Raw genomic sequence first — 65,319 nt, 5'->3', positions numbered from 1 at the left:
ATGCCTGGAGCAGGTGGGAGAGCTGGCCCTGTGGTCATAAGAGTGGAGAGCTGTCCCTAACCTCTACCAGCTGCAACACCCAGGAGAGAAGGCCCTGCACCTTGCCAGAGCAGCACAATAGAGCCAACCCTGTTAGCACAGATGTGGGTGAGTGAGCCCCGAAGCTGTGAGCACTGGAGAATTGTCCCCATCATTCATCTGTCTTGTGATGGCATGGGCAGGAGAGAGACGCCCTCCTACTCCCACCCACCCATCAACACCTGAGGCAGATGGGAGAGCTGACCCTGTGGTCATAAGAACAGGAGATCTGTCTCTGACCTCCACCAGCTACAACACTCAGGAGAGCAAGCCCTGTACCTTTCCTGGACAACACAATGGAGCCAACTCTGTTTGCACAGGTATGGGTAAGCCAGCCCTGAAGTAGTAAGCAGGGGAGAGCTGTCCACATCACCCATCTGTCCTAGCAAATGGGCAAGGGAAAGTTCACACACACACACACACACACACACACACACACACACACACACACACGCATGCACGCAAGCGCGCGCGCTTATCAATGCCTGAGGCAGGTGTGAGAACTGGCCCTGAGGTCACAAGAGTGGGAGAGCTGTCCCTGCCCCCCACCAGCTGCAACACTCAAGAAGAGCAGTCTGAACCTCATCTGGATAACACAATAGAGCCAGCCTTGTTGGCATAGGTGTGGGTGAGTCAACCCCAAAGTTGTAAGCATGGAAGAGCTGTCCCCACTACTCATCTGTCATGTGGTGGTGTGGGAGGGTGAAAGATGCCCCCCTTACCTCTTGCCCCTTAATGCTTGCAACAAATGAGAGAGCTGACTCTCCCTTTCCCAGCTGCAGCACTCAGGAAATGGGCCCTGGCCCTCACCTAGGAAGCAGGAGAGCTACCCAGAGGTCAGAGGTGAGTGTGACCCAGCCCCAATGTTATGAGCAAAGGAGAGCTGTCCCCATTACTCATCTGACAGGTGGTAGTGTGGATGGAGGAGAGATGCATGCCCTCCCCGACCTCCTGCCCATCAACACCTGAGACACGTGGAGAAGCTGGCCCTGGGGTCATAAGAGTAAGAGGGCTGTCCCTACCTCTCACCAGCTGCAGCACTCAGGAGAGTGGCCCCTGTACCTCACCTGGGCAACACAATAGAGCTGGCATGGGTGTGGGGGAGCCGACTCTGAGAACATGAAAGTGGGAGAACTGGTCCCACCCGTCAATCATTGCTGCAAGAGGTGAATTAGCTGGGGCAATGCTGGAGAACTCACCCTGGTGGTGAGGACAGGGAAGAACTGTCTGGCAGACCAACCCTACAGTTGCCCAGGCCCAGAACCAGGCTTATGACTCGGCCCACCCCAGTATCCACCTCATCTATGATCTGCTGGGCCATGTGAAAGGACCTGGCCCACAGACCCAAAGCTGCAGGATCTCCACAACACAGGGCAACAACAGGAGATCCAAGAAGAGTCCTATCAAGGGCCCAGCACCAACAGTGTAGTAGAAACCAGAGGCCTCAAACCAGATCAATGACTCTTTGCAATGAACACTTGCAAGTAAAGATATATGGACAAAGGGGTTTACTGCGTGACTCACTGTGTCATACTGCAGCTTCCATGATGAGATTTTTAAAATTTTTCCCTTTTTTCTCTTAAATTTTGTTTTATTGGGGGGTGGTGCATGGGTACAGGACAGATGCGAAAGGATGGGGAAATGAATGGGATCAAGATACATCATGTAAAAGAAACATAGAATAAATCAAAAGAAAGTTAAAAAAAGATTTTAGATAGTGATGTGGTAGATAACAGAATGGATTCATATAAAGAATGTATTTTTTACTTAACTCTGATTTCTCAAGTAAGCATCATTGTGAGGGAAAAATATGCAAGTACTTAACATACTGAATTGTAGAACTTGTACACTCAGATTTTTTTTTTCCTGATTTGACTCATGTACTTGAACAACTGGCTCATTCTTTGCCTTCACATTATACTTACTGTGGTGTTGGTTCTATTCATGTCTCAACTACTTTTCAAATTCCAGCTTAAGACTTGTAAAATTCTTCTAATCTCTATTCTAAATTTTATTTCATTCTGTAATACATTTCTTCTTGTTGTTGTTTTTTTCAAGACAAGGTTTCACTGTGTAACAGCCCTGATGGTCCTGGAACTCGCTTTGTAGACATTTTTATTAGTTAGTGTTCAGCACTTTCTCAGAAATGATGCAGACATCACATATAAACTGTTAACATGATACACAAGTTTTTATCTTCCTCCTTAAGTCATTTCCTTCACATCCTCGTGACTGCCCAGCCAGCTCATTCTGTCCCTTCAGCTACAAGGCATGGAAAGCATTAAATGATTCTTAATATATTCATACTCACTGAATAATTCATAAAGCAAAAAAAATTATCTTTTACCTTGTAATAATTTCAACACTTAAAAAGAATAACACTCAGTATTGTGACAATGTTGAGATGAGTCAAAAGTGCTACAGTGTTTATGGTGGAATAGTTTGACGTGAAAGAGCTCTTGAGGCAACTCCTCTTAACCTCAGAGGGCAGGAAATATTTTAAATTGTCCTTTGGTCTGGCTTCTCCTGGTTCTCAGCCTGCGGCTTGCAATACTAGTAACTCTTGCCTGTAGTCTCCCTCCCGTGGCTCTTTCCAGACACTAATCAAGGACTTGTCTTCCTCACTATACTTGGCTGTTATCAAATGGAACTATCTATATACTTTCAGTGTCCCCTAGAAAGTCCCACTGAAGGAATATCTCACCTGCTACACTCAGTGACCCCACTCAGCTCTAAGAAGCCAAAAAAATGATTGACACCCCAACTCCATAGAAAGCAGTTAGGGTTACCTCTTGGTGTGTAGCTGGGTATGAGAATGGGAGGTACATAATGTTTAACCTTACATGGGAAAAGAGATGCCCCTAAATCAGTAGTTCCAGAAATGTTCTCATTTCTCTGGCCACGAACAGCAGAGCTCCAGTTTCTCATCTCTTCCTAAATGAGCAGCCCTGCCTACAGGCTAAATTCAGGAGTGAGGACAAGAACTGCCATCCAAACATAAATCCCTTCTGGTGAACAGTTTTGGAATGGAATCTCTACATTTTTTGGTGAGGATGGGTTGTATCCAGTCCCCAGTTCTAGCATACTGTGGGAGTTTATAGTTACTGCTTCTGAGGGGAAATGTGGCAGTAGAGAATGGGGTCTCTCTCCAGGCGGGGAGTTGCAGTTGTCCCTCCCTTGAGAGTTAATCCAGCTGGGCAGGCCAATAGCCTGGCTAAGGGATCACCCCCCAGGAAGGTGGATCCACTTGAATGTGTGCTTAAGAGGTAGAAGGAATAACTATCTCTCTAACAGGACAGTCGACTTTTCCTTCCAGGGTCCCCATCCTCTGTAGTTGCTGCACAGCCACCATAAGTTTCCCTTGGGTCTGTCTGCCTTTCTAAGTGAAGAAAGGCATCATGGCCCTTTTCTTCTCTTCTTTTTCTGTTGGATGCTAGCCAGAGCCTAAGCATGCTTTCTCTGGTATTTTGGGCTTCTTCCCTCTCTCTCTCTAAAGCTCCTCTCCCCATCTACAAAGCTACTTGTTCACCATGTGGCTGACTTCCACAGCAGCTTAACTGAAACAGCATGGCTTTTCTTTCTCTTCTCTGCCTTCCTCACCCAGCCAAGATTATAACTAGTCTGCACTAGGGTTTTTCTTTTAAACTAACGAAGTTGTTCCTGAGCTTCAAGATAAATAATAAAATTATACAGATATTGTTTACAATCGGACTTGTATCTCTTTGCCCTCATCCTAGGTGAATCGCCATAAATCTAATTACTTTTAGCTGTGAAAGAATTTATATATGACTATGGTTAAAACAGCAATAATTCAAGTCACTCAGCATTTGGGGGGCATGTAAAATGTGCAGGTACTGTTTTGTGCGTGCTGAGTATTCAGTAATAAGTAAAACAGAAAAAACCCCATCCTTGTGTTTCAAATCCCACCCTCATGTTTCCACTGCTCATCACACACCTGCTCTCGTAATTAAGCTTTAGCAAGTGTTACCAAATGTAACATATGATACATCTTTTAAATAGTTGTATAGCAATCTGTAGTATAGATACATGAGAGTATATTCAACCATTTGTTATGTTGTTGGGTCTTTTTTCAACCATTCTTTGTGGATTGACAATTCATTTAGATTTTGTTTTGATTTTTGCAATCATAGTTACAATAAACACCAATTCAACAGAATCACGTGTGTATAATTTATATGCACAAATAGAGATTATTATTTCTAAGGAAAAAGTCTAACCTGGGTGAGTACAAAGTTACAAACAAGTCTGTGTTTCCCGGTTGGATGCAACTAATTGGATCCTGCCTTTCCCAGGTATGCGGTATGCGGAGGCTCTGGTACTATCCACCTGTGTGGTGCTGAAGAAGGAACTCATTTTCTCCATCGGAACACAGTTCCATACACCTGGTCTCCCTTTGCCGCTCAGAATCTTCAGCCGTCAAAGTCTATGAGAAAGCCTTTCAAAATCACATTTAACTTGCAAATGCAAACCCCGCAGTGTCGTCTGAAGTGCTCTGCGGTAGTCCTTTGGCTCATCCTTCCCTCTTGGACGTTGTCACAACCTACATCTTAAGTGCCACACCAGTTTACCTTTGACAGAGTTGGTTAGTTCTCCCTTACAGATTCGCGTAAATATATGTGATTGATTACGGTGGTTTTTTTTTGTTTTGTTTTGTTTTTTTGTTTTTGAGACAAGAAATGTACAATGGAAATGGACATACAGAACTCTCTCGGCCTCTCCCCGACCCCTTTCTCCCTAACCCACATCTGTCTTTCCGCCCGCACCTGACCTAGTGTAGCTTCTGCTCCACATGAGAAGGAACTCTGCCTTCCCGGCCATTTGCCCTAAGCCCTAGAAAAGATACACTCATTTCCTGAAATTTAAATCACTAGCTAGCAGTTTCTACCCCGTTTCCCGTCACTTGCCTCGCCTCCATTTCCCATCTCAGCCTCTCCACACCAAATCTCAGCTCAGACACTCTAGAAAAGAAATCCACATCTCCTGGTGCCTAGACACTGGGGTCTCCGCTCCTTGGTGTAGCAATTAATCTTCGCCCAGTGCCTGCCCGCCCCATCCCCTCCTTGCATCCGGTGCTGTTCTAGGAGGAGCCTACACGTCAGTCCTGCTGAAGGGGATTGTGGTGCGTAAACAGGATTAACTCTCTAGCCCCCAGCTGTGCTGATTTGCGGGGCAGCCTGCCAGTCCAGTCCCCGCGAGCCCTCGCCGTGCGTGCAGAGCCCAGCGTGTGGAGCGGGGGATGGGGCAGCCAGCTGCCTCTGTGCTGTGTCTGGGGCTGGCTCCCTGGCTGAGTGCGGTGGAGGGCCACAGCCTCAACAGCAGCTGCTCAAAATCTGGGGTGGACGGAGGCGACCGCTCCTAGCTGTGGCCTGCATCCATCTGCTCCCTCTTCCTCCCTGCCTGTCCCCTCTGCCCGTCGCGCTACAGCAGCTCCCTCCAACCCACACTGCCCATCATCACCACGGCCAGGGTCGCCAGCCCCTCTGCCAGCTATGGGGGACCTACCGGGGCTCGTGCGCCTTTCCATCGCGCTGCGCATCCAGCCCAATGACGGCCCTGTTTTCTTCAAGGTGGACGGGCAGCGCTTCGGCCAGAACCGCACAATCAAGCTGCTCACCGGCTCCTCCTACAAGGTGGAAGTGAAGATCAAACCCACAACACTGCAGGTCGAGTGAGTGTGGGGCGCGCCGGGCGGCAGGGCGTTAATACCCCGGGTATGGGAGGAGCGCGGAGGCCCCAGGACATTCCTAGCCTCCACTTGACTCCCCTAGCCTCTCCGGTGCTCAGCGGGATCTGGGGTGAAGGCAAGAGGTGAACGCCCTGTCCCCAAGCTACTCTCCTGCCCTGAGCTTGTAGCCCTGCAGTCCATCTTCCTTCCACCCATCTCAGCAAGAGCCTTTAAATCTACGACAGGAAGCCAGGGCTTGGGGCTCTCGTTGTTGTTGTGTTTGGACGTTTGCTTTTGGTTTCTTGTGAATTTCTCTTCTGTCCAGCTACAACGGGGAACCACAGGTAGATAGGGTGGGGCAGTTGGTAGAAAGGTAGGGAGGGGTTCAGCAACCGCAATCCCATCCCTCCTCTCCTGGATCCTAGGAGCTCTCCTGCTTTTGCTGGGGAGACTGAAGCAGGTGGGGGAGGGCTGAGGAATGAGTAGCCTCAGAGGACAGATGGTCACTGGATTCCCTGAGGAGTGCTCCCCACTACTCCTTTCCAGAGTTAACGGCACAAATTGGAGGACACCGCCTGTGCTTTGGCCTACCTTTATGGTTTTCCATGAACTGTGCTTTTTCTTTCTTTGCTGGCTGAATTTTTCGGTCAGCCTGGTGATGTAACCTGTGATGGTTAGCAAGACAGGTGTAAAGCAGCGTAGTGGCGTATGGAAAATAATTCAAACGTGGGTCTTGGTTTCATTTCCTGTTGCTGTGATAAAAATGCTCACAATTCGAGGTTACAGTCCATCTTGTAGAAGAGTCAGGGCAGCTGGAACCTGAAGAAGCTAGTCATAATTACATCCACGGTCAAGAACAGAGAGCAGAGAATGGATACCTGCACTCCAGTGCTCAGCTGCTCCCCCGTTTTCCTTAGGTCCACATCCCCGCCCATGAGATGGTACCCTCCACTTTTAGGATGGCTCTTCTAAGGCCAAGCCATCGAGATAGTCCCTCCTTGAGAATCCCTTCCCAGGTGGTTCTAGATTGTGTCACATTGACAATTGGAACCAGCCATCCAGGGTCCTTTACGTTTACCTTTCACTTAAACATTGTGTGAAGTCTGGATTGTAAGAAAAAACAACCCAAAACTTAGCATACCTAACATATGCTGAGGGAGGAAGGGGCTTTGAATCCATCAGATACTTTTAGTTTGAACTCAGTAAAGTTATTTTATTTAGTCTTCTTGACCCAAAGATCTGTAGCCACGCTTGGATGGTTTCTGGCTTTCCCAGTCCATTGAATTCATCAGCACCTCCCCACACACACACACACACACACACAAACCTCCACCTCACAGGTCCCTGAACCCAGTGTCCTCACACTGCCTAATTGTCTCTACACTTGTATCCAGGCTTTTCCTTTCTCGTCCACCCTGACAACATTTGCCCTCACTTATAAGTGTTATTTCCCCTTCTTTTGGGGGTAGTTCTATAGATTTTGAGTTAATCTAAAAGCAAGTTGGATGGTGATAAAGTTTTCTCTATTAACATTTAAGTTTTATTAAGGAGTTCTAATCCAGGAACTCCCAAATTGAGTTTGTATCAAATTTCTGAAGGACTGGTCAATTTGGGGCTCACCAGAGTTTTTAGTTTGATATTTCCATGGTGAAGCGTAAATGTTTACATTCTGATAGTTGATATTCAGACTTTGCATTTGAGAACAGGTATCCTGAGATAAAGGAGATCAGGAGTGATACCACTGAGAATTTCTAGAATGTGATAAACCTGAAAGAAAATCTTTGATGGTTGGAACAAAAAATAATAAAACCCATTAGAGAGGTCAGGAGTCTTTGAAACTATATATATATCATCTAGATTTACCAGTATCAAATTACATCCCAGACCAATAGAATCCTGATCTCTGGAGTTTGGGAGTCAGGCTGAGCATAAGCGGCATTTTAATTCCATAGATGATTTCAATGAGAAAAGAGTTCTTCTACATGAGAATACTGAAGTCAGTCCAGAGAGTGGAAGTAGTTGGTCTATGATCATAATACTGAATAGCTGGACAACTGTAACCTCCTCAACTTTCAGAAGTTTCTATCATATCTTCCTTAGCCAAACCCTGTGGGTTTCCTCTCTAGGATTTTGGTTTAGACTAGAACAGGATACCTAAGCTAATTCCTACCATCTGTGCTCAACTCAAGTCCATTGCAGGAACATTTCCATTGGTGGTGTGCTTGTCCCACTGGAGCTGAAGTGTAAAGAGCCTGATGGGGAGAGAGTTGTCTACACGGGCATATATGATACAGAAGGTGTAGCTCCTACCAAAAGTGGTGAGCGACAACCCATCCAGATCACCATGCCGGTAAGTCCAAGTTGGGGAAGTAGGGGTGTGGTTTCAGAACAAATAGAAACTACAGAGGGAAAAAAAAAAAAATCACTACCTCTTTAAGAATAAAAAAAGATGCTTTGGAGCCAGTTACTATGGAAATTGGGTTCAGTTTCCCTCATGGACCTGTGGAGAGAGAGAGAGTAATGTAACTGATGCTCTTTTATACGATGGACTGAACTTTCAGACATCAAAGAAGCCAGGTAAATGGTTCTGGGAGAGATAGTCGCCATGTTGCCATTTTCTCTGTTGTGTTCTATACAAGGACTTGTTTAAACAATTCACTCTGAAAAGGCTGTGATTCTACATGGCTCATAGTCCTTTAAATGTGAAAAAAAATCTCTAAACAGATGACATTTGCTATTTAAATGCACTCCACCTGAAGGAACCTAAAAAGTGACTGCTATGGTGGACAATAAGATGTTAGTCCTACCACATCCAGTCTGTCATTCCTCTGTATCCATGGGGGATTTGTTCCAAGATCACTCACAGATGCTGGAATCCACAGGTGCTCTTCCCTTATATATATATAATGGCTCAGTATTTGCATATAAACCATTCATGCCATTGCATAGACTTTAAATCAGCTTTGGATTGGATATCTCTTGTGTTGTATTCTTTAGGGAATGATGACAAAAAAAAAGTCCTTGCATGTTCAATACACACACAATTTTCTTTTGAGTGTTTTCAGTTCAAAATTGATTAATCCATGGACATAGAGTCTATTCACATAGAATACATGTGTATATTATAAGAAAGCATTTATCACCAAGGAATATTAACATTGAGTAGATAAAAGGATAGAGTTGACAAATAGTTAGTAATTGTACGTTCACATATAGTAGATGATGCAGTAAGCTTGCTAAAATGTAAGAAAAGGGAAGATCACCTAGCAGACTACTGTAAAAACTGGTCAGTCTTTTCCCTCAGAAAGAGCAGCTTGGCACTGTGTGCCCTCCGCCTCCACAGAGGAGATCACAGAATTCCCCAAATATCCATACAGGGAAAAAATTCCTCTGAAGGTTACTTAAAATTTCAGTCCTGGTTCCCATAACCAGTGTTTTGGGCTTTGTTGTTGTTGTTGTTGTTGTTGTTGTTTTAATTTAATGATGGTTAAGCTAGGACCAAAGAAACTGACATGCCTACAGAGCATCAACCCTGATAAAGATGGTCTGTGGAGCCCCCTTTAAAGACAAAGATCTAAGATCTTATCCATCCCATCTGATAAAACCGTAAGGTCTCACAGTGTCCAATATCCTTAAAACAGCTACAGCGGTAACATAAGGAAAGAATCTAGGAGCCCGTTCTTTTGAGAGATACATTTGAACTTCTCTAGTCAGGAATTCTGTTTACCACTAGAGAGTCAACAGAGGAAAATACAAAAGTGTGGGAAATACTAATTTCTCTTAGAGACAACTGTTGTCAATATTTTAGTTCGTATTCTTAGCTACTTCTGCTATGTCTTTGCATGCATGCATAGGTTTTTTTTCTTATATACATATACGTCCAAAAATGTAAATATGGAACATAATTTTGAAGTCCATTATGTGAGTGTATCAATATCTCCTATATTGGTTATTTTCATTTCTCACTACTGTAAGGAAAACTACTTTAAGTTTTACTCATGTAAGGAAAACTACTTTAAGTTTTACTCATGTCTTCAAAGTTATTGTTTACTTGGGATAGATTTCCAAAAGAAATGTGAATGCTAGGGGATTTTTACAAACACACTGACCTCTAGAAATGTAAGGAGAGTCTGGATAGATGACTCAGTAGCTTGCCAGCCAGCCTGACAACCTGAGTTCAATCCCGAGAGCCAACCTAGTGGAAAGAAAGAAATCTGACTTAGGCTGCACCTAAGACATACACCCTCACAATAAATGATAGGATACTTAGTAATAATAAATAAACATAATTAAAAAACCACTTCTAAATGTTTTAACCACAATAGAATATTTTAAAATTTATGTTTCTAATTACTGCTGGCTTGAAATATTTGCTGTTTGTGCTTCCTTTATAAATTACATATCATCTTTTATCCATCTCAACCTGTGTGTCTTACTGACTTCAATAAATCTTAAAGTGATCTCTTACTGTATTTTAAATGTGCTCATCAATTATCATGTGTATTAACTTTGGTCACAATGTAAATTTAATTTTTTAAAATGTAGCCTGACTTATTAGTCTTTCCTTCTATGGCTTTTGCAGTTAGCACCAATCCAGAATGGAAAATCTTTCCTAATTCTGAGATTAATTGTGCATACATATAAACACAACTACCTTTGTACATTTTTGTTTGAATTCTCATGGTTTCATTTGTGAAATTTTGCATGAATTAGACTTAAATATCATTTCAGTTCCTATCATTCTATTGGAAGATAATGTAGGAATTAATTCCTAAAATAAGCCTAACTTAAATATTTTATTAAATATATTGTAAATTCAATGGTATAAGATTACATTTAGAAATTTCTTATTATTAATTTTTATTTATTTCATTTATCAGAAAGTATTTGAGAATTTCCTAAATTTGGGGCACTAGGGGAAGAGCAGCAAAAATAAATAAATAAATAAATAAATAAATAAATAAATAAATAAATAAATAAATAAGCATTCCTGACTTCAAAGAGCTTCTAATCTTAGGAAGCAGAAGCATATTTTATATATGTCTACCAATAATGGTGTCAACAGTAGCTAATATAAACCAAGCTTGGTGATGCATGCCTACATGGACTCATGAGGTCAAGTCAGCCTTGTGAATTCAAAGCCAAGCTGTGCTGTATAGTCAAACCAGTCTCAAAAACAAGAACAGCTGCTATTATAAAAACTATAATGAAAATGTATAATCCCTTTGGAGGATATACCAGGAGTGTTATTTAGGTTCAAGATTAGGAAAGAAATACAGAATGAGAGGCTGGATGTGCAGCTTGACAGGAAAGAGCAAATTCTGTTCTCGAAAAGGTTTGGTTCCTAGCACCCACTTCGACAAGCTCTCAACCACTTGCAGCTCAAATTCCAAGGATCTGAGGCTTTTTTTCCAGCCCACAGGTTCCTTCACATAAACTCAGGCAGGCAGGCAGGCAGACATACACATAAATAAAAGTAAATAAATCTTGAAAGGAGGGAAGAAGTCTTCCATATTTTTGATATTCAACTATGCTGCATGTGTGAACTCTGCTATTGTGTGTGCTATTTTACACATTTTACACATTACACAGTAGATCACACATTTTATTTCAAGCTTCCTTTTTCTCTTTACATACAAGTGCACAGCTTGATTGTTTTCTGCTTTTGGCATTGTGTATAAGGCTGTGATGAGCATCTGAGTATAATTCTCAACATTATGTACACTCCAAAAAAGAAATGAAATACATTTTCATTTCTTTTGAATAAATGACCAAGAGGATTTCTAAGTCACAAGATAGTATACATTTAACTACATAAGAAATGTCCCAGACCACAACCCATAGAACCATAGAGGCTATATATATAGCATGGAGGTCCCTAGGACAACTGTGGCTTATAATAAATTTCGGTTTTACTCAATTATTGAAAAAAAATAGCCAAATGAATGGAAACACATGAACTATGAACCAAAGGCTGAGGGGCCCCCAGCTGGATCAGGCCCTCTGAATAGGTGAGACAGCTGATTGGCTTGATCAGTTTGGGAGGCAACTAGGCAGTGGGACCAAGTCCTGTGCTCATTGCATGAGTTGGCTGTTTAAAACCTGGAGCTTATGTAGGGACACTTGGCTCAGCCTGGGAGGAAGGGACTGGACCTCCCTGGACTGAGTCTACCAGGTTGATCGCAGTCCTCAGGGGAGGATTTTCCCTGGAGGAGGTGGGAATGGGCGTGGGCTGGGGGTAAGGGGAGGGGGTGGGAGGGGGAGAATAGGGGGAACCCGTGGCTGTTATGTAGAACTGAATGGTATTGTAAAATAAAATTTAAAAAATTAAAAAAAAAAGAAAGAAAGAAAATGCCTCCATAAGATTGAGCTGTAGGCAAGCCTTTAGGGCAATAAAAAAAAAAAAATGTCCATGCTGGAGAGATGGCTTGCTGAATGATGCTCTTCCAGAGGACCTGAGTTCAGTTCCCAACACCGATATCAGGGACTCACAGCTGCCTGTAACTCCAGCTCTAGCAGATCTGATACTTCCATGATACTTCCATCCCGCTGAAGGTACCTGAACTCATATCACAACCCCCCACAGACACACATAATTTAAAATAATAAAAATGGAGGGTGCCACAGAGATAGCTCAGCAGTCAAGTGTGGGCAATGCTCTTCTAGAGGACCAAGTTAGGTTCCCAGCCCCCACCACATGGCTCACAACTGTCTGTAACTCCAGATCCAGGGGCTCTGACATCCTCTTCTGACCTCCAGAAGCATGTACACGTAGTCACACACACACACACACACACACACACACACACACACACACACACACACACACACCATTTACAAATAAAATAAATCCTATTTTAAATGCCCAAACTGTTGTAACTTTTTCTTTCCACCAGAAATATTGTGTGAATCTTAGTTGCTTTAGACTCTCTGTAGATGCCCATCTTTAAGTCTGGAAATGAAAGAGACCTAGAATATCCAACAAAATTTTGTTTTGCAATCTATAATGATTTCTTACTTTAGAACTACAAGTATATATTTAAAACTTTGGATTGTTATTCTAGCCCTTTATATTTTTATAGAGATTTTAAAATTAGCTTGTATATATATTCAATAATTGGGCTGCTATATTTGCATCAAATCTATAGGCCAGCCAGGTGTGATAGCATACACCTGCTAATGACAGCTACTCAAGAGACTAGGATAGCTTGTGCCCAAGAGTTCAAGGTGAGGCTATGAAACATGAGACACCGTATGGAGGAGAAGGAGAAGAGGAGGAAGAGAAGAGTAGTCTATATGTGTAATCACAGCAATTGGAAAGCCAAGGGAGAAGTAACAGTACTAGACAACATACCAAGGCTGTGTCAGGAAACAAAAATCAGAGATGAAAATCTATAAATCAGTTTGGAGAAATTTGATGCCATTATATTGAGTCTTCTAATCCATTAATATATCTATTTAAAATCCTCATCTTCTGTGTAATAGGTTACAATATCCCCTATGCAGGTTTCATGATTTTTTTAATTTACTATTATTTGATAATTCTCTATGCTACTATAAATATAATTCTTTTCATTGCTGATATGGATATAAAATTGGTTTCTGCATTAATCTTCAATCCTGAAATCTGGCAAATCTGGTTGATTCATCCTGTAGCTTTTCTTGTGAAATCACTGTTAATTTCTACATGTGCTGTCATGGAAAATTTCGTTTTTCTTTCTTTCTTTCCTTCCCATCTCTATTCCTTTTATTTATGGCTTGATTATAATAGCTAAGAACTTCAGTGTGATGCTGAATGGAAATGGTGAGAGTCATTATCCATGTCTCTCCATCTTCAGGAGAAAGAGTTCAACTTTTTAACAGTATGATGTTAGCTATATACTTTTTAATATAAACTCAATATTAAAGAGATTCCCTTCTGCTTTCCTGAGCACTTTCATTATATTGTTATAGAATGTTTTCAAGATCTTTGTGTATTAACAGAGTTTATAAGTATCTTCTTCTTTGTTTTGTTTATATTACTCTTTTCCAAAGTTGAAATAACCTTGAATTCCAAGATAAGTAGTAATTGATTATGGTGTGTTTTCTATATGAGAAGAATATCTTCTCATATTAATATCTTATTGATGAATTTTCTATCTATGTTTCTGCAAGTGATTGGTCTGAACTTCTCTTGTTATGTGTTTATCTGGTCTCAGTATCAAGATAGTGCTAGCTGCATGAAATGATTTGGAAAGCATTCACACCTTACAGATCTCATAATATATTGAATAGAATTCACCAAAGCTTTCCATTAAAATTCAGTTTTATCAGATTAGTCATATATCCAGACTTTGCCTTTGAAGTAATTAATTTTTTTGTTGTTCTATCTACTTCAATAAAACTGTTCATGGTAATTCTTCTTTTAATATTTTATTTCAATTTGTTTTAACTCGTGTGTGTGTGTGTGTGTGTGTGTGTGTGTGTGTGTGTGTGTGTGTGTGTTCAGGTGCCCGAGGAGGCCAGAGGAAGCTGGCTGATGTGGGTGCTAAGAACCAACCTCAGGTCCTCTGGAAGAGCAGTGCTTACTCTTAACCGCTCAGCCATCTTTCCTGCTCCCATGATAATTCTTACCCATCCTTAGGATTTCTAGCAAGATCCACTCTGTTACTCTTGATATTCAAAATGTCTGTTTTTTTCTGATCAGTGTAGCTAGACATTTACTGCCTTTAACAACCTTTTCAAAATCTTGCCTTTGCTTTTACATTGATTCTGGACCTGTATTTTCTTCCTCTATTTGCCTTGAAATATTATAATTGAGGTGTAATGCAAAGTAAAATGATGCCTTTATATATTGTAAAGTCTGGTTTTAAGTAGTTTCGCTGTGGTGCATCTAATTATGTTTTTCTTTGTATTGGTTTTTATTGGGAATCATTGAATTTATTGAATCTATAAGCTTTTTACCAAAATTTAGAGTACTATGAACCTTTATTTTGGTAAATACTTTTTCTCCTACAGCCACAAATTTTATTTTTATTGAAGGTGTTCAATTACAAATTAAAATGTCTTAGTATTGGACTATTCACATTTATTTCTCAGGGTTATTTTGTTTTTGTATTTTGCATTTGATGTCATTCGTTTCAACTAAGTTGTCAACTTCATTGACAGCATCATTGGCAAAAAAAAATTCATAGTAATCCTTTGTCTCTCTTTTTTTTCTTTTTTATTTAATTTATTTATTTTACATCTAGATTGCTAATTTTGACATATTGACCATTTATGATCTGAAAAGACAAAGATATTATCCCTAAATCCAGAGCAAGGTACAAGAAAGACAATTTTTAAATAGAGAAAAGAACTATAAAAGTTGTAACATATTATACAGTCTGAACAGGTAACACTTAAGAATATATATATGTATATATGTGTGTGTGTGTGTGTGTGTGTGTGTGTGTGTGTGTATGCAGGGGATAATAATGAAAAAAGAGGTGATGAATCTTTTTTTAAATTTAATTTTATTTTACAATATAATTTAGTTCTACATATCAGCCACGGATTCCCTTGTTCTCCCCCCTTCAGCCTCCTCCCCTTCCCCCCAGTCCACTCCCCATTCCCACCTCTTCCAGGGCAAAGCCTCCCCTGAGGATTGAGATCAACCTGGTAGACTCAGTCCAGGCAGGTCCAGTCCCCTCCTCCCAGGCTGAGCCAAGCGTCCCTGCATAAGCCCCAGGTTTCAAACAGCTAACTCATGCAATGAGCACAAGACCTGGTCCCACTGCCTGGATGTGTCTCTCTTTTCTTATAGGATTCCAAATACACATATGTAAGGAAGCTTGGTGTTATCTCCTAAGCCTTTGAGACTGTATTCAACCTTCTTTAATTAAAAAAAAAAAAATGTTTTTATTGAAATAGAATTGCATCACTTTCTCCTCTCTTTTCCCTCCTTGCATCCCCCCAAACTACCTTCTCTCAAACCCCTTCTGTGTCCCCCACTCTCAAGTTGGCAGCCTCTTCTTCTTTTGCTATTATTGTTATATACATATAGGTGTATGTATATATGTATGTGTGTTGTATGTGAAATATATATAAATACAACTTCTTCAGGCTGTTTTTGTTCGTGGTATGTATATAATTCAGAGCTGAGGACCCTGCATTAGACAACCAGTTAGTGGGTTCTTCCCTGGTGGGGGTTACTTCTCCTTCTCCCAGCTGTAATTAGTCGCCTGTCGTTCTGTGGGTCCCCAGAGAGTTCTGAATGCAGTGTGTTTACGTTCACTGGTTCTCCTGAAATTTTCAGATGCACCAGCCCTATTTTTAATTTTTATTTTAAGACAGGGTCTCATTAAGTTGCCTAGACTGGCCTGAAACATTTTCATATTCTTTATCTCCAAAGAGGCCTTGAACCTGTGATCTTCCTACCCCAGCTTCCTAGGTAGCTGGGGTTGCAGCAAAGCCACCCCTGGCTGTAATTGTGGTTTGAGATCTTTGATAAGTCCAACATCTGCCTCCATTCATAAGCAGCTATGGGCGGATTTCCCCTAGGTGTACACTTCTCTGTGTCATTACAAGTTTGGTAACTTTGGCTAGTAACACTGAGTGTTCTACTTTCTCTTTTACTCTCCTGTGTATAAATTGTGTCCCTTAGCCAAAAGTCAGCACGTTCCCCGTTTCAGAGGCTTTGAGAATTGGAGATTATTTTCATAAACTTAACTTGATGAACAAACTTAATCCAAAATGCTTTCAGACCAAAAATAATCGTTTTGCTTTTTGAGATCGGGTGGTCTTGAAGTCACAGTTCTCTCGTTTCAGCTCATTGAGTGTCAAGGTTACAGGCAAGTACCACCACATTTAGCTCAAACCCCAAACTTCCTCAGGGTCAGGCTGGTACAGAGTTTCAGATTTTTTATCTTCAGGTTAGAGATGTTCAACCTGTATTACGGTGTTTTCACATCCTGGCCAGCACTGAACCGCTTGACTCAAACTTCAAGCTCCATCTTCCAGGCGGCGTGGAGCAGCTGACGACGGCTCTATCAGCCTTCCTACCTTCTATTTGCTGACTTTCTAACTTGACATCCCTCTGTGCCCATGGGATGCAACAGTCAGACAACACTAGAGGTCTTTATCTCTACATTTTATTTATTTATTTTGTGTGTGAGCACACAGGACGCAGGCGGAGGTCAGAGGGCAATCGTGGGATTTGGTTCTCAGCTTCCACCATGTAAGGCCCCAGGAACCAAACTCAGGTTACCAGACTTGGAAGTGTACTCTCTGAGCCATCCTCTAAGTCCCAAATTGAGATTTTGATACTGAGATTTTAGACCTGTCTACCCTGAGTTACCCCTAAATATCCAGCTTCACTATCATTTCTAAATTCTTAGCTTTGCACTGAAAATCAGTAAAACTTCAATTTCTCAAGTTTGGGCTGTAGTTTATTTATTTTCATATGTGCTTATACTTTTAAATTTGGGTCATACCTCTGAGAAAGAAAACAATGTTTTTCTGAGTTTGACTTAATTCACTTAACATGATGATATGCCATTGTATCCATCTTCCTGAAAATGTCATTATTCAATTTTTCTTTATGGCTGCATAAAATTCCATTCTGTTTATGTTCTGTATTTTATTAATCCATCCATCTGTTAATGAACATCAAAGTGTGTTCCATTGCCTGCCTCTGTAGCAATAAACATGGATACACAAGTATACAAGTATTTCTACAGTATGTTGGCCTAGAGTCCTTCAGGCATATGCCCAAAAATGCTATAGCTGGGTCATATAATAGCTCTATTTTCGGTGTTTTGAGAAACCTTCTTACTATTTCCTCAGTGGCTGCAAAGTTTACACTTCCATCAGCAGTGGCTTAGGAAGGGTTCCTCTTTTCTCACATCCTAGCCAGCACATGTTGTCTTGTGTTTTCTTGGTGACAGCCATTCTGCTGGGGTGAGGCAGAATCTCAATGCAGTTTTAACTGTTTTTTTTCTAGTAGCTAAGGATATTGAACAACTGATCAAGTAATTATTTGTCATCTCAATGTCTTCTTTTGAAGACTGTCTTGTCTATTCAGTTCATTGGCTCATTTTTTGATGGGAGAGTTTGGGTTTGGAGTGTTTCATTTTTGCAGTCCTTTGTGTATTCTGAATATCCATACCCAGAATTTGCTATGCAGAAGCATCATAATCTTATAGACCACCGTCTGTCAACTCTTGGGCTCACTCTATGTGCTGCTGGAATCCTGTTTAGAGACTCTCTGCCCGTATCTACACCTTGAAGTATTTTACCTGTGTTTTCCTCTATCCATTTCAAAGTTTCTGTTCCTACATAGTGTGGTGGTTTAAATGAAAATGGACCCAGAGAGAGTGTCACTATTAGGAGGCCTTTTTAGAATAGGTGTGAAGTTATTCCACTGATGCTCAAGCCAGGCCCAGCATCACTCTGTCTTCCTGCTGGCTGCTGATCCAGATGTAGAACTCTTGGCTGCCTCTCCAGCACCATGTCTACTTGCCTGCTTCCATGCTTCCCACCCTGAAGATAATGGACTGAACCTCTAAACTGTAAGCCAGCCCCAATTAGATGTTTTCCATTATAAGAGTTGTCGTGGTCATAATGTCTCTTCACAGAAATAGAAACCTAAGACAAAAAGTTTCTGGGGGGTTTTGTTGTTTTGTTTTATCCATTTTGAGTTTATTTTTATGTACAGTGAGAAGAGATCTGTTTCCAGTCTAACCCTTGCCCTGTGAAACATCATTTGTTTTTCCCCCGGCATCATTTTTATCCTGGTTAAGTTTCAGCTGCTATGATAAACCCCTTTACCAAGAAAAAAGTTTATTTCATCTTACAATTGTAGTCCCTCATGAAAGGAAGTCACAGAAGGAAATCAAGGCAGGAATCCGGAGTCAGGAACTGAAATGAAGGAGCGTGCTTACTAGCTTGTTCTCCATGACTTGCTTATCCTGCTTTCTTACACAATCCAGGACCACCTGGTCCAAGAGTGGAACCACATACAATGGGCTGGTACCTTGCACATAAATAATTAAGAAATTACCTCACAGACTTACCTTCAGGGCAATCGGATGGAGGCAATTCCTCAATTGAGATATTGGGGGGTGGGTGTCTCCAAGCACCACAATCAGCAGAATGTCAATCCATGAGAGGCAAGAAGGGAACACAACTCGGTATCCAATGTTGGTTCAAAGTTCAAGAGTCTGACACCAGGTGGTTTATTTTAGGCATATTTAGCAAAATTTTGGGGAGGGGAGATTCCTGGTGATAATTAACTCAATCCTGTGTGCACAACAAATCTTAAGACATGATTACACTGAAACTCCTGTAACGTACAAGTGACATCTTCCATAAAGATGGGTTCTATAGATAAACTGAGAAAACAGGATCAAGGTAAATAAGCTCATGATAAGGGTCTTGGGAAGCCAGATGTGGCCTGGCCCTACAGATGGCACAGACGTCACCAGGCTATGAACCACATCCATCCCCAGCCTTGTGGATGGAAAACAGTTCATACATCGCTTCCTTTGAAGAGACAGTCCTGTGTGTTTAATACTCCTGGTTCCCCTAGTGCTTGTCCATGAGCACAAGGACATTCTTCCTACCAGTTCTCTCTCCCTATATACATCTAAGTTTGTGTCAGGTTGACAAAAACCAACCAGCATAATTTGTTATAGAGGCTGTCTGTCAGTATAAATTCAGTCTTCCCAATATCATTTTAAAGAGGCTCTGCTTTCCCCAGAGAATGTTTTTGGACCTGGATTAGTTACTTTTCTTGTTGCTATGACAAAAGCCTGATTAAAGCAAATCAAGGAAGAAAGGGTTTATTGTGGCTTAGAGATAGAGGACACAGCTCATCCTGGCTGGGAAGGCGTATCAGGAGCTTCAGGCAGCTGGTCGCAAAGCCTCCCAAGTTAAGAGGCAGAAAAAGATGAACGTGGTGCTCCACTCATTTTCTCCTTTTGACTTGGACCCCAACTCATGTAATGGTGTCACCCACATTTATGGCGAAGCTTACAATCTCACAGACAGGCCCAGAGATTTGTTTCCATGGTTACTTTAAATCCCACAAGTTGAAAAAGTTAATCATCCCAAGCACCTTTTATCAAAGTTTAGGAGACTGTAACATGTGAGTATATTTTTGGATCTTCTAATCTGTTTTATTTTTCTGTGTGTCTGTCTTTCTGCCAGTATACACTATCTTTGTCACTGTGGCTCTGTGGCACAGTTCTCAACCTTCCCAATCCTGAGACCCTTTGATATAGTTCCTCATGTTGTGGTGACCCCAAACTATAAAATTATTTCTTTGCTACTTCATAGTTGAAATTTTGCTACTGTTATGAATCGTGGTGTAAATATCTGACATACACAATATCTGATGTGCAACCCCAAAGGGGTCATAACACAGAGGCTGAGAAGCACTGCTCTATAGTATATTACATGGCAGGTATTGCTATGCATGCATGCAGCATTGTTCTTTCTGCTCAGGATTGCTTTGAATATTCGTGATCTTATGTCTTTCTTTGTGAATTTTAGGATTGTTTTCTCTTGATCTGGAAAGAATGCCACTGGAATTTTTTTAGAGGGATTGTATTAAATCTATACATGGTTTCTGACAGTATTGCCATTGGCTAGGTTTATTTATTGTGTATGTGTGTAGTATATGTACATACACGTTTGTGTGTGTGTGTGTGTGTGTGTGTGTGGTATATGTACATACAGGTTTGTGTGTGTGAATTTGCATGTAGGCATGTGTGTGTATTTATGTGGAGGACAGAAGTTAAGGTCAGGTGCCTTCTGCTATCATTCTCCATCTTAATTTTGGCAAAAGAGTCTCTCACTGAATTCTACACAGTATTACTGAGTGACCAGACAGGCTGCCTGTAAGGTACAAGGATCTACCTGTCCCCCCCACCCTGACCCCCAAGCACTAGTGTCACAGATACGTGTGACATGTTCAGCCTTTGCATAGGTGCTTGCAAACTCATGTCCTCATGCTGTGCAGTGGGCATTTTACTGACGAGACTATCTATCCAGCCCATGGACAATTTTTATAAAATTTGATTGATTGATGATTGATTGATTGATTGATTTGTAGGCTAAAGCATGCCACAGCATACATGTGGAGGTCAAAGGACAGCTTTGTGGAAGTTGCTTTTCTCCTTCACACATACAGGTACCAGGAATTGAACTCAGGGTGACATGGCTGAGGTCAAGTGCCTTGAACCGCTGAGCCACCTCAGCAGCCTGATTTAAGGAATTTGTGAATTTCATCCTTGATTCATCAACTCATTAATACTCCAAGTATATAGATTGATCAATCTCAATGTATTTATGTATTTCCTATAGTTTTTTCTGTTAATTTCTAGTTTATTATACTACAGTTTAGTAAAATACAGAGGATTATTTCAATTCTTTTTTACTTAGCAAATCTTGATTTGTGGCCTACAGTGTGATCCATTTTAAGAAAGGTTTCATGGGCTGCTGAGATCCTTGTATAAGGATCAAGCAGATCTTTTAAATCTGTTGGTATTTATTTTGTGAAATTATCTTCTGCACTAAGTGAAGGAACCCACATCTCCCTGCTTAGGTCCATTTACAATACCTAAAAACCTTCTACACCAAATGAGAGACCTCCAGCTTCCCCTGTCTAGGTCTGCCTAAGCCCAGTTGGATCCTCACTCTGTGTGCCCAGACTCCTGTATCAGCCCCATCTATGCCACCCAAGAATTTTTTCTCCAGGAGCCCAACCCACACAGCTTCCTGTAGCAGTTGAGGGAACATGGCTTTCTCTACTTAGGACCACCCATGCACCAAGACTTCACTCTAAACCAGTGGTTCTCAACTTTACTAATCCTGCCTCCTCATGTTGTGGTGACCCCAACCATAAAATTATTTTTGTTGCTACTTCATAACTGCAATTTTGCTACTGTTATGAACTATAATGTAAATATCTGTGTTTTCCAGTGGTCTTAGGCAATCCCTATGAAAGGGTCATTAGACCAGCAAAGGGGTCACAACCCAAGGGTTGAGAACCACTGCTGTAGACAATCTTTAACTCTCAGAAGAAAAAGAGAGAGAGAGCCTGCAGCTCTCAATACCAGCCACACATTGGAAAATTATTTCAAACATACCAAGACTTAAGCAACTTCTAAATATTGTACACACTTCCAGTGAAAGAAGAAACATGGCTTGAACAAAAGGGGGTCTGGAGAGATGGCTCAGTGGTTAAGAGTTCTTGCTACCCTTCCAGAGGACCCAAGTTCAATTTCTAGCACACACCTCAAGTATCTGGCAACTACCTGTATCTCCAGCTCAAGGGGATTAAATGTTTTCTTCCAGCTTTCACACATTCATGTTCATAAACACATACACATTAATAAAAATAACAATAAATCTATTTCAAAAGAAAGAATGACCCAGCCAAATAACTTCAGGTGTATATATCCCCACACAGAAACAAAATTAAAGACCAAGAAAACGTATCTCCTCCAAAACTTATTAATTCCATAATAATGAACCCTAATGAGAACAACATGGAAGGACTTCCAGGAATAGAATTTTAAACAGTGGTTGTAATTATATTCAAACAACTCAAAGGAAGCATGGATATAGTACAAAAGAACAGAAACAAGCTGAATCAAATAAAGGAACCAATACAAGACATGAAAATACAGTTTATAAAAGAGAATTACTAAAGAAAAGCGAGCTGGAATGATGCTGTACATGAAAATCTTCAATAAACCAAATTTTTCAAAATCCCCACCAACATAATGGATCATTTAGAAAACAAAGTATCAGGGTTATAAGACAAGGTAGAGGGACTGGGTCAGTGACAAATTGTTAAAAAATATATTTATAGAATATAGATGAGATTTGGGATACCACTAAAAGATCTAGCCTTAGGATGGTGTGCATAGAAAAATAAGAATATCATACCAAAGACATAAAGAATATTTTCAATAAAAGCATAAAAGAAAATTTTTCCAAACCTAGAGAAAGAAATTCCCATCCAGGTACAAAAGGCCAACAGAACACCAATTAGATAGGACCAGAAATGAAATACCCATAGCATTATAGTTAAGACATTAAAAACACAGAATAAAGAAAGAGTATTGAAAGCTGAAAGAGAGACTGGTCGAGTTACTTATAAAGGCAAGCTCATCAGAATAACAGATGATAGGTTATTCAAAGAAACTTAAAGAGAGATATGTGCAAAGATCTCTGCCAGGTTCTGAAGGACAGCAACTGTCAACTCAGACTATTATACATAGAAAGTGTTATCTATTAACGTTGAAGGAGAAGTGAAAAGAAAACTTTGTATGATAAGAACTGATTAAAGAATGCATGATCACTACAATAGCTCTATAATGGACACTGAAGAGTGAGGAGTTTGGGATTAACTCCACTGGCAGAGGAAGTCTCAAAACAGCCGAGTATAGACTCTGTTGTGTGCTTGGTAGTGGTGACTCTAATGAAGATTTATAATGAAAAGGAGCAAGCTGAGCAAGGTAAATTACAAAATATAAAATATAAGGAGAAAAGGAGCACCAAATAGTGGAATGCAACTAAGTTCTGTGTTCAGGGAGATAACCAGATTAAGAAATGGAATAAAGGGAGTGGTGACCTCAGGGCAAGATCTCATCCAGCTAAATTTCCAACTTGTGAAAAGGAACTAAAGAAAAACTTAGAGCTGGGTGTGGTAGTGCACGCCTTTAATCCCAGCACTAGGAAGGCAGAGGCTGGCAGATCTCTGAGTTTGAGGCCAGCCTGGTCTACAGATCCAGGTTCAGGACAACCAAGCTTAGGTAGCAAAGGTGAAAAAGAAAAAGCTAGTCAAGATGTAATTGAAGGAGAAGGTCATGTTTCAGTCCCAGCAAGCAGCAGAATTTGGTAGCTTCAGCCACATGGTTATGCCTGTTAAGGACAGAAGAAACAGGTTATGGAATTTGCCTCTGTGCCTAAGGAAAGTCACTGAGGCCAGGCATGTGTCAGGGTTGTCCCTGAATGGAGGCCTAGAGAGGCCATTGTGTGAAGCTGTGAAGTTGAAACCTGGATTGCTTTGGAGACCCCAAGATGTGAGAGATGCCAGAGCTATGGGATACTTACTAAGGAGAGCAGCTAACAGGGGCTGGAACCAGCCCAAGAAAAAGAAGTATGTTGTATTCAACAGAACTGAACAGAGTTGGAGATCTGAGTAGCATTTTGACATCAGACCTGGAGACGCAGGGTTTGGAATTTATCCATATGGTTTTTGGTCTTTCTTTGGTCCAGTATTTCCTCACTATGCTCCCTTCCCTATGTTTTGAAACGGTAATATATATCCTGTGCCAATATATGTTGGAAGTATGTGATATGTTTTGTTTTTTTTAAATAGGGAATTACAGTTAAGAGATCACATGAATCTCAGAAGAGACTTTGAACTTTGGACTTTTAAACATTGTTGAGATTGTGATAGACTATGGGAACTTTTGAAGTTTGACTAAATGCATTTTGCATTACGATATTGTCAAAAGCTTATGGTGGCCAGGGAGTGGAACGTGGTGGTTTGAATGTAATTGGCCCCCATAATCTCATAGGGAGTGGCACTATTAGGAGGTATGGCTTTGTTGAAGTGCAGTAGCCTTGTTGGAGAAGTGTGTCACTGTCGGGGTGGGCTTTGAGGTCCCTTTTGCTCAAGCTTCCCTCAGTGTGACTTTCAGACCATTTCTTGTTGCCTGGAAGATGTAAGAATCTCAGCTACTTCTCCAGCACCATGTCTGCCTGCATGCCGCTATGTCCCACCATGATGATAATGGACTGAGCCTCTGAAACTATAAGCAATTCACCCCAATTAGATGTTTTCCCTTATAAGAGTTGCTATGATTATGGTGTCTCTTCACAGCAACAGAAACCCTAAGACAGGCACCAAAAGAAACACTTCAGTCTGAGGAGAAGGGTAAACTCACTACAGAGGACACAGGGAATAAATAAATAATACCAGGACACTTAATCAAAGAAATCTTTGAAAGCACCACAATAAAATGACAGGAATTAATACATATCCTATATCAATGATGGAATATTAGCAGATTCAATTTTCCAATAAAAAGATACAGATCAGCAAATTAAATTGGAGAACAAGAGCCATCATTTTGCTGCCTTCAAAAACAATTCACCTGGTGGTCTTGGGTTCTATAAGAAAGCAAGCTGAGCAAGCCATGGGGAGCAAGCCAGTAAGCAGCATCCCTCCCCTCCATGGCCTCTGCATCAGCTCCTGCCTCCAGGATCCTGCCCTGTTTGAGTTCTTGTCCTGACTTCCTTCCTTCAGTGATAAACAGCAATGCTGAAGTCTAAGCCAAATAAACCCTTTCCTCCTCAACTTGCTTTTTTGTCATGGTGTTTCATAAGACAGGTGATGTCAGATTCATAAAATAGAAATTTTCCCATCTCTATCTGAAGAAATTTATGAAGAATTGGTATATTTTCTTAAGTTTCTGAAATTATTAATGAATGATTTATCAAAGATTTAAACCTAGATTCAATCTCATTCTCTCTCTCTCTCTCTCTCTCTCTCTCTCTCTCTCTCTCTCTGTGTGTGTGTGTGTGTGTGTGTGTGTGTGTTGTGTGTGTGTGCGTGTGCGTGTGCGTGTGCGGGTGCGTGTGCGTGTGCGTGTGCGTGTGCGTGTGCGTGTGTGTGTGTGTGTGTGTGTGTGTGTGTGGTTTCTATTCATGTGAATCTGTGTGTATATCTCTGGAGACCAGAAGTTAACTCCAGATAGCTCCCTTGATCATTCCCCACCTTATTTTTTGAGATGGGGGTCTCTCACTAAACCTGGAGTTCATCACTTTGACTAGGCTAGCTGCCCAGTAAGCCCAGGGATCTGCCTGCCTCCACCCTCATAGCACTGGACTTAGAGATCTGTGCCCAGTGTTTTACATGAGTACTGTGGACCCAAGCTTAGGTCCCTGTGTTTGTACAATAGGCACCTACTAATGGAGCCATCCCCTCAACTCAATGCCTTTAGGAGCTATGACTCCACTGGAAGTTTGTGTCTTTCAAGGGGAAATTTTTACTTCTAGTGTGTGGGAGGGTGTGCAGAGGTGTGCACACCACAGTGTGCATGTGGAGATCAGGTGGCAACTTTGAGTAGTCATCTCTTTCCACCCATCTTTATGTGGGCTCCAGGAATAAAAATCAAGTTGCTAGGCTTGCATGCCGTTGCTTACTTTCTTCTACTCACTGAGTGATTCTGCCAGGCCAAGTTATCCATCTTGATTGAAATTATTGCTATAAATATTTTACAGCTAAAGGTCTATGTAATGTGTAATTCTGCTCTGTTTTACTTTTTATCCATGACATTGGTAATTTTTATTCTTTTATTTAGTTGTTAAGAGTGTATTAATTTCTCATAGCAGTTGTGACAATGTGCACAAGATCTATGCAAACTCAAACCAGACAAAATCCCAGCATGGAGAGGAGAGGGAGGTACAAAGTCCCATTCCTAGCCTGAAGAGCTACTGGCAATTGATAGCTGCTGGGAAAGGGAGAGTCAATCATTTTAAAGGTGTGGCCCCAATGTGTCAACCACATCCAGTGCACACACATCCAGGCATATGTAGGCAACACAAACTGTACTGGGTGGGTTAAAAAACTAAAGAAGAGGATGCAAGTTGGGTGGGTGAAGGAGGGTGTATCTGAGAGATATTGAGAGAGGAGCAAATATGATCAAAATACATTGTTCAGAATTCTCAAAATACTAATAAGATGAGAAAAAAAGTTTATCAATTTAAATATTTTCAAAACACTAAATTTTAATGTCATTATTTTTTCTCATAGGATAAATAAGGAGGGAGGAGCAAGCCTGTGTGGTTGCTTCTGTTCTCAGACAGATGAGAAAGTCTGAGCTAGACAGTGTAAGGACCAGGAAGTGGAACTCCAGAAAATCAGTGGGAAGAATAAAAATCTAAGGCCTGGGAGGGAGGAAGATGTGCGGACGTAACAGTGGTGTACTTCAGCGCGACTTTGGACTTAGCAGTAATCAAGAGAAGCCAAACCAAACGAAGACTATAAACTAACATCTCGTGTATTTGCTACGACCGTTGCCATCAGCATATTTCTATTTTGTCTCTTGTGTTACTGAATATTACTGAATCTTCTTAGTTTAAGACTTCCAGGGGCTGGAGAGATGGCTCAGTGGTTAGGAACACTCGCTGGTCCTCCAGAGTACCCGGGGTTCTATCCCTGACACCTACATGGAATTTCACAACCACCTCTAACTCCAATTCCAGGGGATCCATCGCCCCCTTCTGGTCACTGAGGGCACTGAACACGCTACATGCAGGCAAAAACACCCCTACACATAAACTAAAAATAAATTTCTAGAAATGACTTCCCTGATTTAAATTTTTTTCAGGCAAGTTAATAATACTGAAGTTTTCTCTTATGTGTGGCTATATTATTCGTTTTTTATGTTTTTGTTTTGTTATTTTATATCCAGCTCTTTCTTATTTCAAGAAACTTAGTGTTTCAGTGTTTCCCCCGCACTTACCTGGCACATGGCTTTGGGCTGCCGCTTCTCTCTGATGACTAGCTTTATTTGAAAACTATTTTCATACTAAAATGTTTTGCTACTGAATTATGTACTTTATAAAATACCTTTATTGGCCAGAGATGCAGGTCAGCCCTCAGAAGGCAGAGGCAGGAACATCTTTGTGATTTCAAGGTCAGCGGGATTTACATAGCAAGCCTCAGATAGATGGACCCACACGGTGAGACCTTATCTCAAAACAAGTTAGCCATTGTAATTTAGAATTCGGATTCCAGTTAAATTTTGTAATTCAGTTGTGCCTACCACTGGAAATACCTTCTGTCAGTTAAAACTAATAATACTTCATTTTTAAAAGTGAGTTATTAAGCCAGGCGGTGGTGGCTCACGCCTTTAATCCCAGTAATCGGGAGGCAGAGGCAGAGGCAGACGGATCTTTGTGAGTTCGAGGCCAGCCTGGGCTACAGAGTGAGTTCCAGGAAAGGTGCAAAGCTACACAGAGAAACCCTGTCTCAAAAACAAAAAACAAAAAAAAGTGAATTATTAAATAAGATTGCAATTTGAACATAGCACTACTGTCTTATTTTGAACAGAGCTGTGATACTTTCATTAGAATGTACATATTCTTCATATAATTTATAATGTGTCAGTCTTAACTTTAGAGGTAGGATAAGTCATTTCATTTTGAAAATAGCTCTTTTTCACAGAAAAATTTGGATAAAAAAATAGAAAAATTCGATTACTTAAATGTTAAAACTCTGCTTTAGTATACTTTAGATTTTACATATTTGAGCTCATGTGTATAAACTGTTCTAATCTTTTTCTGGTTAAGATTGTTCTATGCATGTTCTCACATCATATTAATAACCTGAGTTACTCCATAATGGCTATGCAAATCCCCCATCCCAATACACCGCCATTTTCATAATATTTTCTTAATAACAGATGCCTAGAACAGTGCTTCTAGGACTTAGAAATTTAAAGTAATTGAATAGATAACTGGTACCTCTGTAAAAGTTTGTATTTGCTTAACTGTAAATAGTGTGTTTGAATATTTTTCAAACATTAATTATAGTTTTCTGTTTTAATTTTTTTTAATATTTTATTTTATGTGTATGTATGTGTGCCTTAATGTCGGAGCCCAAAGAGGTCAGAGGAGGCCTCAGATCCCCTGGAACTGGGATTTACAGATGGTTATGAGCCAACATATGGGTGCTGGGAACTGGACCGGGTCCTCTGCAAGAGCAACAAGCGTCTTTAACCACTGAGCCATCTTTCCTGCCCCTATGGTTTTCTTTTAATGAACTATAATTCAGTCTTTTATCCTAACAGTAACTCATACAATTCATGTAATTTTTTTTTGCTTATTACACATTTTACATTATTACTTGACCAAAACTGCCAATACTTAGTTTGGGTTTCAGGGTTTTTTTTTTTCTTTTTTTCTCATTAAATTTTAAAAATACAAATAAGCACATAGGAAAGTAAATGTATTCAATCAATTTTCAACATTAAGTTGCAATTAGGAAAGTGGTATTAAATTGGACATTAAAATAATACTATCCTAGATTTTATCTTTTACTGAGGATCAACCTAGAGTCTTTCAAGTTTTCTGAGCAGATACTCTACCACTGAACTCTATCCCTGTCCCAATACTATGCATTCATTATTGTAATGTACTTGATTTATGTAAGAATAACTATATATTTTTACATTAAAATTTCTATATAATAGCCTGTTCTATAAATAAATATTTTCATGTTCAGTTTTCACTGCTCTGAACTTTATGACATTTTTATAGGAAGTACAATTTCTGGACCCACATTCACTCACACCTTTAACCTGACTGTCAAAGAACTCCTTAATGACGTACTCAGCAGCCTACCTTCCCATGGCTTACTGCAAATGGATACTGATTTAAAAAGCAATCAACTATGTGACATGATTACAAATAATAAATAAATCAGTATACCGTTCAATGTGTTTTGGTTGACATTAACCAAGATATAGAATATTTTTATCATTGTCCTCCAAAAATTCTGTCTTACACATTTTCACCAATCTCCCCGTCTCAGTCCCTAGATAAGCACAGATATTTTGTTAGTATAGATTTTATTTTATCATATAGTTTTAAAGTAATGGGAACCATATGGTATGTGTTCTCTGGAATCTAGATTGTTTTGTTTATAGTGTCTTAAGATCCATCCCTGTTCTTAACCTTATCTGCATGCCCTATTGATAGGTCAGTCACATGTCACACATATTGAAACTTGCCTCCCATCAATTGAATATTGAGGTGTTTTGAGTTTATTCCAGCCTTGGATTATTATAAACAAGCTGCTGTAGGCTCATAGATCTTTAGGCCAGGACTCTCCAAAAAGAGATACTTCCTCTTCATACCTAGGAAGTGTGCAGACTCTAATGGTATCATCCTGTGTTTCACATCAGGCACATTTCCTGAAGGAAAGCCCAGATCTTGATTTGGGACCAAGTTAATGGGTGAGACAATGGTGCAGGGAATAAGTCCTGAGCACCTTGGAAAGCTCTCTGCAAAGCACCTGATCACCCTCCTCTGTATCAACTGCAAAGCATACACCCTTGCCTTGCTCACTGCCCTTCTCTCTATGTCTCCTGGCTCTAAGAGAGTCTAAGATTCCTGCCAAGTCAGTCCCTGCCCCTTCCCATTATGGGAGGATCAGCGGAGAAAATAACTACAGGCATAATGCTGTTTAATGCCAGTTCCTCTAAATAGCCACAGAAGGCAAACCCCAGGCCACCTGAGCATCTGCCCAGTGGCCTCTAGAGCATTCAATGCCCTCTTTGTGGCTACAAGACAGACTCATCTTTATGGCTCAGAATTCTGTACAGTGATTTTTACTGAACCTACCTTCCAATCTTCTAATAAAATGATAACTTTTATTTGCAGTTCAAGCTGGCCTCGAACTCATGGTAGTCTTCTTCTCTCAACATGCCATATGCTGAGATTTCAATGTAAGCCAACATACCTAGCTGGAACGCAAACATCTTAAGAGCAATTATCACACCTTGCACAACTTTTATATGCACAAGGTACATAACAGGCACTCATAGTTTGAGTGGTACAGTACCTAAACTTGAAACTTGGGCATATATGTTTGACCTATACACCCTTGATATGTGACAAATAAGTCTTTATGAATCCAATACTTTAAATCAAATCTTTTGTGGTTTTTCACCTTTAGTCAAATGTCCTCCCCTGAATCAAAACTAGTAATAAAAGAACAATTATTTATACCTTACACTTAGATACATAATATAGACATTTTCTTGTACTACTGTCTTTTGAAACAGAACCCAGAAGATGGCCAGTCGACACTATTCCCTTTATTCTCTTTCCAACTCCCTTCTGTGGCAAGGGGAATTTTTTTAAAAGCACTGTAATTGTGAGAGTCTGAGGTTGGCTCTTCGGAGAACCAAATTTGGAAAACAAGATAAATTTATGAAATAGTCCGATGCCAAAGGGATTTGGGGAAAACATCTTCAATATCTTAGGAATGTGGTACCTAAAAGGAAATGTGTGAGCTTTGCTGACTAAGAGAGATGTGGCTACTGAGACCTGATTATGGGGGGCTGAGTAGCTGACTTTAGCAGGCATCCATTACTTGTGTGTGTCACTGACTTTAGCAGGCATGCACTGCTTGTGTGTGTCACTGACTTTAGTGGAAATACACTGCTTGTGTGTATCACTGGTGTTAGCAGGCACCCATGGCTTGTGACAGGATAAGATTTTGATGGGTGTCTCTCTTCCTTCAGTTCACAGACATTGGGACCTTCGAGACAGTGTGGCAAGTCAAGTTCTACAATTACCACAAGCGAGACCACTGCCAGTGGGGAAGCCCGTTCTCTGTCATTGAGTATGAATGCAAGCCCAACGAGACACGCAGCCTCATGTGGGTGAACAAGGAGTCCTTCCTCTGAATACAGCTCCTTCTGATGTTGCTAGACAATCTCCAGAAATCTACGTTTAGACAGACCAGCACAAGCCTTAACCAAGGCACACCACACCATGGCTGTTTCCCAATGACCTTCTAACCCCAATTATTTTGAACGTGTGATTCCTCTCTGATACAGTAGCTGTGACATGAAAGATGATGTCACATCCCTGAAAGTCCTCCGTCCACTACTCTATGCTGGTGTTCCTGCATCTATCCACACTCCATCACATTGTCTACCAGTGTGACTGGAGCTCGGTGGGACTAGCAGGTTTGTCCTAGACCAGAAAGGTCCACAGGACCATGGTATTTTGTTTCCAAGACAAGCAATGCCTCCCTTTTGTGTTCATTGTCAAATTAAAATAACAATGTGCTTGAGTTCCCCGTGTGTGATATTGTAACATGTAGCATGCAATGTTTGTGAGCATCCAAAGCAGACTTTGTGGAAATGTAACACAATCAGCAGTAAATGGGATTCCAATGCTGTACTTCCTATCAACAGCCCAGCTTTCTCAGAGAAAGAAAGAAAATGACAGAATAAAAAGATGAATCTATAAAGAAACATTTATAATGTATTAATAGTCTTTCAAGTAGCAAGGTATTATGCTGTGGCCTAGTAGAAAGAGGGAAAAGACATTGTTGTGGAACTGGAACTTTGGGTCACCCTTTTGGCAAGCTACCATAGACCAAACACGCATAGAGATGGCATCCCTACATACCATTTCACTTGAACTTTGTACAATCGTGTCTGGAATGGTAATCAACTTTTGATATTTCTTAATAAAGACATTGAAAATCGTGCCCCAACTTGTACAACAGTTGTCTAGCAGGTCAATCTCTTTTCTAGGACAGTGTACTCAAATCTCTGTGCTGAAGGGTAAGGGTAGTGTACTGAGAGTAAAACTACCATACCTGTCTACCAGGCAGCCTCCAGCAAGGTCTAACATGGCAACAGGAGTCTAAGCACCTAGTAAGCAATCAGAATAGGTTTGGCATTATCTTTATTCCTTCCCCTGTATATCGACTACTGCACTAGTTAGCTACTTAATGCAATGGCCAGAGGACCTGATGCTGCAGTGGAGCATGTATACCAGCATTGAGACATCAATGCCTGCTCACAGGACTTTTCAAGGTACACAGCACAAAGCCTACACTCCCCCACAATTCCATGAGGAATTTCCTCTTAAAAAATAATGTCCTACCTTCCATAGTATCACTCGCTTGTCCAGTAAAAATCCTACTATGTTGGGGGAAAGTCAGCTGACGATTCCATTTATTTTCTCTATACTTGTAAACTTTTCATATGAGATTATGATGGCCCACACCTGCGATCCCAGCACATGGGAGGATGAGGCAAAAGGATTGTAAGTTCAAGGCAGCCTGTACTGTATAACCAGTCTGTACTGTATAACCCTGTCTCAAAACACCAATAGCATTCAAGGTTAATGGGAGTATTTTAAAGAGTTGATTTATTTATTATAGAACTAAATTTGGAAGCCTTTCCTCCATCAATAAGTAGCTGGCCTGCAATGAGTCTGCACTGCCACCAGGGAACAGCAATTCCCTGGCTTTGGGCTAATAAATTTTTAAAGAGCTCAATGTGTTTCTCCGTGAGCTTGTTCAAACATAATAGCATCTACTACATTTGCCGAGTAAAAGCACAAGCCTGTTTCTAATTAACATATTTTGAAAGTCTAACTTCACTTATTGGCTAGACGTTGAACTATTTTTAAAGGTGGGTTTATTACAGGGGCTTCAGTCTCCCTCCAGAATGTGGGGCAATGTGAACGCAACAGAAGGCGAGGGGACAACTGCACAATTCAGTCTTTACAGAAACTTGATTCATAAATCCTGTGTTTGTGAAATGTAAGTTTCAAACCAGTGCGTGATCTCAGAGCTTGAGCATTTGTTTGGAGATTGTAAACGGTGTCATAATGTTTACAAATAGTCTGTACTTTCTGAGGCAAGAGGCTTCATTGCAAATTGGAGACTAGTCAAAAGGAGACTGAAGGAAATGTGGCTGGTCTAACTGCATAAGCCTCACCCCGAGGTGTTGAAAGCTGAGCCTGGATGAAGAGTCAGTCGGGCTGTGAGTCCCACTGTGGCTCTTTCTAAGCTTATGGTCACCTCAGCTTATATTCTAGAGTTTTTCTAAAATCTTTTAAAAGCTATGGCTTGAGCCTCTTTTCAGTACTTTTAAAAAAAAAAAAAAAAAGTGTGTGTGTGTGTGTGTGTGTGTGTGTGTGTGTGTGTGTGTGTGATTTGTGCTGGTCCAGAGACAAGGTAGACGCGAAGAGGTGGGCCAGTGATGGGAATGAAGCAATAGGAAATCCTAACAGCTAATCTGCATGTTAAATGATGGCTCTTGGCATCTTCTGTTCTATTTAGGAGTGGACTCAAGCCCAGACTCTCTGGCTGCTTTTCTCTGGTTCTCCTACTCCAAAAAAGTAAGTGCTCAGCTGTATCAAGACGCTGAGTTGTAACTTTGTCCCTCAACCACCTGGGAGAGCTATTTTTATACATGGTAGCCTCTCTCTTTACTTCCAGCATCAGATGGCTCCCTAGAAGCCTGAGGAATGAGGCCATCCTTTTAATTGGGGTGATGATGAAAATTCTTTGGGGCAAGCAGAAGGGTAGAACTGCCTCGGATTTATGCTGTGTGGCACCTCGTTCTTTGAGAAGTCATCTATCTAGCCATGTAATGTATACAGCTAAGAACATAAAATGTAACAAAAATGAAGATGCTGCCACAAATGTGCCACATCTGTCCACTACAGACTGAGTTTCTGTAATGGCCTGTGACTCCCAGCTCAGACACACTGTTACCATGTGCAGTGATCCAGTGACTGGCTCTTAGGAAATTAAAAACAGAACAATTAGAGGAAAGAGGACAATTTATAGAGATTAGTTAGATGGAAAATAATTTTTCACGTATCATTTCAACATACCAAAAAGGCACATATCATAGTAAGTCAAAATGTAGTAACCTCCATCTATAGTAGAGATATAACCCTATCCTAAATCAAGGAATGGTTGCTAGCACCAAATAAAAATTGATGTACATAATCATGGCTCAGGTTTATAACTGGAGAGTTTCTCTCCTGGTCCCACCAAGTCCCCACAGTCCTGCAGCCCACTTATAAAATAATCACTCAGAAGCTTATATTACTTATAAACTGTATGGCTGTGGCAAGCTTCTTGATATCTAGTTCTTATACCTTAAACTAACCCATTTCTATTAATCTACAAGTTACCACGTGGCGCCTGGCTGACTAATATCTTAACATCTGCATCTCATGGCAGAGGCTGGCAGTGTCTCCTGACTCAGCCTTCCACTTCCCAGAATTCTCCTCTCTCTTTGTCCCACCTATACTTCCTGCCTGGCTACTGGCCAATCAGCACTTTATTTATTAACCAATCAGACCAACACATTCAGAGCATACAGAATATCCCACAGCATGGATTCATTTAAGGAAACTGGTCCACTGCTTTTATCAGTGCATCATGCACGGTTCAGTGCTTGGGAGCTCAGATTCTAGAACCAGATACCTCAATTCAAATCCTCATCCAGGGCTGGAGATAGGGAATGTAGATCCTCCTGCCTCTGTCTCCTAGTGCTGGGAATGAAGGTGTGCGCCATCACACCTAATAAGACTTGGTTTTTAATAAAGTGCAAAATCAGGACAGAATCAGAGCAGTTCAATTCAGTAAAGGTCAAGAGTTATATCAAATTTCTATTTACTATTCCTTTTAATCATCTTGTCCCTGTGAGGTAGGCAGTGTCTATCCTGTTTCCATTTTGCACAGAAAAAATAGTCTCAGAGGTTGAAAAAATAAGACTCAAGTTTGTTTTGCCACAAGAAACCCCTTTATTTGACTTTCCGTTTTGCCCTTTATGAGTTAGTAAAATAATATCTACCTCACAAACTGGATCGGAGCAAGCCTGCTGTGGGATGTTCTGTATGCTGTGAATGCATTGCTATGATTGGTTGATAAATAAAATGCTGATTGGCCTCAAGCCTTTCTTCTCCCCGTCACTCTCCCCTTGACAAACACATTTTGTTTTTAAAATATGTTCTTGTAAACCCATACCCCTGCACTGTTTCTTAAAAACCTGTTGAGTTTGCTTTGGTTTGGCTCAGCCTAGTAGATCATCTGCTGTCCCCAGAGAAACCTCTGTGTGTGTGAGTATGCGCACACGTGTGCATGCGTGTGTGCGCGTGTGCGTGTGTGTGTGTGTGTGTGTGTGTGACATATTGAGCGGGCGTGTGTGTGTTACAACACCTATAACCTGATAAATTTTGTCCAGACAGAGTATTTTTTCCTGGAGTATTTCATATAATATAGTGTTCTTATTATATGGATATTTTTTAAGACCCCTAGTGATACAAAAACTTGGATAGCACCAAAACGTGTGTGTGTTACAACACTATAACCTGATAAATTTTGTCCAGAACAGAAGTATTCTTTTCCTGGGAGGTCATTTCATATAATATAGCTGTCCCCTCTTATCTATATGGGATATTTTTTAAGACCAACCCCCTAGTGGATACCCAAAAACTTGGATAGCACAAACGTGTGTGTTACAAACCTATAACTGATAATTTTGTCCAGAACAGAAGTATTCTTTCTGGAGTCATTTCATATAATATAGCTGTCCTCTTATCTATATGGGATATTTTTTAAGACCACCCTAGTGGATACCCAAAAACTTGGATAGCACCAAAACCTACATATTCTATTTGCTTGCTATACCTATTCATATGGTAAATTTTAATTAGGCACAACAAGAGATTAACAAGATCAATAATAAAATAGCATAGTAGTAAAAACACAACCTAATGTCAAGGAGAGATCACATCATGCTCAGAAGTGTGGGCAGTTTAAAATGTGTGAGCTGTTTATTCCTGGAAACGCCTATTTGATCTTCTTGGACCACCACTAGCCATGGGTAACTGACAATGTAGAGAGTAAAAGTTAGAATAAACAAATCATTACATGTCCTACAGCAAATCACATGAAAATAATCTCTATTAGTGATGGCTATGACGAATTAAACATTTTTACTTAGCAAATAAGGAGCCTCATCCTCTGTCTCCCAACAAATGAAAATATTGGGTTCTACACTAGAATGTTTGGTCCTACACCAGAATTTCAGTGTATTGCAGATGGGCACAGTAACCCCAGCTCTTTTGGACACTGTAAGCCCAGCAGTTTTCTGGTCATCATATGATCGGCCTACCCCTGCTAGGAATGCCCCACCTAGCATATGCCTTCATCTGACAGCTTAAATATCACTGCGGCTTGAAGTCTTCACTAACTGCTGTAATTGGTTGAGTCAGGAAATGTTTAAATTTTAGTTTATTCAGATGTTCAGTTTTATTATTTCATTTCTTGAAAGTTTCACCAGCCTCCCTCCACCTCACTTCTGCTTTTCTCTCTCTCTCTCTCATGACAGCGTCCATATCTCCTTACTGTCTCGCTAGAAACTAGCTGACTCAATAAAAAGGTGTCACGGTTCTAGAAAGAGCTGCCTGGCTAGACAGCTTGCTGGCTCAATGACTAAAGCACCTGCCAGCGAGAAGTTTGGAATAGATTAGCCCTCAGCTGGCTAGAACTGGTCCATTTGAAAGAGACTTTTGAAAGAAAAATAAAGTGGATGGGGATGGATCGCTTACTGAAATCACTTCCGTGAGCCTATTGTTTTATGATAATTAGGTCCTTAAAGAAATTTTGTGTTTACTCTTGTCAGGATAATGTCACTGAACAAATGCTTCTAGCTCTCCCTGATTAAGCACAGGACAGGATTTGTGGTGGAACATGGGCCAGTAGCTCAGGCCAAAGAGTTAGCAGCAGATACAGGATGAGTCATCGGGGTGGCTCTTCAATGCCCAGGGGAGATCCAGCTGGCCTCTTCCTGACAACCATCGATGACTGTCATCCTGGTCCTGGAATGGAAGAAGTGGGCCCCCAAACAACCTTTCTTGGACATACAGCACAAATGAAATTCTCTCCCCATGGCCCTTACCATGGGTGTGGGAGAACTGGCTCCGTCCGGCCCTCACCTGAGGGGAGGGGTGAGTCCCAGCCTCGAGGACCAGCCCGCTCAGCTAATACCCAGGCCCACATCCTAGGCCTTGGTTTATCCCACCCTAATATCTACCCCATCTGTGACCTGCTGGAGTGTGTGAAGGGACTGGTCCTGCAGAACCATAGCCACAGGGTCTCCAGGACTCAGCAATGGCAGGATATCCAAGAGGAGTTTCAGTGAGGGTCCAGTGATGACGGTCTAACAGAGGCCAGAGGCCTTGAACCAAACCAATGACTCTGGCCCCTGTGGGTGACTGCCCTCATGTACACATACACACACACACAGACACATACACATAATTAAAAATAATAGAAATAAATCTCTAAAACAATGGAACTATTAAGCTTCGAGTGGTGAAGGGGCCTGCCCACACAGCTAATGTACACAGAGGAGGCAGAGGGAGGACTCAAATCAGGGTGAGTCCAAGACACTTACCTTTCTTTCTCTAGAACTTGCTAAACCCTGGGTCTCTGGTACACCTAGCAGCTGACCATTCTTCACCCCAGGGTGGCCATTCCCATGAAGCCACAGCCTGAGAGGTACCAGTGGTACTGGAGGCAACCTTGCTCCTACTTGAAGCCAAATTTAAAATGTCAAAATTACAAGATTTTCTGCCTGCTCAGGAAAGTGCAACAACAGACTAAATATAGAAGCATGTAGCTAGAGTTTTCCTGCCTTGCCCACAGTCAGGACAAATCTTTGTCACCCGCCAGTCCCACAGCCACTCAGACCCAACCAAGTTAACACATACTTATATTGCTTACAAACTGTATGGCTGTGGCAGGCTTTTTGCTAACTGTTCTTATATCTTAAATTAACCCATTTCTACAAATCTATACCTTGCCACGTGGCTCATGACTTACTGACATCTTTACATGCTGCTTGTCCTGGCGGTGGCTGGCAGTGACTCCTTCTGCCTTCCTATTCTTTCTTTTCTCCTCTCTGTTAGTCCCGCCTATACTTCCTGCCTCGCCACTAGCCAATCAGTGTTTTATTTATTGACCAATCAGAGCAACACATTTGCCATACAGAACATCCCACAGCAGAAGCATGTGAATTTTCCAAAGCTCACACATCTGCCTTCACCTTCATTATAGTTGCTGTCTCTAACAGAAGGATACATTTTAAAACACTAATTTGTGGTGTGCATGTCTTCACATCTATATGACCATGCACATGTACATGTGTGGAGGCCAGAGACAATACTCTGGTGTCTTTCTCTATCACTCTCAACCTTTTGCTGTTGTTGTTGTTGTTATTGTTGCTGTTGTTATTGTTGTTGTTTTGAGAGAGGGTCAAACTACGTAGTTTGTCCTGGTTGTCTTGGAATGCACTATGCAGACCATGCTGGCCTCAAACTCACATAGATCCTCTGCCTCTACCTCCTTAGTATTGATATTAAAGGTGTGCACCTCCATCCCAGGCTCTCCACCTTATTCTTTTGAGACAAGGTCTCCCACTGAATCTTGAGGTTACCAAGCCCCAAGCATGTACCTTTCTCTACCTTTCCCACGCACACCGCTGCACTTGGCTTTTTCATGTGTGTGTTGGGGATCAAACTCCAGTCCTCATGGCTGTGAGGCAAGTGCTTTATCTGCAGATCCTTCTCCTAGCATTCATGCTCTTTTCATTGACACAAGATATCCCTGTATGGTTCATGCTGGCTTGAAAATTCACCATGTAGCCTAGGCTAGCCTCAAATCCATGGTCCTTCTGCCTCCACTTCCAGGCGCTACCAGTAAACTGCCACATCTGACTGAAGGTACTAATTTAATCATTTACATTTTTAGGTGTTTTTAAATTTAATGGAAGGACCCCCACATATAAACATTTAATTATATTGCCTATGATTTCTAATTAACCATGCAAGAAAATAAAGCCAACAATTTAGAGATACTAAATGTTCCCCCCAGTGAGGGGAACGGTAAAGCCAAGTTATTTTTAGTTAGACTTTTCCCCATTATTTCCTCAAATACTTAGAAGACAATTTAACAGATTTATCAAACATAAAACCAGCTGGAGTAACAAATATTGTTTTCTCTCTCTTTTTGAATTAAATATTGTAGAAGTGGCCAGAGCAAGAGACTAAATGTTAGCAAATTAACAATCTGAATGTTCAAAAACCAAAATGCTTTCAGGCATCTGAACGTAATCAAAACAAAGAACCTTGAATTGCTAGAAACCAAAATACTTTCAAACCAGATAAATAAACCAAATGCTCTGAAAGGAAAGTATATTTTAAAAAAAAAAAAGATAGCTCATAAACAGTATCACAAACAACCAACTCAAAATAAACCAATGAACCATCAATCAAAGGGGATCAAAGGGGGTCCCAGACCAACATGTACTCTGGAAGTCCATGCCAGGTGGTCGGGCACAAGGGGCCCAGGCTGTTACCTGGCTCTGGTCCTGCTGACTCCTCCAGTAAAAAGTGGATTGTCTCCAGGGCACCACATTAAAAGTGCACACCTGACAGTATGAAAAAGACAGCTCACACCCCAAAGCGCTCTCTCTCTCTCTCTCTCTCTCTCTCTCTCTCTCTCTCTCTCTCTCTCTCACACACACACACACACACACACACACACACACACACACACCTATATTAAAGCAGAAGCTTAAATAATAAGCCATTAAAGACAAAGATTCTAGCTGAGCTCACTTCGCATAAGCTAAAAAGAAAGCACATGTTAAAAATAAAGAAGAAGGGCTGCAGAGATGGCTCAGAGGTTAAGTTAAGAGCCCTGGCTGCTCTTCCAGAGATCCTGAGTTCAATTCCCAGCACCCACATGGTGGCTCAAAACCATCTATAATGAGATCTGGTGCCCTCTTCTGGCCTTCAGGGATACATGCAGGCAGAACACTGTATACGTAATAAATAAATAAATCTTTAAAAAAATAAAATAGCCAGGCGGTGGTGATGCACGCCTTTAATCCCAGCACTCAGGAGGCAGAGCCAGGCAGATCTCTGTGAGTTCGAGGCCAGCCTGATCTACAGAGCGAGATCCTGGAAAGGTGCAAAGTTACATAGAGAAACCCTGTCTCGGGAAAAAAATGTAAAAAAAAAATAAAATAGAAAAGGATTTATATAAGATCTAAAGAAAAATTCTGAGACTCTAGCAGTTCTCACCTCCCCATTCTCATCTGTCCTCTCATGACCTTGCCTCTCCCTTCTTGATCACCCAGCAGAGTGGATTCTGTATCAAAGCGGAAGATAACAATGGCAGGTGCACTGCCTCGGTCCTCTGTCCTCTTCAATCCGGACTTAAGGAACTGAAGAATGAGGGTGCTGTGGAGATCACAGCTCAGTGGGAACCCAGAACATTTGGAGTCAGAGAAACACTGTCTCCAAACTAGGTTAACCCAACCCAGCTAAGCTCATTGGAGCTGAGGACAGATATGTTTGTTATACAGTAGGCCATGGTGGAAACCCACAATTGGTCAAAGTGGGAAGAGAAGAGAGTGGTCAGCCACAACTCACCCCCCCTCCCGCAAGGACCATCATGGAAGGGGGGTGGGAAGACTGTGAGAGCCAGAGGTGAAGGACAAGAGTAAAGCAGTATCCTCTGGACCTGACAGATCCACTGCACTCACAGACTCACAGCAACTGTGGTCACCTGCACAAAATCAACACAGTCAACATTCTAGAAGGGAGGTGAGGAAGGGGCTCATGAAGCCCCCTCCCTAACTGGGGTGCTCTGGACAGTAGATGGTTTCTGGGAAGGAAGAGTTAATTTTCTTTCAGCATGTGACCCCTTGGAAGTTGACCATCCTCCAGTGCATAGCCTCCCACCCGACAGCACAAAATAAACTCAATGGGCTATTTGAACACACACACACACACACACACACACACACACACACACACACAATGAAGGATATAAAGTTGTGGGTAGGGAAGTAGGGGTGGATCCAGGAGGATTGAAGGAGGAGGGAAAGGTGAATATGATTAAACTACCCTATATGAAACGGTCAGAGAATTTTTTTTAAAGTGTACTGTATTTTGTAAGGCCACAAAAAGGAGTCTGGAAAATGTAACATTCAGAATTGAGGTGGGTGAGAAAGGGGTAAATCATAGGAGTGAGGACCCAAGGTAAGCCCAAGTGTATCCAAGTAGCTACAGTTAGAGCTCCTGGGTCTTTGGGGGCACTGAGTCTCAGTACCTAGCAGAAATGTTGTGGTGGTTTGAATCAAAATGGCCCCATAGGCCCATAGAGAGTGGAACTATTAGGAAGCATGAGCTTGTTGGAGTGGGTGTGGCCTTGTCAGAGGAAGTGTGTCACTGTGGGGGTGGGCTTCGGAGTTTCAGAAGCTCAAGCCAGGCCCAGTGTCATTCTCTCTTCCTGCTGCCTGCCGATTCAGATGTAGAGCTCTGGGCTCCTTCTCCAGCACCATGCTCCCTGCCATGATGATAATGGACTAAACCTCTGAAATTGTAAACTAGCCCCAATTAAATGTTTTCCTTATTAAGAGTTGCTGTGGTCGTGGTGTCTCTTCACAGCAGTCGAAACCATAACTAAGACAGCTGTGCTACCTGAAATTTCTACCTTTGGAACTAGAGCATAATCTCTATTTACCACTTTCTGAAACCATTTTAGACTCATCTAAGACTCTCCCTTGTCTAGTGCGGTTCCTTTGCTCTGAGTAGAACCCAGGAATCCTTTGGGATTTATCGCTCTTGAAAGGGAAATTATCTAAACAGCTGGGGAAGCACTTGCTGAAGATAACATGAGCATTTGGCAAGGTGGGTGGTGAAAATGAGACAGAGCAGCGGGGAGGGGGCTGGAAATGATCCCACATCCTCACTCCTTGTATCTGGTGCCCCGGGAACTGCTCTTGAGCAATGCCTCTCCAAGTGAGTTGGCGGGAACCGATACTTGTTCCTCTTTCAGGGAACAAGGGAAGACAGGCTTACATCTGCTAAAAATACTTGGAGAACATCCAAAGTGAAGTCTGACACATGCATCGTTTGCACGGGGGCAGGGGTAGCGGGCTTGGCCAACCAGTAACTGTTCTGGTAAACCAAGGACTCAATTGGCCTGAAGAAGAAACAATGAAGCCCTTGTACATAGAGCACGGAGCTTCGTTTCACTGAGGTTTCCTTCAAATAGTCTGGTATCTATTTATTCTCCAGGCTGCAGAGAACAACCGCTTCCAGGGATCCCTTGAGGGAACAAGCACTTTCTTCAGTGTGTGCCACCTCCAGGAACAAATGTTCTTTGCTTTTTTTTTCCCCTTTCAAATGACTGACTTTGTATTCTAAAGGAAGCGCTCTCCAAATCATCAGAATTATCTGAGATGCTTCTTAAAATGTAGATCCACGAGCTTCGCTTTGTTGACTTTCAGAGACTAAGTTCAAAGCATCTGCATTTTAATAAGCTCATTGGGTGATCCTCACCACATTATAGGTTAGGAAGCATTACCCTAGGATTTATTCACTACAGTCCTTTTATAGGTGCATGTATTCATTCAAACAGCATTGCTGTGTCTAGTATTCTGAGGTAAAATATGGCCATTGGAATGTAATGGTAATTAACCAAATTGCCCACAGAAAATTGATAATGATACAATGTGCTTAAAGTGTTTATAGTTGAAAATTCCCAGAGAGCGGACACACCTACCTTTCAACAGGCTGACGAGAAGTCGATAACGGAGGAGAGACTTAAATGCTATAAGTTAGGAGCCTAAATATAAATTACCTTGGGCCATCTTAGCCCCTTGAATGTCCATTGTTCTCCTCTGTGTAGCTTCTTGATGTCCTCGTAAGCATCACATGAAACTCTTTGGGATGCATTCATAGATGATTGTCTATCACCCACCTGAAAGCCAAGGGTGTCCTCGGAGAGCATCGAGGACAACAACATAGATTTCCCTGCCTTTGTATAATGTGCCATTCTGCTGTTTCCACCAATGTATTCCAAAGACGTCATGATTTACGATTGTCTTTGTTCATTTACTATGAAACTGTTAACATGCTGGAACATGGAATTGGGGGCAATCTGAAGCTGTGTTCCTGGACCATGATCACTCATATTTGGCTCCAGAATAAGCTGTCTCTTGTCCCTTGGATTTGAGAGATGTTTCTTGCATAATCAGCTATGGCGTCCCAAACTGGAACCTCAAGAATGATTTATTTATCACCTAGGATGGAGCCAGGTACTAGCATGAGCCCAGTGTGTCCAAACCATTTATCTCGTCAGGTAGACTTTTGTGAGTTCTTGCTTAATGCTAGCCCTCCCTTGGTTTGATTGATGGTGCATTTATTTATTCTCAGCTGGTTGATTAAGATCCTATTGGTTGTGGGGCTGATGGGATTGCTCAGTGGTTAAAAGTACTTCCTGCTCTTCCAGAGGGCCCAGCCCCACACGGCAATTCACGACCACCTCTAATTCTGGTTCCAGAGGATCGAGAACCCTCTTCTGGCTTCTGTGGACACTGCACGAATGTGTGCACAGACATACAGGCAGGCAAAATACCCATAATCTAAAAAAAAAAAAAAATGTTTAAGGACTCTATTTGTTGGGTACCTTTATTTGGTTCACTTTAAAGTGTTTGGTTTAAGACAGCCTTTTGTCTGTTAGCTTGCTTGCTGTGAAGGTATTTTGTTTCGTGGGCATTTGGTTCATTAATTTGCTAACACTCTGTTTTTCCTCTGGTGACTCCTCCCACACCTGCTTCACAGAAAGTGTTTTCCCTTTCAGAGAAAAACAAATTGTTTGTTACTTTGGGTGGCTTTTGTGCTTAATGAGCTTGTCCTTCCACTTATGTGTGTTTAAAAGTGGGAAAAATCTAACTCCAAACAAAGACAACTTAGCTTTACATTTCTGTGAATGCAGAACATTTGCTAACTATAAATTAGTTTATCCAGAAGTTCTTTTTATTTTTTCCAGACAAGGTTTCTCTGTGTAACAGTCCTGGGTGTTCTGGAACTCACTTTGCAGACCAGGCTAGCTTCAAACTCACAGAGATCCACCTGCCTCTACCTCTCAAGTGCTGGGATTAAAGGCATGCACCACCACTGCCTGGCTTCAACAAAAGTTCTTAGCAATAAGATAAAATAAGAGTAAAGTCATAAGTGACCACTCTACTTTCACTGGAATTCAAAAATATCTAAAACGATACAAATTATAATTTGCAAAGTATAATGCTAAAAATAATTCAAATATTGATAACTCCTAGGGAAGTTCCATACCTTGCAGGGGCTTCAGTAAAAGCCATAGACTTACACTCCAGGGTGTAGACTGATTTGGCTCTGTATTGGATCCACTGGCACTGGAGCAGTTCTGTCTCTCCCAGTGACTTCAGAGGAAGCTGTGGACCCTGGATATGGTTCAGCTCTGAAATACCATAAGATCTATTGGTGTTTGGGGAGTCCCATATCCTGCAGCAGCAGCAGCAGAAAAAAAAAAAATAAAATTCCTAAGAAAACACAAATGATCCAGGATAAACAAAACAAATCTGGACAGTAAAAACACTGTGGGAGGTAGCACCATCTTTGATTTCAAGTTATCCTACAGAGCCATAGTGGTAAAAACAGCATGGTACTAGCATAAGAACAGACACACTGATCGTTGAAATTGATCTGAGGACCCATATATAAGCCCATGCTTTTAGAGCCACCTGCTTTTTGACAAAGAGACTCAAAATACACAATGGAGAAAAGATAATATCTTCAGCAAATGGTGTTAGTCTAACTATATGTAAGTTCATTACATTGTATAGACTTCGGATTCATTTACTTTTGGTGTTGATGGTTTTTTTTGCAAGGGTTTTTTTTTTTTAAATAAGTTAATTGTAAAAAAAATCTTAAAGGAGACAAAGATGGATGGGTGGGGAGATAGGGGTGAATGTGGGAAGAGATGGGAGAAGGGCTCAAAGAATTAATAAAAAGATTATTTTAAGACCCCACTATTGAAAGCAGCCGAGGGTGGGTGCAGGCTTTGGACAGTTCCTCTTCCACCTGCACCCTCCTCCTCGTTCAAGCTCTGTTTCACCCATTGCTGTACTCCAGCCATTGCTACAGCGGCCTGGCAGACTTCTTCAGCACTCCAACAACCACAAGCCATTGTTCCCTCTGTATAGATTGCATCTTCCTGGGGCTCTAAGGCAATTAAGAAGGAACAGGAAGATAGGCTTGGTTTCTGAAAAGTCAATAAATAGGGTGTGAAGAAAAATATATTGCAGTTAACAAAGAGAAAACCAGACTTGAATGAGAGAAAATGACCCGGAAACAGTCTGCAACCCACAGAGTCCTCCCTGCCGCATTAGAATTTCAATGAAAGCTAGTACATGATGCTTTCTTTGAAGCTGATAAAATGATGCACTGTTTGCATTTTTTTTAAACTTGAGGCACCACCTGGTACAAAGAAAGCAAAAGCCTAGGCAAGGCTGCAAGCATGGGCGTCATGTATCCCTCCTTCAACATCTTGAAAAATGAGTCTCCATTGTTCTTATAAACTAGAAAAAAATTACCTTGACTTCAAAACGGGTAGGCTTCGTGTTCAACTAAGAAATCAGTTGGTCTTTCAAATGGAAACAATCAAAGTCAATGCATAATTGAAAATATGAATGTGATGGTGAGGAAGATGGGAAATGAAGTTCAAACTTCAGGTATATTTTAGAATAGCTTTGTTACATGCCAAGACATTTTATGTAATTGAAGGATTTTAACCAAAAAACATACTTTTATTTCTTGATAACACATGTTGCTTAAGGATATGTGAAATTCAGCATTGAGAAATGAAAAGAGGCGGGGGAGGGGGGAGTGAGAGAGGCTTTTATTCACTGTTATTGAAATGTATTTGCAGGTCATGTTTACGATGTGTTAGACATCATTTCCTATAGTGATTTTTGACAATGCCACTCTTTTGTAGAAGAAACTTATATGTCTTGGGCCAGGAGTTTTCCAGGCTTCTAAATAGAATCTCTCATTATACATCCAGTGATCAAAATAGTTGACTTCCCACCAGAAACACATTAAATGCATTCCACTGACAGATTCCTCTTCTAACTATGCAATTATGACATAGTTATGTTTATAAGTCGCTTGCCACAGTGAAATATGGATATGTAAGTCATGGAAATAAGATGGCAACTGAGTTTAAACTGGTCCCTTCTTGCAAGGAGCACAGACTTTTAATTAGCCATTTAGAGGATCCCACAGTGTTTGAGATGTGTTTTTCCTGGGTAGTTGCTAAAAAAAATCTTAGTGGGTCCTCCTACATCCCTTTAATTCTGCCAGTGAGCATTGTTTAGTCCAAAGCATTACCCCCCCCTCCCCCCAAATGCCAGTGCTGGTAACAATCGCCTAAACAGTAGAACTCTGACTGGGTAAGCAGAAGGGTTATTATGGATGAATGGAAGACTAGAGCCGCATTCCTCAGGCAGGTTTCTGTTTACCAGGAAAGCCACTACCTCCATTATCCACCCCGACTGTCAGCTACTTCAGGCAAGGACATCTAGTTCCTGACTCATCTGAACATCCTTCATCAGATCCAAGACTCCCATCCTGCTGACTGTCATATAAAATCTACTTGCTGTCTATCACCAAGTGCTGTCCTCTATTGTTGGAGGCAGACCTGCAATTTGTTCCCCCAATACATGTTCCTTTCTTACCTGTGGAGTGGTCCCAGCTTTTAATTCGGTGGCTTCCCTGTGCCCTCACTTACAATCATTAAGGCTACTCTCTCTTGATAATCTGGCCTTTTTGTTTCCAGTCAGGCAGATTGTGTGAACACAATGTGAGATGAGTCACCATCATGCTGTGATTTTAACAGAATGCACAGTTATCAACCAAAAGCAACAACTTCTGAAATATTTTGAATATGAGAAACATGGCCGACATCATTCAATTAGAAGAAATTCATATTGTATTCTCTTCCCATACTACTTTATCCCTTAAAACAAACACCTTTTACTCTAAACTTTACCATATCTGCTGTTGACACGTCTATATTCTGAAAAATTCATCATACAATAAAGCCATGGCTTTGTTAATTGAGATTCAAACTTGATGTGATGATTTAAAATATGTTCTTTTAGAAACATTTAAGAGTCTCCTCCAAATTCTTTATCACTTTGAAAGATCATATTATGCCCATGAGTCCTAAAATTGTTTTCAACACCAAAGCCAAAAATCCAGTTTAGCCTAAGTTGAAGTCCCCAGAAGTCAGGGGGGATTCCTCAGGCTACTAAAGATTAAAGTATGGAGCTATGTTTCCATCCCCTCACTACTAACAGTGTGGGGCAGTGGGTCATGTTAAAACCACCTTAAAGAATTAGTTGCGAGCTTGCCTGTCACTGGCTGGTCTGTCCCGCTAAGCATCCTTTGCCTGTTGCCTTGGATTGCTTTGCTTCTGTTCTCTCCAGAGATCCATTTAGTGTTTGGCATGTACCACTAACACTGAAGATGAAGATAATCTTCTAGATCCTGCCACAAAGGTGTCCTAGGTTGGATGGAACTTTATTGTCCACTGGGAAAATGGTTGAAGCTTGGTCACCCAGTGTTTTAAGCCCCCTTAAGTTTCTCATAGAATGTGTGAGACAAACCCTGAGACACTGTGGGAGAAACTCCCAGGAACAGTGCATGGGGGATCCAAAACACCTTAGCAATGGCGGCTTTTACCCTAAAATCTTGAAGGTGCTCTGTGCTCCTCCCCATCCCTTCCTGTCGCCTCTCCTTTCTCTAGAGCTAATAGATTAGACAGGAAACTCTCACGGCCTTTCACCCTCAAAGTTCATAGGCTTGAATAAAGGGACGTCTAGTGACCTTCTCATCAGCACTATATTACCAGCTAGCCTTTTACTTGTGAAACGCCAATCTCTTGTCTTTAATTCTAAATTCTCACTATGCATACGAGTGTTTGGACTACGTGCCTGGTGCCTGTGGAGACCAGAAGAAGGTGTCAGATCTCCCAGAACTGAAGGTACAGATGGTTGTGAGCCATCATATGGATGCTGGGGTCCCAAGTCCTCTGCAAGGCCAGAAAGCATTCTAAACCACTGAGCAATCTTTCTAGCCCCACAGAGAATATGTTTAAAGACACCACAGTATGTAGTATATATCCATCTATGTTTTTAAAAACTAAGTGGAGAGAGAAGTTGAGGATTGGGAGACTGAAGAAGAAACGCACAGTAGCTGTTAATAAGGAAGAGCAGCAGGGTTGAGAGAGAAAGAACTGGAGGACATTTTACAGTAGACTCTAATTTCTTATTCATTTCTAGTTGTTTAGTAAATTTTCATGTAATATGTAATTTTTTTAAAGTACTTTTTATAGCAATGTTTTAAAAAGATGCTTACACATCTTGGCTACCACTAGGTGGTACTAGTGGTAGAACAGAGTGGATGAATTTTAAGCTTCGCTTGTTCATCCATGACACCTGGGTATGGGTCTAGCTGTGGGTCCAAGTTTCCAATACTACAGAGTGAAACAAATGCCTTTGCTGGTTACTACTGGTGTGTGTCTTCAGAGCTTCCAGCGGAGAGCCCCAGACTTCCCCTTCTCCTGCAGATATGAGATGCAGGATTCTAATGTACTTTCTGTATTAATCTAATTGACACAGCTCAGGTGCATATGTTGTGATGAGGTTTCCCGCCTATATGATATTCCCATGACAGTCTAAATACATGCACACGGAGAACTGATAGCACCCTTCACTTGATTTTCCAGCTACAGGACTAGACCTCTCCTGACCCCTTCCCTTCACTATTCCAGACCTATTCCATCACCTCAACTGACATGGGCGTGGTAAAAGTGTTGCATCTTCTTGCTGTCTGCATGTACCTAGTATGAGGCTGCATGTATGATTTCATTTTAGAGCATTTTCTCTCTAAGAAGGGCCTATTTCTTCATGTTGTTGAATGGACTGAACTAGCTAGCATGTTGTCCCTTGCTCCAAAACAATACTTCATAGTAAAACCAAGAGCCTTAGCATCCCAGTCTTAGAGTTAGTTTAGCATAGGAATGATGCAGCGAAAGCTTTTATGTGGTCTCTTTGGAATACCACTGAAACCTGCCTGGCACACATAGAGCTGCTCTGCCACAGGGAACACAAAGCCAAGTGTGATGCCTGCACTGGCATGCTGGCATTGTAATGCCCTCTGATGGACCACTCTTCACCCCTCCTCCCTGCACACACACACACACACCACCACCACCACCACCACCACCTCAATCAGGGTAATTTGTTGAGTCAATTTTTTAGATTACCCCAAAAGAAGAGATTGACTAGTTTCTTAAAGAGTAGTAATTGACCATCTGCATGCCCAGTTAAGCCATCAATAATCTCAGAGAAAAGTCAGGAGCATTCCATTCAAAGGATATTAAATTTTAAATGAACAACCACTATCCATAATTGATAGCAATGAAGCTACTGTTTATTCAAATTCTTGTTCATTGATATGCCCGGTGCCAGGTGCTTTGTTTCTTTGATGCTCTTGATCACACTGTAAAGTAGAACTATTGTTCTAGTTTTCCAGATATAAAAGCACAGAGTTAAAGGGGCCCAGCTCAGACTTTATCTGCTTCAAAATTTGTCTTCCTAATCGAAAGATAGTTAAAGGTTCTGAGTATTCAAAGGCCTTTTGATATGTCACTTAATGGACTATTGACGGCCTTGACCTTTTCTCTCCATTATTCCTCACTCGTCGTTTTCAAAGGGAGAAAACAAGGTCAAGGCAACAAAAAGGGGCGGGGGGAGTTAACCTATGCACATATTTTACTTTTAAAAGTTATCTTTTAACTTTTAAAAAACATTTTATGTGTGTGGGTGTTTTGTCTTAATATATGCCTGTGCTGCATGCAAGTCTGGTTGGTGCCTACAGAAGTCAGAAGAAGGCTTCAGACCCCTTGGAAACGGAGTTACAGAACTGTGAACAGTCATGGAGTTATTGGGAATTGAACTAGGGGCCTATGGAAGAGCAGCTGTGCTCTCTAACCAGTGGGCCATCTCTCCAGCCCCATTCATGTTTTCTATGGAAAGTAATGTAAGCCAAAGTTTTTTTCCTCGTTTTTAAAATATTTTCCTCAAAATTAATGTTTTCCTCATTAATTCCCCTAGAAATTAAATATATTTTATTTCCCTCTCCCTGTCCCTCTTCCTCTAGAAATTAAATTATTCCCTAGATATTAAATATAAACAAAAATGGAAATTTAATGTATTAGTTGAGGCTAATTTTATTAGATGTGTTAAATTTTATTATTTCAAGAAAAGCTAATTGGGGCTGGAGAGATGACTCAGCAGTTAAGAGCACCTGGCTGCTCTTCCAGAGGACCCACAAAGCTGATCTTGGCTCACAACTGCTTGTTAACTCCAATCCAGCATATCCAACACCCTCTTCTGGGCTTTGGCATGCATGTGGTACACAGACAGACACTCAAGCACACATACACACACACACACACACACACACACACACACACATAAAAATAAAACAAATACTTTTTTAAAAAAAGATAAGGAAAAGCTGTTCAATAGTGGCTAGCTGAAAATAGTAAACAAAGATAAATACATCATAAAAATTCTTTCCTAGAACTTTGAACTAAGACTCATTTGGTCATATAATTAGGCACAGAGTTCAGTGGTAATTTAAAGGACTGACTTAAAACATACACACACACACACATACTTTTTTTTTTTCAAAACATTTTTTCTCTCTACTACCTCCAGATGAACTTGGCTCTGCTACTCCAAATTCAATGATGTCAGGTCAGCAGGGATGAAACTCAAGATTATAATTTTCATCATATATTATCAAGGGACATATTTCCATCCCCAGGGTCCAAGTTCAGTACTAAAGGGCATGTTTTCTTTTCTGCATATGTGGTTATCTTTTATTAACAGTAATAGGCATTACCCATGAACATTCAGAAAACGCTATACCCCTGAGAATAGCCCAGGCATAAATTTCGTGAGGCCAAATGAAACACATTTTTGCCTCATGGTACCATCCTCTTCCATGTTAGGACAAATGCTGAATGAGAATTTTAGCCAATGAAATGCTAACATGTGCTTGTGTACATGTTATCTAAAACATCTTTAAAAGGCATTTCTTCTGTGTTCAGTGCTGGACCTGGGATCAGTTACAGCCTTGGGAAGGAGGTGAAGAAATATTTCTAAATGTTTTTTTTCTCCTGTGCACATTTCATACAACTTGTGTTAGTAAGTGTACAGTACCCAATCCTCCTGTCCTTTTTTAAAAACTATGCATGTAAACCCAACACAACTGTCTGAGTCTGAAAGTTTATTTTCTAATCTGCCTTCATTTGATTTCATGAGTATCAGATCCTCTGGTCATAAAGTAGAATTACAAACAGGTGTGGAAAAAAAAAAATCCTTCAACTCTGAATGATACACTGTCCAAGACAAACCAGCCAGTTCTAGTTCTGAAGTTGCCTGAGAGGTGTGGACCAAAGCCAAATCAGCCAGGGTAAGAGACAGTCTTGTTTATACAGGACTTAATAAGCCCCAGAGGGGTAAAGGACAGCTTAATGAAACAATATCTTGCCCAATTTTTAAAATTAGGTTCTTAATTGCCTGTATCTCCTGGTTTAGAATGGCCTGCAAAACATAATGATTAAAAGAATGCTAACTTGGCAATACTCTTAAGGTGTATTTTAATGGCCTTTAACCCCGTTACAGAGATAGCTATCGGCAGCAGCAGCAGCATCTAGCATGTTTTCAAATACCAGTTTTTGTGTGTGTGAAGGGCATTACGGGGGTCGAAGCTGTAGCACTTTGTAAGTGTATGCTAAGTCGGCCTAAGACCCTTGGGTTCAATCTCCAGCACCAATAAGTAAATAATAATAAGGAGGAGGAAGAGGAGGAGGAAGGCCTTATTGGAACGCACAAGTTACTCCCTACAAAGAAGTAGAAGTTGGAAATACTACTTTAAGTGCCGTGGCAACAACGAGGATGCCCTAACGGACACCTGCACTTCTCCTGTTGGTTGTGGAGCATTAAAACAATAAACCCCAAGAAACTGGAGTCTCCCCAGGAGTCTCCTGGTGAGAAAAGGAAGAAGGATGGGCCTGGGACCATCCAGAGGGGACCTAACTCCAGCAAAGAGATTGCATGTCACTTTGACAATGTTCAGACCACCTAGCAGGAGAGACTGGGCCTGAGACAACAACGAACAGGACCACACCTTCATCGGGACTGTTCAGCTACGCACACCTCTTGCCACCTCTATTTAAGCCTAATCTGGTGTAAGCAACCTGAAAGTGCACTTGAAGGTGCCGCTAAACTCCTTCTTCTTCCTCCCATGGCCTCCTTGAGTAGCTCTACCTTTTCATTACACTCTGTCTCTTTAATTGGCCTATTGAGGATGGATGGCTGAATCTAGCTTGTTATGGTTGCCAGGGCCCAGGCTCTGACCCAAACAACTCCAGTAACAGTATGATTAATAGTTAGATGAGTCTCTTTTCATTTGGTCTGAAATCTCTTTAAGAATATAAGCAAGAACTCACAGCTTCAGAATAAACTGGCTACATCTTGATCATTCTAAAACAATAAAAAAAAGAAAACAGAACATAAACTACATACCCCTTCTTCACCAGTATTACCCTACAAAACAAAAGAGTCAACTTGGGGTTGATTGTCTTTTCGATACTTTTGACCTCAATTCTTGGCTCTAGAAATAACAGTTCAACAGTTTTCTTCTGCTTTGGGAAATTAAAATCTCGGGAGTTATTTCACTTTCACCTAGAAAACAATATAGTCTGTTGGAAAGAGCCACAAATACAGTTTCTACCATGTGGCTCCCTTACAGTAGGGCTGGGAAGGAGAGAAGTGGTGTGCGCGTGCGTGCGTGCGTGCGTGCGTGCGTGCGTGCGTGCGTGTGTGTGTGTGTGTGTGTGTGTGTGTGTGTGTGTGTGTGTGTTTCTCTACTGGAAGCTACAAACTTTCATTTTTACCCTCCTCTTTCAGCTACTGGCATGGCATACTCTGCTCTGGGGAATGACACTTAAGTTATCCATAAGTATTCTGCTGGAAATGCAAAATAGCAAAGCTTATTTTCAGTGGTGCACTGATGTGAAACCTCAAATGTGAAATCTATGACATAAAACCAAACACAAATGTGTTTTTCTGTCTTACACTCAACAATTTCAGGATGTTGTTGTATTTATCATAACCCCAAAAGAATGATAGGAAAAGCTTGTATGGGTGTAACTAAATCAATATAGCATTTTTATGGGGGAAAAAATCCTACCCAATGGTGTTGTTTCATCCTACCTAATACTAGTAGTCAAGTAGCTTCTAGCATTTACTCTTGCTTTAAAAAAGTAGTATATTTTTTGACCATCTTACCAAAAGAAATCTACAGATTCAATGCAATACCCATCAAAATCCCAACACAATTCTCTAGAGACCGTGAAAGAATAATACTCAACTTCATTTGGAAAAACAAAAAACCCAGGATAGCTAAAACAATTCAATACAAAAAAAAAAAAAAAAGAAAGAACGAAAGAAAAAGGAACTTCCAGAAGTATCTGTTAGTTATTTAGCTGCGTTGTGTTCTTACCCTGCAAGGAAGTGTCACGAAACACGACAGAATCCGCTTATAAGAGTTTTATTAGAGATAAAGGGATAGAGAGTGTGCAGGCCTGTGAGAGAGACACGTGCGTGGAGAAGAGAGACTGGGAACATGGCGCTCTGCTTTAAAACCAGCTGTGGGCGTGGCCAGGTCACGTCACTACTCCACGCGTGTGTGTAGATCACATGGTCACGTTTCGCGCTTACGTGGCCATGAAACATCACGGATCCTGGTTATGCGAGACGCCTTGACCCGGAAATGGCTATCTTGATCTGGAACTGGCTAGGCGGAGGTGTCCAGGTCCGCCGGGTATCCTGGTTATGAGAGACACCCTGACCCGGAAATGCCTATCCTGATTGGAAGTGTCTTCAGTATCACCATCCCTGATTTCAAGACGTACTACAGAGCAACAGTAATAAAAAAAAAAAAAAAAAAAAAAAAAAAAAAAAAAAAAAAAAACACGGTATTGGCATAAAAATAGACAGGTTGATCAATAGAATAGAATTGAAGACCCAGAAGTAAATACATGTACCTACAGACACTTGATTTTTGACAAAGAAGCCAAAACTATACAATGGAAAAAAGAAAACATCTTAAACAAATGGTGCTGGTCTAACTGGATGTCTGCATGTAGAAGACTGAAAATAGATCCATATCTATCACACTGCAGAAAACTCAAGTCCAAGTGGATCAAAGACCTCAACATAAAACTAGATACACTGAACCTGATACAAGAGAAAATGGGGAATAATAACTTTGAACACATTGGCACAGGAGACGACTTCCTGAAGAGAACACCAATTGTGCAGGCACTAAGATCGACAATTAACAAATGGGGCCTTGTAAAACTAAAGGCTTCTTTAATGCAAAGGACACTGTCAAAATGACAAAACGACAGCCTACAGAATGGGAAAAGATCTTCACCAACCCCACATCTGACAGAGGGCTGATATCCAAAATATATAAAGAACTCAAGAAACTAGACATTAAAACACCAAATAATCCAATTAAAAATGGGGTACAGAACTAAACAAAGAATTCTCAACAGAGAACATGCAAATCAAAACATTTGAGTCCATCTTGGACCTGTTAGATGGCTAAGATAAAAAACACAAGAGATAGCTCATGCTGTCGAGAATGTGATGCAAGGGCAACACTCCTCCATTGTTGGGGACAATGCAAACTTGTACAGCCACTTTGGAAATCAATATGATGGTTTTTCAGAAAACTAGGACTCAACGAACCTCAAGACCCAATTATAGTACCCTTGGCCATATACCCAAAGGATGCTCAATCATACCTTGAAAACACTTGCTCAACTTTGTTCATAACAGCTTTATTTGTAATAGCAAGAAACTGGAAACAACCTAGATGCCCGTCAAGTGAAGAATGGATTTTACAAAAAAATATGGTACATTTACACAATGAAGTATTACTCAGCTGTTAAAACAATGAAATCATGAAATTTACTGGCAAAATGGCCCCTTCGTGATTTGGGGGGAGGTTTTTATTGTGGATAAGAGAATGAAAATATCCAGAGGCATCTGGCGGAGTCTAGGACAGAAATAAAAATAAGCAGAGTGACCATGGTCAGGGCTAGGGAAGAAGGGCATGGAAAAATCATGCAGGTTATAGGAGGGTGAGCAACTGGGAGAAGGAGCGGGCCTGGGAATTTAGGAGAGAGGAGATGGTGATAAGGGCCAGGATGCTAGTTGGAGGCTTTGAAGTGTATAACAGGTACTTGGGAATAGAGATTGAGGGAGCCTGGAAGCCAGCACAGACTTTGATATACAAACCCAGAAGCATGTCAATGGAGAGCCTTGTGTCCCTTCTGCCAGAGGCAAGGAAATAACTCCTTTTGGTAGATGGTAACTCTTTCACAAGTTGCTGAGATGCTGGCTTTTATCTAGCCACAAGAAATCCTTCTGTAGTCTACTTGAGCTGGGCCAAGACTGTCATTTCTGGACATATGCACTTCCTGAGACCTAACAGTAAGTTTAGTTTTTGAAGAAGAAAATGAAAAGAAGAATACTAGGTATTCATTTACCAAAATAACTGAACAGACATCAACCCAGCTCCTTCTGGTTCATTTCTAGACTCTTCAAATCACAAATTGTATGCTTAAATGAATGTGTACATCATCTTAACAAAGGCTTGAATGAGTGAAGTTTTCTTACAATTGTGCGACCCCTCTTACATTCTCCTGTGCTAGTCATCCATCGGTCTGTGCCTGGGGTGGGTGTCATGTTTCAGACAGTAAGTCTTCACTGAGAACTCTCCACAGATACCGAAGTTGAAACTGTGGTGGAAATCACAACGTGATTCTGGATTACCTTACGAGCCAACTGTTAGGACAGAAAAATAAAAGTCAGCCCAGGAGATTGCTCAGCAGGGACAGAGGTTGCTATGCAAATCTGGCACCCTACACCCAATCCTTAAAATGCAGGAAAAGGCAGAAGGAAAGAGTCAACTCCGCCAAGCTGCCCTTTGGCCTCCACATACATGCATGACTTGTGTACACACACACACACACACACACACACACACACACACAATATATATATATACATGCAACAATAATAAATAACAAAATAATGATAAGGATGTGAAACATATCTCAGCAGTAGAGTGCTTGCCCAATATGCATGAGGCTCTGGGTTCAATTAGCAAAAAGACACCACAGAAAGAGGGGAGGGGTGGCAGAGAGATGACTCAAGAGTGTGTAGTTATCTTGTAGAGGACTCAAGTTTGGTTCCCAGCACCCACATCAATCTGCTCACAACCAGTTGTAACTCAGTCTCAGGGTGATCTGACCCCTCTAGCTTCTGCACACACACACACACACACACACACACACACACACACACACAAACACACACCATACACCACACACAAACACACACACTATACACCACACACACACAAACAAGCACACACCACACACAAACACACACAACATACACAACACACAGCATACACCACATACACCACACACACATACACAACACACACAACACACACACATACACCACACAACCCCCCACACACACACACACTTTTAAAAAGTAAAACATTAGAAAAAGTGTGCATGTAGTATGTGAATGTGCATGTGTGCATGTAAAATCATAAATAGACAAAGGACTTGTCTGCCAAGTGGGGAAGGCCATTTCATCTTTCCATGTGAATTTCAGTCCTTGTTCTTACTAAATTCCATTTTTAATCCTCTTTTAGAAACAACCTGAAGCTTACTGAGTAAGTTCAGATCTGAAGGATTGAAATTTTACCTCTGAAAATAAGTTTGTGACTCTGGGATCAGCAGATGAGAAGGTGACATTAGGAGGAGCCCCCGTAGTCCAGACAACTCATTTCCTCTCCAAACCTGACACGTGAAGAGAAGCAGGAAGTTCACACATGAGGGGTGGACTCTTCTCCAGACTATAGATAACACAGGCTCCATGCTCCAACCTCCTGGATCCCCATTTCTGGCTCTACAACTTCTTCCACACATCCCCAGGGGCACTGCTTGGCCTCTTTGCCTATTAAAGGGGGAGGAGGGATAAAAAGGTTTTTACCACAGGGGTGTTGGTAAATTAATTAGCATTAATTGTGCGTTCCATTAAGATCCTCGAGCGTTATATAATTTGGAATTTATATGGAAGCTGATCATTATTTAAAGTTTTGAAAAAGATTCTTCTTTTGTTTTTTTTTTTTTTTAACTTAAGAAATAAGTACATCTTATTTTTTTGTACTTCAAGTAGTATGACTCATAAGAATGTTTTCCTGCTGGGCAGTGGTGGCACATGCCTCTAATCCCAGCACTCAGGAGGCAGAGGCGGGTAGATCTTAGAGTTTCTCTTTGAGTTCGAGGCCAGCCTGGTCTACAGAGTGAGTTCCAGAACAGCCAGGGCTACACAGTGAACCCGATCTCAAAATATGAAGAGTTAAAAAAAAAAAAAAAAAAAAAAAAAACCTTTTCTTTTTCTAGCAATAAATTTTTTTCTGCAGTGAAATATTAGCAGATTGCAAAGACTTCCTTCCTCAGCTATAGGCTATGAATAGAGTAGTTTCAAATTATAATTTGTAACAGGCAAAAGAAGAAAGTTTAATTAAAAAAAAAACTTTGATGATATTTGAAATCATCTGAAATTCCAAGGAAATCTCAATACATTTTATGATTTTTTAAGTTTTAGATCTATTATCATTGTTGTTATTGTTTTTAATGGGGTCACACATGTGTCACAGCACCCACGTGGAGGTCAGAGGACAACTCTCAGGAACTGGTTCTTTCCTTCTGTTATGGGTTCTCGGAATGACAGTCAGTAGTCAGGCTTGCATGGTTCCCACTGAGCCACCATGCCATCGCTGTTCTACAGTTATTTAATTCCAGTATTTAAATCCAGAAGCAATTGGTTCGATCTGTTTCACCTGCAACAATGTTGCTTTGCACCTGCTTTTTAAAGCGATGCTTTCACTTTAAATTATTTGTTTGTTTTGTGTACGTATGGAAATATACGTGTGCCACAGCTCACATGTGCACCACATGGGTTACACAGATTGAATTCAGACCATCGGGCTTGAATAGCAAGCCAGGTTACCTAACTGCTGGGCCATCAGACTGGCCCCCAGAACTCTCGTTTTACAGGTGAGCTTGAGAAACAGGACAAAGAACTGAACCACAGCCCACTCATTCTCTTTCTACCACCTCAAATAGACATCTTTAAGAAGCAGACGTACTCAAAGCTGCCCTAGGGTTACACGTAAGAATTTCTTCTGCTCGTCGCTATTATCTTTCCGAACTTGAAAATTAAAGCAAGGTATTTTAATTTTGTTTTATTTATTTTTGGTTTCCAAGACAGGGATTCTCTGTGTAGCCCTCGCTGTCCTGGAATTTGCTTTATAAACTAGGCTGGCCTGGAACTCACAGAGATCCCCCTTCCTCTGCCTCCTGAGTACTCAGATTAAAGGCATATACCACCACTGCTCAGCTTAAAGCAAGGTATTTAAATAAAACCTCAGTTCTATCTTTGGAGGTTTTAAGAGATTGCTCAGATAATGAGTTAATAGACATTCAGGAGGAGATACATATAAAATAATTTTTAAGGGCTGGTGAGATGGCCCATCAGGTAAAACACTTGCCACAAAGAAACTGTTGGCCTGAGCAGGAACCCAGGAACCACAGTGGGAGGAGAGAGTTGAACCAACAGATTGTCTTAGGACTGTCACATGCACTCTGTGTCACATGCACTATTACACTCACACACAGACACGATCACTATAAATAAATTTTATGTTTAGGAGTAAAATAGATATATACATACATATATATACTCATACATACACAAATATAAATAAATGTTTTTTAAGTTTAAAAACCTGTTTTTTAATTAATTAAAAATCATGCTTCTGTGTATTTTATGGGGGGAAAACGCACACATGTCCTTTGCCAGTCATTGACTTTGTGGGCCGGTGAGATGCTTAGTGAGTAGAGGTGTTTGCTCCCAAGTCTGATGGTCTGAGTTTGAGCCTTATAGACCTCATAATCAAAAGAGAAAACTGAGTCTTGCATGTTGTCCTCTGACATCCACACATATGCTATGGCATTCATGGTCCCATGTTGCTGGAGGGCTTCTCTCCAGGTTCCACCAAGCCCCGCAGTCCCACAATCCACATATAAAATAATCACTCAGTTGCTTATATTACTTATAAACTGTATGGCCGTGGCAGGCTTCTTGCTAACTGTTCTTTTATCTTAAATTAACCCATTTTTATAAATCTATACCTTGCCACGTAGCTGGTGGCTTACTGGCATCTTTACATGCTGCTTATCCTGGCGGTGGCTGCAGTGTCTCTCCATCCTTTTTCCTGTTTCCCCAATTCTCCTCTCTCCTTGTCCCGCCTATACTTCCTGTCTGGTCACTGGCCATCAGTGTTTTATTTATATAGAACGATATCCACAGCACTTCCCCTTTTCTTCTTTTTTTTTTTTTTAAAAAGGAAGGTTTTAACTTTAACATGGTAAAATTACATATAACAAAACAATTATCAAGCAAGAATTACAGTTACAATATTAAAGAAGATATCCTATCTAGCTTATATTTGTGAGTTTAAGGTTTTATATCTAACTTATCTTTTATCATAACTAAGGAAAATTGTAAGTATCTAGTCTTTAACCACATCAAAGACCTCAGAAGGATATAATACTACCTGAGAAATGGGAGAAGGATGCAAGCAACTTTCTGGAGTCTTGCAGGGTACAAAGAGACAGCTGACAGCCTGGCACAGTTATCCAAAGTTCTCTTGTAAAGTTGGGGCATTTGTCTTCAGCCCACAGGCCCAGAGTCTCTCACTTACTTTTTTCTGTGTCCTGTAGAATGTCTGGCAGTTTCCTCTGTGAAGCAGGAACCTGAAGGATCATTTTATCAAGCAAAATTCAGTGGTCACCTTCCTATGGGTCCTGTATGTCCAGTTGATCAAGTAGACAAGGCAAGAACAGTTTCTTGCCCAAATGGCTATTTTTGCCAAGGTGAAGATAAACTCCATATGGAGTGTCTTCAATGCCCATCCTCCTCTCTGAAATAAATCCAGTGCTGTCAGGAGCAGACATGTCTCACTGTCCAGAATGTCTAAATTTTTTAAACATTTTAAATGCCATATTCTGTAGGTCTACCTATCTATCTGAAATATATCTATGTATACCTAGAAGACTTAACTAACATGACTATAAATATGATTATCATAGATGACTAATTATGAATCTATTTCTTAATTATCCATTACAATTTTAAATGAGTTACATAAACATAATACCTCAAATAAGAATAGAAATATATATATACAGTATAACAAAATTAACTTCAAGTTTGTATCAATAAACTAAAATTTACACCAATGTAAAACATTTTAAACATAAACTAAAATCTATACCAATGTAAAACATTTTAAACAAGTTGTTCTTTAAAAGTAGGTTCATTAATCTACCTTTTTTATCATCTCTATATCCTATATATCTATATCATATCCCCTTTTCTTTTTTAGAAAGAGATCCCATTTATAATCAACCTGTTTTAAATAAAAATATTGGGGTTTTTTTTTGTTTTGTTTTGTTTTTCTGTCCCACACCAGAGGGCTCTTCTGATTTGGGACAGAAGAATCTCTTAACCATTTTTTTTTTTAAACAATACGTCTGGGTTTAGAGGGGGAGTGAGCCAATTCCACCTCTAAAGCCAGCTTGCTATATTTGGGAATTTGGGCGTAGCATCTCTTACTACTTCCTGCTGGAGGGGGCACTGTATCTTATGGGGATGCAAAGAAAATTTTAGGCCTGTGGGGTAGTCCTTGAGGCTGTATTGTGGGAGCCAGTTGCCTTGAAACCGTTTTGGATGTTGGATCATCTGGGCCATGGTGTCATCAGAGATCTTTCAGGGGGTCTTGGCTGGTGAAACCTGATGTATCTTAATCTGGAACAAATCCATAGCCTCTGACTTTCTGTGGAAACAAAAGCAGAACCTCTTTTTCAAAGTAACATATCCTTATATCCAAAATTTGAGGTCAAGGTACCTTTAAAATTTACATTTTTGGCATAACTGAACAGCTTTTACAATCAAATATTTTTCTTTAGTTACGAATATCAAAGACAACATAATCCAGATTTTCTGTGTGATAGCCATCTTTACGTGGCTTATTACCTTTACTGTTTTTTTAAACACTTTATTTTTAGATACTATTTGTTTATATAATGGTATTTTTTTTTTGTCTTTTAAGCCTCCATACATTTTTACATGCATTATAAACTAGTTCATCTGAATCAGTCCTATTGCGAACCTATTGCTTTAAACTGTAGCCTTTTAAGCCTGAAACATCGCTGTGGCTGCTGGCTCCGCCCACTTCAGCTTCCCAACATGGCGGTGGTACATTTTCCGCCAGCTCTGGGAGTCATCAAGTCTCAGAAATAGTAGGTCTACGCTTTTATCAAAGCAGTGTGTAGCCCAGGAACCCGCCAGTGTTCAAACCTGCATTTTGCGGCATCTAGCTGCCCGTATGAGACAAGAAGCAGGAACCTGGTTTTGGCTCTGTTTAGAATTGGTTATTAAGTATTGTCAGGTTTAAGGTGGAAACTCGAGCCGTTGGACACCATTTGTTGCTGGAGGGCTTCTCTCCAGGTTCCACCAAGCCCCGCAGTCCCACAATCCACATATAAAATAATCACTCAGATGCTTATATTACTTATAAACTGTATGGCTGTGGCAGGCTACTTGCTAACTGTTCTTTTATCTTAAATTAACCCATTTTTATAAATCTATACCTTGCCACGTGGCTGGTGGCTTACCGGCGTCTTTACATGCTGCTTATCCTGGAGGTGGCTGCAGTGTCTCTCCCTCCTTTTTCCTGTTTCCCCAATTCTCCTCTCTTCTTGTCCCGCCTATACTTCCTGTCTGGTCACTGGCCATCAGTGTTTTATTTATATAGAGCAATATCCACAGCAGTCCCATCATATACATGTTATTTAAAATTACATATAATATTTAATCATATAATACATAAACATTAATGTTTATGCCTATAGTTTAGCAATACTCTCAGTTTTGGTTAGAGACGCTTCTTCTTAAAATGATCAGCAGTTAATGCAGACTCGTGACTAGTTAAAGCTGAGAATAAGTGGTTGAGTGCTCAGCCTTAAGTGGGGCATCAATATCACCCACCCATGAGGCTCAAGAAACATCATTGTAGCTGAAAGTTTTCCTGTGTCTCCCCCGGTTACTGTGTCCTGCCTGGCTACTGGACAATCAGTGTTCTATTAAACCAGTGTGCAAAAGCATTATCCCACAGCACATCACAGGACATAGGTTAGAAAAAACGTAAGAGCTAGAGGAAGGAAGAGTGTGTTGTGAAGCACGGTCTTCTGGACGGAACACGGCCATTGCATTCATGATCATAGCAGCTGTGGTTGTCTGCATGAGACCTGGGCAACACTGGGCACAGTAGATCACCAGCATGGACAGCGGAGGTTTATGAGGCCCCATCCTAGCTAAGGAGGGGGCAGCTAATGGCCGCTGGAGAGTGGATGCTACTGGCAAGTTTCCCATTGTCTAAGGTTGTTTGTTTGCTGTTTGTCTCCTCCCACACCCATATTGCTGCAATAAAAATCTTCTGACAAAAGTAATTTCAGGGAGAAAAGATTTATTTTGGCTTACCATCATCCTGGCAGAGAAGACATGGTAGCAGGCAGGGGAGCCACGTGCAAGGCTGGCTGGTCACATCGCATCCACACTCAGGAAGAGAAAGTGAACGGAAAGGCCTGCCCCCACTTCCTCCAGCGTGGGTCCATCTCCTGCAGGCTCTGCAGCCTTCCCGAAGAGTGCCAGCATCTGGGGTCCAGGTATCCAAACACATGAGCCTATTGGGGACATTTCACATTCAAACCGTAACACCCATGGTTCTTAATCCTGTTCATGCGTGCAACCCTAATTAACTCAGTCATCACAAAAGACGTGAAAGTCAGAGAACTTGCCGGGAAGAAGGGCTCCAGCAGGGCTGGGAGGAACTGAGAGAGGCTAATGGGGGCTGACTACGACCAAAACACATGACATACTTGAGTGAAATGGTCAGTGAATAACAGTGTATTTTTAAAAATAAAAAGTAAAACTCAAAAAAGTACATTTTTCTTGAAATATCTCAGTACCGCTCCTGCTTCATTTTGCAATAAAAAATAGGAATTGCTGCCATTTCACATCTCAGAATAATGTATTATATGTAATGCTGCATTCTATATCTATGTTAGCTTATATACTTAAGAACACTTCCAATGAGTCACCTTAATATTTAAGTTAAATATTGTTGATAAAGTATTATTATAATCCTGATTATCATTTTAAATGGCAGTGATATATTTTCTTATGTCTTTGGGCAACTGGCCAGGAAACATAATGATAATTTTAAAAATTTTATGAGCAGGCATTGCTCTATACTATTAGTCATTTTTTTTTTCAAGTGTTAGCATTTGAACCTTAAGCCTTGTACACACATGCTTGGCAAGCACCTTGCGAATGTAGCTACATTCCCAAACCATGTTTTTGGTTTTTGGTTTTTTTAATAAACAGGGTCTCTTGAAGCTGGCTTGCAATGACTTATGACATAGACCTGGCTAGCCTCCAACTTTCAGTGAGCCTCCTCTCTGCCTCCAAGGGCTGGCACAAACCACCATACCTAGAAATTGTCCATTTTTAATAATGATTCTAATTCGCAGTATAGAAGATTTTGGTTCACACATGTAACCTTTACATAAATTGCCGATTTTTGAAAGTTTGTCTTCAAAACATAGAGACTCAAGAATTTGAATAGCAAATTTAAATAAATCTAAGCCGAGCTGATGGTCCTCTGTTTATCATTCACTAACTATTCAATGGTAAAGATCAATTAGCCAGTTCACAACACTAACCTATGTTGGTAAATATCACACCTCCCAACATAGAGGTACAAGATGCTGTTAGACTAGAAATACACAATTAATTGAGTTTAATCTTCCTGAGCAGAGGGCTTTTATTGCAATTGAATATACCATGTTTTTCTCTAGACAGTGAATCAGTTCAGCCCTGTCCTTAACTTGGTAAAAGGAAGTAAGACCACAAAATACCCTGCCTTTTGGCAATAACAAAAAAAACCTAAAAGCTGTTTTCTGCATGCCTTGTAAGATTAACTTGGAATTTAATCCCTATACTCAGGGACAATTATGGCATGGCAGGTACAAGAGCTGAATAGGCCTCTAGGACTGTGTCCCAGCTGGGAAGCTTACTCCTGGTCATGAGGCTCCAGCACCATTAGCAGAAAACACCCTGTGAAGGTTCCCGGGGGACTGAGTTCAGAGCTTTTGTCTGCCTGATGAAAAACATAATAATTCTCCAACAATTCCCTTGGGATTCCTTCCTGGGGAATCGCTCACAACACAAACCGACCCAATTGAATAACAGGGTAACTAGATGACAAAGGAGAAGATTGTCCCATGAAGTTGCTGGTTTTTCAATTTGGGTTTAGTTTGTTATCAAAAGTTAATTGAGTGTCCCAGACCTGGTGCATTGATTAAAGCAAGCCTACATTCCCTGCTACTTGAGAAGCTGAGGCAGGAAAATTGAAAATTCATGACTCTCCAGGTCAACTTATTGTGATCCTGTCTAAAAATAAGAGGTGAAAAACAAGACAGGATGTGATCCAATGGCAGAATGCTTGCCTAGCATGCCGAGGCCCTGGGTTCAATACTGAGTTCAATATTCAGTACTGAAAAAAGAAAGAGCTGGGCAGTGGTGGCGCATACCTTTAACCCCAGCACTCGGGAGGCAAAGCCAGGCGGATCTCTGTGAGTTCGAGTTCAGCCTGGTCTACAAAGTAAGTTCCAGGAAAAGCTCCAAAGCTACACAGAGAAACCCTGTCTCAAAAAATTAAAGAGAGAGAGAGAGAGAGAGAGA

The 65,319-nt window shown here is 41.0% G+C and overlaps 1 protein-coding gene across 3 annotated transcripts; it reads left to right on the top strand.

Moving 5' to 3' along the window:
• The first annotated feature begins 5,227 nt into the window (after positions 1-5,227).
• Positions 5,228-32,054, top strand: Cnrip1 (cannabinoid receptor interacting protein 1). Of its 3 annotated transcripts, none has more exons than XM_028887414.2 (3): positions 5,228-5,767; positions 7,964-8,114; positions 31,063-32,054. In XM_028887414.2, exons 1-3 carry the CDS (start codon positions 5,589-5,591, stop codon positions 31,225-31,227), a joined length of 495 nt encoding a protein of 164 aa, XP_028743247.1. In that variant the 5' UTR covers positions 5,228-5,588; the 3' UTR covers positions 31,228-32,054. The 3 variants fall into 3 exon arrangements, with proteins under 3 accessions (XP_028743247.1, XP_037064863.1, XP_037064862.1); XM_037208968.1 differs by having other exon boundaries at positions 5,644-5,735; XM_037208967.1 differs by lacking the exon at positions 5,228-5,767 and adding an exon at positions 5,774-5,907.
• The last annotated feature ends 33,265 nt before the right edge of the window (positions 32,055-65,319 follow it).

Source organism: Peromyscus leucopus, chromosome 10 (genome assembly GCF_004664715.2).
Source record: "Peromyscus leucopus breed LL Stock chromosome 10, UCI_PerLeu_2.1, whole genome shotgun sequence".
Classification (NCBI taxonomy): domain Eukaryota; kingdom Metazoa; phylum Chordata; class Mammalia; order Rodentia; family Cricetidae; genus Peromyscus; species Peromyscus leucopus.
The sequence above is the reverse complement of the archived record's forward strand: the minus strand, read 5'-3'. Positions and strand labels throughout refer to the sequence as shown.

Coding starts and splice junctions, on each gene's coding strand:
- Cnrip1 (XM_028887414.2), top strand. CDS start 5,589: ATGGGGGACCTACCGGGGCTCGTGCGCCTTTCCATCGCGCTGCGCATC. Junction 5,768..7,963: donor CCCACAACACTGCAGGTCGA/GTGAGTGTGGGG, acceptor AGTCCATTGCAG/GAACATTTCCATTGGTGGTG. Junction 8,115..31,062: donor CCATCCAGATCACCATGCCG/GTAAGTCCAAGT, acceptor CTCTTCCTTCAG/TTCACAGACATTGGGACCTT.